Source organism: Nelumbo lutea, chromosome 2 (assembly GCF_056320005.1).
Source record: "Nelumbo lutea isolate HS-2025 chromosome 2, American lotus-T2T, whole genome shotgun sequence".
NCBI lineage: Eukaryota > Viridiplantae > Streptophyta > Magnoliopsida > Proteales > Nelumbonaceae > Nelumbo > Nelumbo lutea.
The window spans coordinates 113,547,916-113,613,194 of record NC_142685.1 but is presented as its reverse complement, the minus strand read 5'-3'; the positions used below and the strand labels follow the sequence as shown (position 1 = coordinate 113,613,194).

Below are 65,279 nucleotides of genomic sequence, written 5' to 3'. Positions count from 1 at the left end.
CATTTTGAAGTTCAAAGACCAAAGTGGCATTAGGCCCAAAGTACAGGATATTAACCGAGAATTTTCCCTTATTATATTTTTAAAAACAACTATCGTTCAAAACACTTTTTTTGGCTCATTTATTTTCCACAGCCCAAAGGTCACAAGAAGGCTACGAATAGATCAAATGGAAGATCCAAATTTGATTTACATTCAAATTTGAATCAGATCTTATCCATCCGGTTTATATCGGATTTGAATATATCCAATTCAGATTGAAATCAGATATTGAATAGAATAAGTATATTACACTAAAAATGGTCAAAATATTATAGAAGGAACTAAAAGTGAGTTTGATATTGTTTTTAATGAACAATATAAATTGAGAAATACTTATATTAGACTTGTATCTATGGCACTTTAGTAAACGTGCAACTATGTATCTTTACTAAAATATACAACATAGATTTTAAGTATGGGAAAATCTATCATACAGAAAAAGATATGATATAGAAAGAGTTTTGATCAATCAAAACCCACCCATAAATTTCGACTAATAATACCTTATTTACTCCCACGTTTGTGATTTCAGTTTATTAGTCAGTTATTTTTCCTATATCATAGTCGAACCCTTTAAGTATATATGTTAACATAAATCAAATCGACTTAAATTTTATTGGACGGATAGGGGTATGGATCCGTTTTCTATCCAATTATAAGCAGATCAAATTTGAATCAACCTTGATGTGATTGAATTCAAATTTGAATTTGGACAATCAGATAATATCATTTATAGCCCTACTCCAACTGAAGCCTTAGTTTTTCCGATGCCCATTATTGGAAGACAAAATTAAGCTAGAAATAGATATTTTTCCAAAATGCCCACAATGATAAAATAATAGTTTTTATTTAAAATATATTTTGAAATCAATTGAAGTATATATGCTCATTTTTTGGCATAGAAAGTATCCTCATTTAGAAACACCAAATAGAGCTTTACTATCTTAAATTATTATTTTTTTATTTTTTTGATGGACCTGGTTTTTCAACTTTTCATTTCCACCTTAGAAAAAAAATTGTCCCTTCAAGAAATATAAATGAAGGTATTTTTATGTATAAGATGTATAAGGTGTAAAAGGGATGAAATTGGACTTAAAATGTTGTGGATGTCACTCGAATACTCTATATTGCTAAAATCGATAACTTGTTAGCAAGGGGTGGAACAAGTGACTTAATATACGTGGCATTTGATAATTTTTTTTTGAAAAGTAAAATATAAAATTTTATTAATAAAAAAAAAAGCAGATACAAGCTGTTCAGGTGTTAAGATGATACCTAACTCAAAGCAAAACATACATCAAGAGCCTCAGTTCAGACTGAATTGATTCATATTACAACTTGGGGCTCCAAACCACCTTATCACCACTAACTTCATAGCATTGAGCCAGACATCATATAACTTCCCAGCCCCACTCCATTTATCCTCCTAAAACCTCACTCTAGCTCCATTGATAAAAGTGAAGCCTAATATTTTAAAAGCCAAAAAAAAAACCCTCTTTTTTTATATATCTATTATCTGAAAACTATGGTTTTGACCAGATTAAACCGGATGGTCGGACCAGTTGAAATAGGTAGGTCATGAGTCCAGGGCCAGTTTTGGACCCAAAAACCATCTGACCCAGGGTTGGATTAGATGGTCAAACTCTTTGACCTGAAAACTGATGGCTAAAACGGTTTCACTTCTGGTTCAATTTTGAAAACCATGTTGAAAATAATAAATTTTATTTTATGCTTTTTAAAGCCTTTATTATGTTGAAAAAGGGAGTATTTTAGTTAATATGAACCATCTGACAACATTTCATGCATAGACCACCCTTTACCAAATTAGACATATTTTCACTTTTGTGATATATGGTTTAGACGTAAAAGCACAAATAAGATGCAACCTTTGTAAAATAATCTTCATATTTGACTGAAATTGTAAAGGGGGTATAACTAATATGGCATAGAATAGATAGGAATGGTGGAACAGGATTTATGTAGACCACCCATATAGTTAGTTGGGAACAAGGATAAGATGATGATAACAACCACATGGTTGATTTAACAATGTCTGATTCTTAATCTAGAGGTTGATTTTATCAATATAGATAAGTAAAACCAAGGTTTTTAAAATTGGACTGGACAGGAAACTGTTTTAGGTCTGGTTCTCAGATCAAATGGCCCAACCATCTTGTCCAAACGGATGATCACTCTAAACTAAAAAAATTAAAAAACAAAAAAATGACCAAAAAATTATTATTTGGGTCGATAGTTCGATCACCCGGGTCAGCGATTCACTGACCAAATCAACGGTTTTTAACAAAAAAGTGGTTTTGAGATGAAACAAAGTGACCAATTCCCAATTTTTCTGATCCAACCATCCGGTTCAGTCCGATTTTAAAAACACTAGCTGGATAAAGCTTACATTATGAGTTAAGTTTCAAGGAGATAAAAGCTCCCTTCTTTTGGGCCTAGGAGTTTTAAAGGTGTATGTCCAGGATTGCAAGTTGGTATGAAACAACCTATCAGCTTATTCTCTCTCCTCCTCATATTGCTTCCCAACCCTTTTAGTATTTATAGTATTTTCTCTTAATTAAAAAAAAAAAAAAAACATGCGTGGGACTATTTAAACTCAACCACAACTAATTCTGTTTCATTTCTATCAGAAAACTGAATGCATTCCTTCCCCCCATTAACATGGGCATCTTTAATACCAACCCATGAATCACAGGTCTCTTCTTATTACAACTTCGCAATGCCCGTGATACTGGAAAGAAAACTTTAACTCTGCCAAACCTATATGAATTTGAATAAATTCCAGTTGATTGGTTACCAATTGAATGATACCGATTGATGAATTGGACTTCGATACCGGAAAAATATGATACCAGAAAAAAGTGATAACCAATTAGGTGGTTGTTTATCAAATTCAAAGGGGTTTGATTGATGATCAAAACCCTTCCGGTGTCATATCTTTCTGGCAGCATTAGATTTTTCCTTGGTTGATTGGTTATCAGTTTTTTAGGCATGATTGGTATCATAGTCAGATTCATCTTAAAATGACCATATCCGTTGTTACCTTTTGGCCCCGTTCGTTTTTCGGTAAGTTATTTAACCGGGTAAATGTAGTTACCTGGGTAAGTTATTCCTGGGAAACATTTATCCGGATAAGTGTATTTATACATGTTCTTTTATTTCTCATGTAAATAAAGCAATGATCATTTTAGCCATAAAAATCCATTATTAAAAAGGGCATTTGTGTCTCATTCAAGTGTTGGCAATTTTCCCCTATGTGGGAAAGTTATTTACCCACTTAGGAGTATCTAGGAAAATAAACTTTCCCTAGTCACCACATAAATCTAAAAAAAGAACATGGGATTCTTGGTCAATAGGAACCAAATTCCCATTGACTAACTTCCCCCCTCTCAAAATCCGAAAAAAGAATGCCCCATTTATGATAAATAACACCTGATTGGCTACCATGTTTATGATTCTAATTGATTGGTCAGAAGTTTTTCAGATATCATATATTTTCTATATCATAGTCGAACCCGTTAATTAAAAGAAAAATTTTATTTTTATTATAAAGTTATCATCCATCCAACTTACATCTTTTTTTTTTTTCATGAAGTATGTCTTAGCGTTTGATTACCTTGAAAAAAAAAACAAAAAACAAAAAAATCTTACTTTTGGTTTCATAGAAAACAAAAGAGAAACAAAAAGTCAAAAATCAAAACCAGAGAAAAAGAATATAAGCAAATAAATACAAGAGGATGATGAAGTTGGGACAAGCTCCCAAGAAATATAGAGAGAAGAGAGGGCCGGGTATGTACATCCTAGTTATGATTCCAATCCATGAATCTCTTTCTCTTTACTCGAAAGCTTCGAAAATCTCTTTCTGTGCCACTGGCAGTAACTAAGGCATAATTTTAGACATTTCACCTCGTGACTCGCATGAGCACATGAAGGCAAGCACACCTCTTGCTTGCAATTTACGTCCTTAGCCTCGACCTTCGTACACATGATGAACATAACCATCATAGAGATCAGGAGTAACACAGCCGCTCTCTTGTAGACCATCTTTCTCTCTCTTTCTCTCTATCTCAATAAACTCTGATCAATTATGTCTGTAAAACCTTTTTCTTGAAACTTAGAAAGAACAAGAAAAAGGTTTGCCGACATAGTTGGGAAACCAGGTTTTATAAGCTGGTATAGAGAAGAAGTGGTGAAGGGAAACGGTCAAATGACCCTCAAATAACGAAGGTCCATCGTTATTTGAGGGAGGGTGATCTGTTAGTTGACCGTTTCCCTGCTTTCTCCACTTCTTCTCTACACCAGCTTATAAAACCTGGTTTCCTCAAATTAGGTCGACAAGCCTTTTTCTTGTTCTTTCTAAAGTTTCAAGAAAAAGGTTTCGTAGACATAATTGAGAGTTTGAGATAGAAAGAAGAGAGAAAAAGAAAAAAAAAAAGAGAAGATGGTCAACAACAACAGAGTCGCTGTAGTTCTCCTGATCTCTATGCTGATTATGTTCATGTGTACAGAAGTCGAGGGCAAGAACATCGCCCTGTATTGCTTAAAAGAAGTGTGTCTGCCTTCATGCATTCATGCAACACTCAAGGTGAAATGTGTACACCTATGCCTTGTTTCCTGTAAATGGCATCATAATAGAGAAATGGCCTTTTCAAGGCATGGCTTTCACAACATGCATTGACATCTCATAACCAAGATATACATATACATGTACATGTACATGTACATAGGCCCCGTCTCTTCTCTCTATTTTTTGTTAGCAGCTTGTCGTGCTCCCACCTTTAATTTGTTTGCAGCAAATTTCACTCATGGTGCTTTTGGATTTGGCTCTTTTTCTCTCTTTGTATAGTATTTGGTTTATTCTCTTTTTCTCTCTCTCTCTCCTTCTCCCTTTTTCCTCCAAGAAATTTTCATGTTAAACCAGTTCCATATGTAATTTGATTTCCTTCATTAACAACCATTATAATAAATAGAGGGTTGCTTGCTTAAATATTTCCTAGGGTTTTACTCTCAACTACTGAAGTGTATACCCTGTAGGGTGCCCACTTAACACGAATAGGCCCTTCGTTCTAGCTAGTCACCATGATTACTTTTTTAGCCAAACGATAAAAACGGGTCGAGCATTTCTCTGCTTTTCATATCTTTTTCATCTTACTATGATATATTTCTCTTTATTGTTAGCCCATTTTTCTCTTAAAGTTGTGTTTGGTTGCAGTGCAATCTCATTTGTACTAGTATAAATGTATGGGAGTGCAAATGAGAAAAATGCAAATTCTGGTTTAATTTTGTTTTGGGTTTTACTTCATTCTGTTTTAAGTCTTATTTTACTTTATTTATACTACAACCAAAGAAAGTAAGGTAAATTTTGAAACAAAAATAAATCAGAATGTGCACATAAATCATTTGCACTACCATAATGTTGCACCAATGCAAATTTATTTGTATTGCAACCAAACACAGTCTAGGATTCAGTTTTGGAAGGAGTACAAATACAAATATGCACAGTACAATTACAAACAAAATACAAGGTACACTTCACACTGAGCCTATACAGGTTTAGAAATACAAACTAGAAGGCTTTGCAATGTACATATTTGCATTTATACTCTTTCCAAACTGAGCTAAAAATACATTAAAGGGGCAAAATGTGATGTATCGGACAATAATAGAAAATTAGAATTTATAATCTGGTTTGTGGTTTTCATGGTATTTGAAGTGAGTCTATTTACTGATTCTCTATGCAAAGAAATGAAATAAGGTAAAGCATATATTGGATTCCGTTGTAGATATGGACCTACAAAGAATGAGGTCATTTTAGTATTTCAAGAAATTGAACCCAGTGGAATATTAATATAGGATTTACAATGTTGGATTCCCTAAACAAACAATCTAAAAAACAAAAGAAGAAGAAACTGCTATTTTTCCCCAAAGGATTTTAAGTAAAATGGATTGGCCAAACAAGATTTATATAGCCGACCCTATGTAGTTGGGATAAGATATGAATGATGATGATGATGATGATGACCTTCAATGGAGAATACTTTAAACGTCTATGTACAATGCCTTCATTCATGCATGATGGTCCGAAGATACACTGTTCTAAAGACGTTTGGGCTCTTGGGTGCCTCCTTTATCAAATCAAAGCTCCAAATTCTAAATGGAAATTACCCCAGCCCAGAGACAGCAAAATATATAGCTTGTCATTACGGGCCTAATATCAGCTCCGTTATTTTAATCCACTCGTTCGTGGTACCCCAAATCATCATCCATGATTCATCAACATCATATTTAGCTCCCTCCTTATTTCCCATGGAAATTATATTTAATATTTCAAACAAGGTTCTTGAACCCATCGTCTCAAAGGCCTTTACTAGTTGAGTCAGTTGGGATCAGTATTCAGTAGAATCAATACAAAGCTGAAAATTGTTATAGGTATATAAAACCACAAGTTTACAGTTTTCATTTTATCGTTTCCCAATTTCAATACTTTCTTTCTTTTGTGCTGGTTGGTGTGATCAAACCAAATGGTTGACAGGGGCTACAAACCTACAACTTGGGTTGGGTTGCATTTCAGATTATGATTGGGGTCCAAAAATATGAAAAAGACCCATTTAACTTTGGATTGGTTTAGGATTGAGGCCTTGAAACCTGACTCCATCCAAATCCAATATATCTTCATATTTGTAAGTAAAAAGGCCATTACCCAGTGTTGGTCCCAACGGTAGTCCTAGACCCTTGCTCTTTTTCTACAAGGTGACTATTTTCAAAATTAAACCTGCAATCTCTTGCTTGTCAAGTAATGAACCCTTGACAGTTCATGCAAGATGCCAACCAATTGGTTGGTAAGTTCTGCTGATTGTAGTGTAGACTTGGGATCGAATCCCACCTGAGGTTTTGGGTTTAGGGGATGGACTACCCTCCCATTAAAAAATAACCCAAACCCGGAACTGTCTAGCCAATGGTTTCTGGATCAACAGTTCAACCATCCAATTCGAATGGACAGCCCGTTCTGACAAAAAAATTAAAAAGTAGAAAAAAATAATTAAAATTAAAATAACCAAAAATCGTTGAATAGGTCAACGGTTTAACCACCCAAGTCAACAGGTCATTGACTGATTCAATGGTTTTTTACTAGGAACCGGGTTTGGGGTAAAATGGACCAATTGCCTAAACAGTTCCCCGGTCAAACGATCCAACCGTCCAGGTCAAAGGTGATTCAAAAACTATGATATCTATTATGCATGCATGCATGCATGCGTGCAATCATGTATCTGTGAATACATGTTCTTGTACATATGACAATGTCACAATGCTGAAGTTAAGTTGACCTCAACAACTAGTCTTAGGCGTAGGAAATTTTAACAAGCACAAGTGAAAAATTTAGGCCAACCCGACCTGAAATCATCAGGTTGTGTTAGGGTTAGGATTGGGGTTTCAACTACTTGGGCTCGGTTGGGGTACAGAATTTGGATCATTGAATTTAATTTTCTCAATTGACTTCATAAGAGCCGAGTTTTGAAAACATTTCCTGTTTAATTTTCTCAATTGAGACATTGGCAAATGCAGATGCATTGGGACACAGCAAAAGGCTTTAATAAACAATAAATTAGTTAAAAATACTTACAATTATACATGATAACCATCTTGATATACATGGGCATCAAGGGCTTACTTTTCTTTGCTATAACAAATGACATTATCCTCGAAATGTTCCAAGAAAATAAAAAGAACAGAAGTAAGAATTGGTCTTATAGAAATCAACACCGACCTATGCCAAAGATAAAAGGGGCTTCTCTGCATTTCAAGAAAAGAAAATTCTTCCGACTTCGCAAAATAAAAAGAAAAACCTCTACTGCTGAATCTTGAGAACAGGAAATGCAATAACGTCCCGAATGCTAGCAGAGTTGGTAAGAAGCATTACTAGCCTGTCAATCCCAAGTCCCTGAAAAATATTTATTTTCATTATAGTCAGCTGAGAAAATTTCTTCAATTGTAAATCAAGTTTTCTACGAAAGAAAGAATCTACCGCAATCAACAAATTTGCAACTTTATTGCCATCAATGGAAGATGCAGTAAATTCTATGGATTAACAAAAAAAAATATGATCTTTAATCACCATTTACCAAAAAAATCAATTGAAAATGCACAGAATGTTAGTGGACAACAAGTTACCAATAAAAGCCATGCTTGTGCTCTAATGCAACTTAGGATATGATCTAGGATAATATTTTGATGTTTCAGAGCACTTGGGATCTGCTACCCACAAGTTGTGCCCACATCCCTACCCACAGAGAACCACCACCGTGTATTGGGAACATGAGATCACATCAGCACCCACATGCACATCTCAGCGTGCATTGGGAACATCTCCCATACTTGTCACTGAGAGATGTTTCCAATACACAGTTGGGATGTGCTGTGGGACGCTGATGTGAACTCTGGGAACATCTCCCCATGAATGACAAGGGAGATATTCCCAATGCACAGCTGTAATGTCTCGTGGGTAGAGATGTGGAAACAGCTCATGGGTAGCAGATCCGAGCTCGTTTCAGAGGACCATCCCGGTGCAACATCCACTAAGCAATATATTCCACCATCTGGTACGAGATGAAGTACAGATCAGGAGAATAACTTGTTACTTTCTTAGTAGTAAAATAGCTAATCATATCAACTTCTGTATAACATAATTAAGTTCAAAAAATACAGGAAAAAGCATATACTATTTTTTTCTTTTCTGGATATAGTTGTTTTTATGGACCTGCCACAGCAACCATCCCGGGTTGTAGGCACCAATTATAGTTTCCATTTCAAGAAACAGAATGATTATTGCTATTCATGATAACTTCCATGAACCTCACATACAACTATACAAGCAGAAATTGAATAGATTAACCATACCATTCCTGATGCTGGAGGCATTCCATATTCCAGGGCCGTCAGGAAATCTTCATCTAGAGTTACTTCATAGGAGTCATCGTCACTTTTCTTTCCTTTCTCTTCGGCAGAATCTATCTGTGAGATCAGCTGTCTCTTAGAATTATGCTGCCTAATTTGCTCTTCCAAGCGTTCTCTCTGCCATTAGAACAGTTGAAACAAAAATGAACAATTTTTGCCATTCAAGGTCCTGAAACAGTGTCTATAGGTGAAAGCCTAGAGTTAAAAACTATATGTGGGTGATGACCTGGAGCTAAACACCAATCAAATAGGAATAAGACAATCTATAACAAGTTAATATCATAAGAAGGCTAACACAAGGACGTAAAATATACTAGGGAGTGAAGAATAACAGGAGAGAGAGAGAGAGAGAGAGGTTGTAGGTTGTACACCAGCTCCAAATTCCTCAGTGCCAACCTACTAGAAGAGCATTTGCGCCTTATCCTCTGCTAGTTGTGGGATAGCCACTGTTTGTTTTCAAATGAGAAGCACAAGAAAAGCACAGGAACCTTCTACTGCCAAAGTGCAACGCATGCAGCCAGACAAAGCAAGGCACAAATTTTTTAAAATTTCCGAAGACAAAAAGTTAATGAATTAAAATAAGTAAATGTTGAGTTTCAAAGAAATTAAATGTTCTAAAAAGCTTACAAGTTCAAACCAAGATGCATAAGCATGACATGTGAAACAAATTCAAAGCATGACATGAAACAATTCAAAGTAGCAAAAGCAAGCAGATGTAGATCGTACCAAAGCACTTCAAGTAGGGTTGATCATTTCTACCCAGGCCTGCAATGCCTGGCCTGGCAGGCCCAGCCCATCCCAGGCCAATATCAAGCCCACACCTAATGCAAGCCAGGCTCATGCCAACCAAACCCCCGTGTATGTGCATTTGTATGTATATTACCATATACACAAATATAATATTTATAATGCATATGTTTATATAAAGAAGACTATATGTGTGACAATTTAGAAAAATCAAGGCAGCCTAACATGTTGAGAAATTAGTTTAAATCAAAGGCCAAACCACCCAATGAGTGCATGACGGGATGATTTGGTTTTGATGAGTTCCCATGGTCATAACTCTCTTGCAACCTGTTAGGAACTGCCTAACCAGGGTTTTTCGAGGAACCACCCTCCAGAACAGAACAGAGAGAAGAGAGTAGAAAGAAAAGAGAAGATTCAAATCTGATTTTCCATGCCTCTCCCATAACAAGCACTCCCCTTATATAATTACTGTAATTGAATCGTTTCTGTTATGCTTTTGGATCTGCGCCAACTAACTTCTGTGGACGTGGCCTCCTGCTAAAAACCGGCTGTCCGGTAGTTTTCTCACATGAGGTCTCGGCTGCGATATCATCTGGGCCTGGCATGAGGGGCTGGATTGGGCTGGGTCTAACAGTCCCCTCCCGGTTGAGACAGACCTTGGCCTCAAGGTCTAGCTGTGTAAATTCCTCTTGCAGTTTCAGGTAAGGTTCCCAAGTGGCATCTTCAACAGGGAGATTATCCCATATCACCAATGCTTCTAGTGTCACTCTGCCATTCTTTCTAACCCATCGGAAATCTGTTATGAGCTTGGGTTCAGTCACCAGAGACCCATCTTCAGTGAAGTCAGGAAGAGAGGCTTCCTATAAAGCTCCTTCTTTAAGACTTCGTTTGAGCTACGAAATATGAAACACAGAGTGGATTTTAGACAAGGACAGAAGCTCCAATCTGTAGGCTGCAGCTCCTATCTTTTCCACAACCCGAAAGGGCCCAAAATATCGAGGGGCTAGCTTGCTCCGAGTCCGATGAGCCAAAGATACCTGCCAGTAGGGATGTAATTTAGGTAAGACTCAATCCCCCTCCTGAAACTGCACATCCCTGTGTTCGTTATCATAGGCCTTCTTCATTAGTTGCTGAGCCCTCAACAGATTTGCCTTAAGTTATTTGAGGATGGAATCCCTCTTCAGTAAGTGATCTTCCAGTGGCCACTGATGAACCTCGTTCATATGGAATTAATAGGAAGTGGATCTCGCCCATACAAGGCCTTAAAAGGGGTCATACCTGCTGCTGCATTATAGGTGGTGTTGTACCACCACTCAGCCCATGGCAACCACTTCATCAATGATTCCGGAAGGTCTCCGACGAAGCACCTCAAATAAGTCTCTAGGCACCTGTTCACCACTTTAGTTTGCCCATCAGTTTGCGGGTGGTAGCTAGTGGACTTCTTCAGCTTAGTGCCTTGCAATCTGAAAAACTCCCAGAATCTGCTCATAAACATCCTATCTGATACAATTGGCTATGGAGTACCATGGAGCCAAGCAACCTCCCTGGTAAAAATTTCAGCAACCATGGCAGCACCGTAGGGGTGAGGCAACCCCACAAAGTGGCCATATTTGGTAAATCTGTCTACAAGAACCAGTATCACTTTCCCTCCCTGGGATTTTAGAAGTCCAGATATGAAATCTATTGAAATATCACTCCATACCCGGTCCGGAATAGGCAGCAGCTGTAACAGTTCAGGTGGAAGCCAAGTGTCATACTTCTGCTGCTGACAAATTGAGCAGTTAGCTACAAACTCCTGCACCTTGGCTCTCAACCCCTTCCAGAAGAATAGAAAGGCCAGTCTTTTATATGTACGAAGAACCCCAGAGTGTCCCCCTTCTGCCATGCTGTGAAATTGTCCAGTGGCTTGGGAATGTGAGCTGAATCACCAGGTATAACTAGTCGGCCCTTATAGAACAGAGTGGCACCTTGGACTGTATATCCTAGAGTGGACTCAGGCTGTGCTGCCCTTTTTTTTTTCGTATTGCTTGCAACTTTGGGCTCTGATCTGCCTCCTCCTGTAACTCAGCTGTGAGTGAAAATGGGTTGAGATACTAGCATGGGTCCGAGCTCTTCCTTCCGGGAGAGTGCGTCTGCTGCTCTATTTTGGGCCCCAGTTTGGTATTCTGTTTTATAATCAAACCCGAGCAGTTTGGACACCCATTTATGCTGCTCAGGGGATAAGACCCGTTGCTCCATGAGGTATTTCAGGCTTTGATGGTCCATGTGGATAGTGAATTGCCAACCCATCAAATAGGCCCTCCATTTCAGGACTGGTAACACCACTGCCATGAGCTCTAGTTCATAGGCTGACTTAGCTGAAATCTGGCCAGATAATGCCTTGCTAAAAAAGGCTATGGGCCTGCCTTCCTGCATCAGGACAGCCTCTATTCCACCCTGAGAGGCATCACTGTCAATTACAAATTTCTTACTGAAGTCGGGCAACATGAGTGCAGGGAGGGATGATACCACTTCTTTCAAGCGTTCAAAAGCTTCCTGGGACGTGGGGTTCCAAGCAAAGGAATCCTTTCTGAGTAGCTGAGTTATTGTGCCAGCTATCTTGCCATAGTTTTGGATAAAACGTTAGTAGTACCCAGTCAGTCCGAGAAACCCCCGCAATTCCCTAATGGTTTTGGGCCTAGGCCAATTTGTCATGCATGATACCTCCTCTGGGTCCGCCATTACCTTACCCTCCTACACTGTGTGGCCCAAATAATGGACCCTGGTTTGTCCAAAACTGCATTTGCTTTCTTTAGCAAAAAGCTGATTTTGTTTAAGAACCCCAAGAGTAATTTGCAAATGGGCCAGATGGGTCTCCCAGTCCACACTGTACACCAAAATATCATCAAAAAAACTAAGATAAACTTCCAAAGGTATAGTCTGGATAGATCATTCATTAGAGCCTGGAATGTAGACAGCATTGGTCAGCCCAAAAGGCATGACCCTGAATTTGTAATGACCATCATTGGTCCTAAATGCAGTCTTGTGGATGTCACTGTCATGGACCCTAATCTGATGATACCCAGCCTGCAAATCGAGCTTGGAAAACACCCTAGCTTGTTGGAGCTCGCCCATCAACTCACCAATCACTGGAATGGGGTAACAGTCCTTCAAGGTTATATTGTTTAGGGCCTGATAATCTACACAAAACCTCCACCCTCCGTCCTTTTTCTTAACTAACAAGACTGGTGAAGAGAAAGGGTTGTGGCTGAATTGGATGAAGCCCTTATCCAAGAGATCCTGTACCAACTTGTCTATCTCTTGCTTCTGGTAAAACATACACACGCACACATATATACTTAATACATATATGCATTGACGTGGCATGGTCTGAACCATTCGACCCAGATGGTCGAACCGGTGACCCTGCAACCTGGAGGCAAAAACGGTTCAGCCTCTGGGTCAGTTTTTAAACATTGCTTTTTACACCTTCCAGGACAGCCAAGATCTCAGCACTAAGAGAATCTCCACCAATCGACTCAGAATGAGGCAATAACCATTCCTTCCTCATTCCTGAATACTCCTCCAATACCTGAAGGACTGGGAGGTTGCCCTCACTACTCCCATCAAAGTTTAGTTTTGTGAACCCATCAGCTGGTGGAGACCATATTGGATTGATGACAGCTTTACTTGGTGCTAATTTAGCCACTTCCATTTTAGTTTCCTGTAAACAAAGGATGTCTGCCTTCCACTTTCTTGTATGTGCACCTGCCACCACACTTCTGCAGCCTTTATTCCAAGAAAATACCTTCATTTTTAAAAAGAAAATGTCTAAGTGTGCTGTCCATTCCCTCCCCCTACCCTCCCTTCAATTCTTACCCCTTTTTCCCTCCTTTTCACTCCTATTTATCTGACCCTCCATTGTCAGTGAAGCTCCAAGATAGTCTAAAAAACACCCTTTCTGTTCTACCTTTCCTTCCTTTCTCTTCAAGCACCCTTCCCCTCCTCTACGAGAAATGCCTTTGTTAGTTCCTCCATACCCTTTAGAGAAACCCCCAAGAAAGCACCAAACTCCACGAACTTGGAAAGAATCCACGTAGAAGGCTCCATGTTTTGGTCCCCACCATTTGCCACAAAGTCCACCTTGCCATTTAACTGCATCTCCCTTTCCAAAGTGACTGACATCCCCCTTATTGTAGGCCAATCACCCGCTGGAAGCATTGCCATAGAGCTAGAGCCAGACGCCTCTTCCAGGTTTTCTGAACCCCATCACCTTCTACTTAACTCATTGAGATTCCAATCCACCAAAAATAACAGCTAATATATAAACAAAAACAGATTAAAGGTCATTTGGAACCATCAAATATTTGTAGAATGGTCTTCCCATATAACCCTACAGAAAGCAAAAGGGAGAATAAACCAAACAGTGGTACCCCTGCTCCACATTGATACTGAAAACCAAGAGAGACTGTTACCCTTATCGAATTGAGGCAAGACAAACAAATCAGGAATGATGAGCAGAAATTTTTCAAAAGGATGTGGTGTGGCAAGAAATGAAAAAAAAAAAGTGATTCACTGGCTCCCTCTACAATTTAAACATGGAACAGCAATTATGGATCTATATCACTCTATTACTGAGATCAGCAACAGTGAGCACATTCATTGTCAAGAAAAAACAAGTGCATGAAAGCCCCAACCCGCGGGGGGACAGACTTTCACCAAATAAACCAGAATCAGCTGTCTTTGCCATACCTATGGCAAGGACCAAAATGCTCGTCTGCAAATATCTCCAAGGATGTTTTGATATTTGCTGAACTAATGGAAACCATTGGATTGGCTAACATTAACATAATAATAATGACTACTTGTCTAGCATAACAATAGCCATCAAAATCCATTGCTTTCCTTGGCTGAATAAAAGTAAATCACAGACCTCTGCTATATTGGTAACTATTGTAATAATTGCAAAAAAAATTTAGATATTAATTGTTATTCAACTAGATATATACAAAAACTAGCTCATTCATTAAAAGAACATATGACCATAGAAAGGAATGAACAGGATTTTTCATATTCACCCTACTTAGGTCCTAAAGGCAGATGATGATGAAAATGATAATGATGATGATGATGATGATGATGAAGACAACGATATCAAAAACAGTAACTTGCTGCATACCTGATCCAAAGGGTCAGTCAGTTCTGAGAATGCATTGGCAAGTTCACGGCCACAAATAAATAGTTCAAACCTCTCAGTCGAGCCTGAATACCTAAATCAAAGGATTTAAAATAACATAATTAAAACCAGTTTGTTCCCAAAGGAGCCTAATGTGCCAAATAGACCAAAAAAGTTTAGCATTTGAATTAGATTCTAGAAATGTAATAGAATCTCTTCCCAAAAAGAATGAGATGATGCTAGCATGGAATCCAAGGAAAAAGGACCATTGCTCCAATGCTGATTGTGGACCTAACCCTTGGCTTTTTTTTTTTTTTTTTTTGGGGGGGGGGCAAAAAGTGGCTACTCTCAAACTCAAACTCAAACCCATGTTTTCATACATGTCAGCCCAAAATAATTTTACCATTGTACTAAGCAATGGCCCCTAGCATAAAAATAAAACTATATAGCTGATTTATTCATCAAATCAATACAGGCAAATATCAAAACATATTATCAATTCTAAAACATAACATTTTATTGTTGGTAGTGGTGGTGGCGGCAGTGGTGGTGGAGGTGGCAGTGTTGTTATGGCTATTGGTGGTGGTGGTGTTGCAAATTTGCAATACACCATAATACTTGCCTCCACTAGTACTACTCTGGAATATTGTCTTGTTGCCACCGGAATAGGACAGCATCAATTAATAGGTTTGAATAAAAATTGTAAAAGTTTGGATATTGGGAAAAAACAATGGGTTACTTGTAAGCAGGCACCATTATAATATTTTGATTCTTTTTAGAGTTTCCCAGGGCATCTTGGACATCTTAGAAGAAACAATAAATTCAGCAGAAATATTTCATTAGTCATTAAAGAGTGAGCATATTCCTCATAAAGGGAAAATTATAACTTAACAGAAAATATTCCCATTTCAAAACACAGGTGAAAATCATATTTTTTAGGATAGTAGGCAACATATTGACAAGCAAAACATTTCAGAGAGAGAATATAACCTTCGGTGTGGTTTAGCAAGGGGAGATATCTCGATAGGATAGTCTAAAACAAATGTAGGTTGCAGAAGTTTTGGTTCTACAACAGTCTCAAAAACCTGGATCAATATCAAGAAATTTAAGAACATAAGAGAAAAGCATTTGCAAGCAAATAGTCAAAAGGCAAAACTAAATCTACCATCCAGACAGGTATCCTTAAAAACACTGATTTTGTAGTAGCATTGAGTGACCAGAGACCCCACATTGACTAAATTATCTAAAACTTGCAGCAGATCACAAATTATTTAACATGTTTTTATGTTGATAAGAAATTTTATTGATCAAATGAGATGATGCACACCATCATAAGACAATGAAAACATGTATCCATGTTGTAATTGTCTTCTCCATATGGCAGTTTTCTATGCTCATTTTCTCATGGTTGTTCATTTCATGCTAACCTGTTTGAAATGCTTTTGCCCCCTTGAAAGTTACTTTTTCCATACGAGTTGGATTGCATTAATGCTGGATTATTTGCTTGTGTGGGCATCATAATTGTCCTAGAATCAGCATAGGTGTACTCTGGGTTGTTTTCTATTTCTGATTTTTGAGTTGTTATAGAAGTATTTTGGTAATTTACTTGATATAAATGGGTTCCAATCTGATAGTTACATTATTTCGGTCTTATTTGTGTTTAAACTTTCACTTATATGATAAGTATAATATGACTATGTTTTCTTAGGGCTGAAGTTTGTTGATGCGACTTTCATAATCTGGGTACCTAGATCTATGTTTTTTTATCGTACTAGAAGAGACCTGTGTGATGCACGGGCTGGTGTAAGAAAGATGCCCATGTTACATTCAGTTTCTTAATTGAATTGGTTGTGCGTGAGCTTATATAGCCCCATATTTAATTTCTTTTTTTTTAATTTAAAAAAAAAACAATAAAATTTTAAAGGGGTTTGGAAGCAGTATGAGGAGTCTAGTGTGGACAACTGCTTTTTAGAATATAGTATAGATGTGTTTTGTAAGCCATGACCTGGCCAGAGAATGAAATGAAAATATTCCTTTGAATAATGTGATTCTTTATTGTGTGTTTCTAATTGATGTATACCTCTATTTACTTTTTTTTCTTTTTTTTCTCTCTCCTCTCTCGACTTTCCTAGTTCTCAATTGCTGAAGAGCTATTTCAGCGTTCAGTCAAGTTTCAGGTTGCTCTTTAGGAGCCTTCTAAGCAATCCAAGTTAAGTCTCCTCCCTTCTCTCTTTCACTTCCTTATTTCCAGTCTTTGTTAGTCCATTCTCATTGGAAATTTTTCATCTTTGTGTACAAGATCAATTCAGATCCCCCACAAATTCAGTCATCATTTATTATTCTCTATTGCAATTTGTCCTACCACCTGTCAACCCAAAATTCTAACTAAAACCTAATTTCTAGAATTTTGGATTTTCTCTAACAAAGGAGGATTTTCTTCCTTTTGTACCTGTGCTTAAAACCCCTTCAAATTAAGCAATCCCATTTACGCCTTGTATGCTCCTTCCCATCCTTATTAATAATTTTTTTATGAATATCCTTATTAATAAATTTCATACCTTGCCTTTCTGCAAAACAAAAACAATTCATTATGGGGTCACAGATTTTATTTTTTATATACGGAACCACCCCTTCTTTTATTGAACAATGCTTCTCATTTACACTCGCATAAACAACTTCAACATGCAACAAGGATAAAAAGGTCCTATAGTCTCACATCTAAATAGAAACAAGACAAGAATCAAAACAAGCCAACTTCAGGATACAAAGAAACTTCAAGAGTAATGCAAATTAAACCTCATTAAGGACATGTCCCACGGATGGACATGCTTCAATGGAAGATTTGTCATTACTGTCATGGTCAGATCCAAGTGCTCTAATGGTAACTTCTTTAGCAATGGTAACATCATTTCCTATCTCATTGAAGTCAATACCAGTGAATTCTTTGACAAGATTATGCATGGTTTCCCTCCTCCAAGGCCGTTCAAGACATATTTCCAGTCCCTGCAGTAAAACTATAGTTCCAATGGGTAATAGAATTCTTTACACAACCTTTTTCTTTTTTGAGAGAAGCAAAAAAAAAAAGTAATGTGCATTATATCCCACAACTATCATAGTAAGAAAATTCCAGATTTAAGTGGTTATTCAAATCAATTAAATCATAAAATTGAACAAGTTCATTTAAAATTTCACCTATAGAAATAAGTGAAAATCCCACTTCACTTATCCATCCATCATTTTTATGCACAAATTAATTGGATATCAGTCAGAAACTCAAATCAAAAGAAAACCGGTCAAAATATTAAATGATGCATGGTGTGAAGCCAAAGACTTCAGTCATTATCAAATTAGCCAAAATATTGAATGAACATGGAGAAGTAATAGCACATTCACCTGGTAATTAACAGTGAGCTTTCCATGAACAGCAAGAGCACATCGAACAACAATTTCCTCTGCCATGTTCATCATGCTATGATAGTCTGAATATGCTTCATACATCTAAATATCAAACTAAGATTAATAGTTAATATTTCCCTTCGTTGCAAATAAAAAATGCCAATGCTTTCAACAATTTGTCGTTCCAAATGGTACCAGGTAACAGAAGGCATAAGTTCTTAACTAAAAAATCACAAAAATACAAGATAGATGCTACCTCAATAGTGGTAAACTCAGGATTATGCCGAGTTGAAATGCCTTCGTTTCTGAATATGCGGCCTATCTCATAAACTTTTTCAAAGCCCCCAACCTGTCAATAGAAAATAGAGATGCTAAATTATATTAAAACACTTACTGATTGAGAATTTGAGATCCAATAGGAAAGAAAATACAAGGAACAACTCAACTAGTTTTTTTTTTTTTTGAAGAGTAAAAATGAAGATTTTATTAAAAAGAAAAAGGATCTGAAATACAAGCAATATCCAGGGTGATAAGATAGCACCCACACAAATCCCAACAATAGAGCTTCATAAAACACAAAATACAGAGGAAAAAAATTTTCCTCAGCCATAAGCAGCTTAATCATCTCTGTCATACACATCATCTTTCCCGTCCCCTGCCTCGTCCTATTCCTTTCCATCCCTCCCTGTTAAGCTCTTTTTCAAGCTCTCTTCCTTCTTACTCCTTTCAAATGATTTGAAATCCCTTCTGGCAAACCCCTCTCCTCCCCCCCAAAAAAAAACAAACCTAAGCCCTTGCCAACCCTAACATCTCTTTCAGCCAACTAGTTTAATGTTCTTATACAACCAAGCATTCAGTAAGAACTGAAAGATATACTAATACCTATGCAAGGAGTAAAAAAACATTAAATACAGACCAACATTGTCATCCCTTGTAAGTAACCCATAAATTATCACAACACAAATTTAAAAAAAAAAAAACAAAAGCCAAGCTTTACAAATTATATTAATGGTGATGCTTACTCCAATGATAAGGGAGTGGATCTAAGAAATTTAAAGCTAGTTCATACAAAATTAAACCTTTTTACTATATGCCCGGACTTACACTCTAAGTTTAAACATATAGAAAACTTAAACTTCATAGAGATAAAAGATCCATAGCATGGAAGGCACATCATACAAAGCTCCCAGTCCAATGATCAGAAAAAAAATGTTTGCGGCAATAAATAAAAAAAGAAAATTTATAGATAAATAAAAATGAGTACATCTATGGACTGATGAGATATCACCAAGCATTACATCAAAAAACAACAAACCAGCCCATTGACTCCAACTAAAGATGACCAGACTCTAGGGTGGCTGCAAGATCCGGACTCTGTCATACGGTGCTATAAGGGTGAAATCAAGAAATTCAAGTGGTATACAAGAATACAGTGAGTTAGGCGATCAGCAAATACTATGGCTAATTTATTAGCCAAACAAGGGACAAATAGGGATATGTTTTACTGGGCTTAGTTGTAATCTGCTTCCTTATTTAGTTTGTTCTTACCTTTGTTATGGGTGAGGTTCCAACTCACACCTCTCCAAGGGTTGCTTGTACTAGTTTTAATCTTTTGATAATATTAATGAACTGATCATTTATCAAAAAAAAAAAAAACAACAAAACAAAACAAAAGGCTTTGTCATGGTAAGGAAATTAAGCACAAGATTCTTCCTGTTCTTGTTCAAGAGAAAAGAAGACGCGGAGGAAATTCTGAAGGATGAAGTTAGTAGCAGAAATCTTGTGCCAGAGCGGAGATATCAAGAACAGATTTTCATAGTAACCGAGAAGTCCTGTAGCATTTTTTAAGAGGTATGATATCAGGAACAGGATCTGAGAAGACTTACAGTGCGCAGAATACTTGTTGAGAACAGATAATGTGCAAATGTTGCCTTCACACCTTGGTCTTTATTCCACTGGTGAAGCATTTAAGTTAATAAAGACAAGGAAGTCGAGCACAAGAAAGCGATGGAAATGTTAATCGATGAAGAAAAGGGCGACAAAACTGCAGCGGTAGAAGATGGTAGTGTTTGAGAGGTGACAGTCAAGAATAGGGTTCAACTGTTCAAGATCGGGATGTGCAGAGAGAACTAATCAAAGTTATGTTAGGAGCTCACAATTGGTCAGCATGGAAGACAATTCTACAGAGGTACATATAATCTTTTTTGAGAAAGAGGTAAAGTATTGTATTAATTTTGCCAAGAAGGACAAAAGTGCAAGCATTTGTCAAGCATGCTCTACGTACAGCAGCAACTATACAGAGAACTGAGAAAAGCCACCCAAAAAACTAGGCTCTCAAACTAAATACAAACAACACTCAGACTGTGAAATTAATTAAAAAGGGTGCTATAATAAAAAAATTGATGATATGGGATGTTTTTGAAAGATTCCTTGGCAGATAACCAAGAGTTTAAAGTAGCCACAGCCCAAGCCACCACATCATCTAAGGGCGTGAACTTTCCTTCAAAAATTCACCCATTCCTTTCTTTCCACAGAACCCAACACACAACATGAGAAATGACATTCCATAGCACCAAACCCCTACTATCTAAGCCCACCAACTTCCAGGCAAAAAGCAACTGAGCAAAGAACTCGGCAAGCACCACTTAACATTCAAGAGGGACCAGAAATGGCTGGAAAGTTTATATGCACCAGTTAACACTCAACTGAGGTACATATGATCTTTGACAGAAGAGAAATAAGAAATGCTCAGTTGGGGTTTGTGATTGGTGTTGGCTATGTTGGAAAAGAAGGAAGATGAAGGAAAGAAAAGGAAGTGGGGAGGAAAGAGAAAGAGAGGAAGGAAGGGAGGAGATCAAAAAGGTAGAGGGAGGGGAAGAAAAGGGATCTTTTCAAGAAATGGATTGGGGGGGTGTTGTCTTGTGATTCCACTAATAAGGAGAGAGCTAGGAACCTGCTGATCCAAACCCAGACCGTGGAAGAGAATTTAGTTATTGTTGATCTTGAAGAGAGTTGCAGTGGTGGTTGGAGAAGAAAAAGGGTCTGAAAAAGAAGAGAGTACGGGTGAGGGTGATGCAGACAGAAAGAGATGAAGAAGAGTTACCAAACTTTAATAAAGGGGCTGAAGATGGTGTGGCATCTCAAGAGTGTGACAGAGAAGCGCTGAAGAGAGTAGACTAGGTACAAATTTAACTTGTTCTAGAATGTACAAAAGGAAGAGGAATTGTACAAGACTATTGCAGAATGGTGGTGAAAAAGTAACTATTGAACTAATCAAAAAAAAAAAAGTAATTATTAAAGGGGAGGAAGGAAAGGAAGATAATTCAGGTGGAGATGAGGTTACAAGAGATGAAACTCATGAAATTGAAGGGACCTGGAAATGGTGGTGGAAACAAAATGGAAGTAAAGCCTCGGGGTTACATATTCTTTAGTACTTTAATATTTCCTAAAACCCCATTGTAGACGATCAATACCTTCATAGGCTCTCCTTTGACCATAGTCACCCCACATCAATTTGAAATCATAGCGATTCTACATACAGTCAGCTAAGCATCACTCCTAATATGTTGTTCTGCTTAAATAATGCCAGTACTTCAATTTCATTTCTACATATAACCAACACAGTACTTTGCCACCAAAAGATCAAAATCTATTAGCAATTTAAGGAGATAAAATGGAAGCAAATATGAACTTTATAAGATGGAAAAAGCGTAGAATTCAGTATAGACAACTAGAGATAATAGATCTTCACGCTCACCAGCATTCTCTTTAAGTGTAGCTCAGTCGCAATTCTCAAATAAAGATCCCTTCCAAGTGAATTATGGTATGTAACAAAAGGCCTAGCTTCTGCTCCACCAGCTGCTCCCTAGTTTATGAAAACAATTAAAAACAAAGTGCCTCTGTTGTCTTTGAAACCATACATTTTATATCAACTTAAGAGCAAAAAGAAGAAGAAAACAAAGGCAGCGAACAAGAATGAAAATCCCTTTAGCATCCAATTTTTTTTATATAAAAAACCCTATTGAATTACAGAATAGGCAACAATAAGAACAACAACCATGTCGTTGTTATAATAATAATAATAATAATAATAATAATAATAATAATAAATGAAAGAAAGACAGAAAGAATCAGAATACGAAGAAATCATGTCTGAACGGCAACCCATTCAAATCAATTCAATTTGTAAAAATCTCCATACTCAATCAAGTTGTTAAACTTTGATGAAGTCTGCTCCTATACTTACTACTTCTATAATAATAATAATAATAGTAATAATAATAATAATAATAATAATAATAAATGAAAGAAAGAAAGAAAGAATCAGAATACGAAGAAATCATGTCTGAACGGCAACCCATTCAAATCAATTCAATTTGTAAAAATCTCCATACTCAATCAAGTTGTTAAACTTTTGATGAAGTCCGCTCCTATACTTACTACTTCTATTACCCACAAGTATTATTCATCCCATGATGAGGATGAAAACAATAATAACAGCTACTGAACAAATAGTGTATGATGATCTACAAAGTATGCATATCACAAAAAATCAACGAAGTATGCACCTATGGGATCGAGAGTGACATTCCATAAGTCACAATCCCATTATTTTATTATTAGTTTCATTTTCCATATTGAAAATTGAACATGCCAAACTGCCTTGGTTTTGGTACCATGGAAAAGCTTATTCAATTATCTATGCAAATAGTTGAAGATCGCATGACCTCAGCCAAAATATATAAGATGTTGATCAGCAACGGAACTATCTTTTAGCAGTATTTTGGTGCTTATTCGAGCTTTAATTGTGCCAGGTTAGGTTCTTATAAATAGATGTTATCAGAACAGTTCAAAAGAGCTTTTCTTATCACTAAAAGAAATTGAATCTTTCACTTTTAGCTCTCTTCAGAGTTCTTCAAATAGCTTGGATTTATAGCTCCTTTTTTTATTGGAAACTGTGACTTTCATAAGGATATCAAATTACATCTTGCACTGTCAACCACTCAAACAAAGAGTGTTGACCCCAACATGACATCAAGAATTACAGTACAGCCCAAAAAAAGTTTTCCCTGAATTATAGCTCCTTGTACAAATTTGTTTTCCCTTCAAAAAACCAGGCTTTGATTGTGATGGAATGGTTTTAAATCATCTTCAGTATATATAGTATATGTTGAAGATCTTCCTGCTGCATCATCCAATTTCTATATATAAAAACCTTGTGAAATGTAAGCCTTCTTTATATTGTATAAACAAACAAAGTTACTCTCCCTGTTGATCCTGCATCCCAGCCATTCAAATCGCACTCTACTTGCTTTAGATCACTGAATGCCATTAGCTTGCTTAACATAGTTGGCATAAGGATTTGCTAATAATTAATATATTTTCTGAAATCCAGTTTCTCTGTGATTTGATTATTTGCATAGTTCCCTGACCTTCCCAACTAACAGAACTTACAAGTTGAAGCCATTCAAGTTCAATAAGCTAAACTAAGGCATTATTGCTGCATTTGGTTGCAAACAAAATGAAAGAAAGGAAAAGAAAATATAATAAAAAGTGACTTTCCTTAATTTGGTTCACAAGGGAAATCAAAAGAGAAAAGAAAGTTAAGACAAAATAGGATGATGAATTTTCTCTTTGGCCTCTTTTATTTTCTCTAGCAAAGGCAAAGGGTTTAAGGAAAATAGTGGAGAGCAACAGGAAGCAAAACTCTCCTAAACAAAATCCTCCTTTCATTCTCTTTCCTTTTATCTCACTTTTACACAACCAGATGCAATGTACATCTTCAAAGACAGTGAAATTAACAAATATATAAATCCTGTTTTACTTCACAGATGAAGTTAAAGTTCCACCTCAAACAAACCCATGGAAGAGGTTTCCCAAACAAGTCATCCTGTGGAGTTAGGAGTTAGGACTAAAAAAAGCAGCTACTTACCAGAAAGGGTTTCGTATACTTGCTACACCCACTTATGAACTGAACAGTTCTCATCTAAATGACCCCCTTCCATGTCGATATTCATTGTCCTACATTTTCCTTTTACTTGAAAGAAAATAAAATATTCAGAAGCTTTCATCCCCACTGAAAAATGTTCGATAGAGAAAAAGGATATAGGCCTAGCATGGACATGCCAGATGCCATCACTTATCACTGTTTGAATAATAGTTCACACCATCCCAGTGTTTTAAAAGCGCAAAGCACAAAGGAAAGGCATGCACCTTTTTGAAGCAAGGCACAATATTTTTAAAAATAAATTCAAGAAGTTGCAAAAAATGTAAACGAATTCAAAATAAATTAAGAAAATACTTAAAACAATAATTAAAAAATAAAACTTTGATTTTAAACTAAATGTTTTAAAAAGCCTATTAGTTCAAATTAAAATAAATAAACATAAATATTAAAACATATTCAAAGTGAAAATGCAAAAAAAAAGTCAAAAATAGAATACAAAACATATTCAAGCATGTCAACTTGAATTTCTTTATTTCTTTCCTGATTGCATTATTCCAAATAGCTAATGTGATTTTAAACATCTTTTATTCCTAATTCTACAAGTTGCCTTTGTACCAAGCCCCTTGAGGCAAGCCCAAACAAATCCATGTTAAGGTCTTAAATTCTAAATCCCTACAAAAATATGAATAAACTACATTAGCAAATAGGGGCTTGTTTGGGTTTGCCTCAAGGAGCTTGGATGGGGATTAGGGGGCTCAGGGCCTAACTGCTAGGCTCAGAAAAGAGCAAAATGTGCAAATTTCAAAAAGTCACATGCCTGGGCTGAAGCACAAGGTGCACCAGGTGTGCACCTTTTGAAAGTACTGCACTTGGGGCCTAGGTGAGGGGCATACCTTAAAATGTGCCTCTCCTGTGCACCTGAGGCACACCTTTTAAACCACTGCATCATACTTTACATGATAAAGAAAAGGGGGAGCTTCCTAAGAAGGTTTCTGACAACCTATTTGGATCTTTTCATTATAGAAACTTCAGAAAAAAATATATATATTTGAAAGTAGATGAAGCAATCAATTAGATTGAACTGGAGTTAAAGAAAGGAGTCATTATGGAACTCAAACATAATATTGAAAATGTTGGCAAACCTGTAAAACTGGAGTTTCAACTTCAATAAAGCCCAAAGATTCCATTGTCTTGCGTATCTCTGAAACAATCTAAAAAAATGCCCTAATGTTAGCATGAGATCTTTTTCATCTGATAGTTCTAATATATATATATATATATATATATATATATATATAAAATAAATGAATGGCAGTTTTATTAAGAAGAGAAGAAAGTATACAATAACCCTAAGAGGAGGCAACCTCCCCTTAGAAATGAGAATATAATCACGCTCTTAACAGAACTACAATTATAAGGTAGCCCAAAACAATTCACCCCTTGTTTAGCCAAAGAATCAGCCACAGCATTTGCCGATCTGCTAACCCACTGAAATCTGACTGACATGTTCGTTGTAAGCCAATTAACTTTCTTGAGAAGATCCCCATAGCCCCAAAAATTGTTTCCAGATCCGACAACCAACCCACTACCACCTTAAAGTCTCACTCAACTATTAAATTCTCTACTCCAAGTTGGTTGGTAACCTGTATTCCTTGTACCACAGCCAGTATCTCAGCCCTTCTAGAGTCACCAACTCCCACCAGTCCTCAAAATAAGGATAGGATGTTGCTATCTTTATCTCTCAAAATCTCTCCTATACCCAAAGGCCCTAGATTACCATGACAGCTCCTGTCAAAGTCCAGCTTTACCACTCCCTCCGGATGGGGGCTCCATTATGCCTGTAATCTATTCTTTTCAGAGGTTGTGGAAGACACTTCTGCCCAACTTCTCCAAAAATCATCAAAAGAATAATTCACAAAAAGGTCTGAAGTTTTCAGCCAAAAAATTGTCCTTATTAATATGCACTCTTTAGTTTCAGCAAGGCTTCTTTCCTTTTTTTGGAATATTCCAACATTCCTCTCCTCCCAAATGGTCCACAATATAACTACTTTGATACACTTTCACATTAGTTTCCCTCTCTTTGTTGGCCACCCAAAAGTAGACGGATCAAAAAGCAGATTTACTTCAGAGGGCGAGTTTCACTTACACCCAAACAGCATAAAAACGAAAAAAAAAACATTTACAAATATTAGCAACAAAGGAACAAGATATCAATAAGTGGTGACAATCCTCACTCTTCACTTTACACAAAATACACCAGTTTGTGGACAAACACAAATAAGGTTTCTTCTTTTGTAGGCTATCTAGAGCATTGGCCTTACCATAATAGGCTTACCAACAGAAAATAGCTATTTTAGGAGGGATAGGCCTTGACCAAATGTCTTGAATAGGGGAACACCCAAGATGAAGAAGTAGAACAAAGGGACTTGAAGAAAGATGCACAAGTGAAGGATCCACTCAAAGTCAAACTCCAAATTCTTTTATCAGGTTTAGGGGGGTCCACACAAACAGAGTCCAAAAGAAGTAAAAGCTCAAAGACACAAGCAAATTCGTCATCCCTTAAACCTCGACGAAAACCAAAGTCCCAATGTAAAGTCAATGAGAAACCGGGGGAAGGAACCTTGAAACATGCTTCTTTTTAAAGAGGGAGATAGAATAGAGAGAGGGGAAGTGATCTTTTAGGGGTTGAGTACCCACCAAAACATCTTCCCAAAAAAGAACAGAATTTCCAAAGTAGATATCATACCTCACAAACTTGAGGAATTTAGGGAGAGTGCCCAATTTTTTTTTTTTTTTTGATCAGTAACAAGAAACTTTATTAATGATATGAAACTATGTGAAACTTAAGGTACAAAAGAGGAGGTCAAATGTCCTAACTCCCCACCAAAAGAATACAATGGAAGAAAGTCAAAAGTTAGCCCAAAAAATCAATTCCCTATTCACCCCTTGCTTGGCTAACCCATCAGCAAATGAATTAGCAGTCCTCACCCAGCTGTAATGTACCACAATATCCCTACTCAGCCATTTGATTTTTTTTTCTCATTGTTATAACTCCACAAACCGATGTCTTCTTCCTTTAGCCACCTAATCACCACCTCCAAGTCACATTCAAGGACCAAACATCTGATGTTCAACTCCTTTGCTCTTTGGATACCTTCTAGGGCTGCAAGAATCTCAGCCCTAAGAGAGCCTCCTTCCCCAATTGGGCCTGAGGACATAGCAATGATAGCCCCATCCTCATTCCTGAACACTCCCCCAATCCCGAAAGGCCCTGGGTTCCTTAAGCAGCTACCATCAAAATTCAGTTTTATGAACCCAAAGGGAGGGGGGGACCAAGAAGGACTACATGTCCTCTTACATAGGGCAGAGGAAGCTATCTCTTTCCAGTTTCTTACCAAATCAGCCACAGAGTAATCTGAGAACAGTTCCATAGTTTTTAGCCAATGTGCCACCCTTAACAGAATTAGATCTAATAAGTTTTCAATGGTTCTTTCTTTATCTGAAAATATTCGTGAGTTTCTTTCTTCCCATAGAGTCCAACACACTGCAGCCCTAATGCTTCTCCACATAACCTTTCCCTCTCTTCTTCAGCCATCTAAAAAAAGAAGAAGAGAACAAGCTTTGGACTCGCCCAGGGGAAATCCAAACACACCCAAAAAGGGAAAAAGCCCACTCCCAAACTGATTTAGCAACCAAACAAGTAACCAGAAGGTAGTAACCAGTTTCCCCATCAGCTTTACATAGAGTACACCTATTTGGAAGTAAACAAGAATTGGGTCTCTTTTTCTGAAGTAGGTCATTTGTGTTAATTCTTTCTAGGAAAGTTTTCCAACAAAAACTACCAACCCGAGGAGGAATGGGCCTACTCCAAATTTCTTTAACTGGGAAAGACAACCCAATATGATCAGAATGCTGAGTTAATGACTCAAAAAACGAAGCACAAGAGAAAACACCTGAAGAGAAAGGAACCCAAAATCCGGTGTCCTCCTTATTAGGATCCAAGAAAACATTTTCAATGATGGATAACAAAGACATGATGTGGCCCAAATCTGTATCCCTAACTGCCCTTCTCAGACCTAGGTTCCACCCAAAACCTGAAGGAGAGTCTGAGGGGCTTAAGAAGGATGATATGGGTTCATTTTTCAAAGAGGGAAATTGGTCCATCAGAGGTGAGTCCCCAACCCAATGTTGTTCCCAAAATTTTATTCTATTACCGGAGTTGAGACCATACCTGATCCAATGGGAGAAGACTGGAAGCAACTTGTATATGGTTGTCCAAGGAGAGGAAGCGGTAGCCCTTGCCAAGATTCCAGGTTCCCAACCATTGTCTTCCAACCCATGTATGCTAGCCACAATCTTTGTCCACAATTTGTCTCTTTCCAAAGGAAACCTCCATAACCATTTCCCCAACAACGCCATGTTTCTTTTCCTAATATTCCCAATCCAAGACCTCCTAGCTTTTTACATCTAGTTACCACCTCCCATCTCACCCTATGGTCCCGCTTTTCCACTCCAAGCTCCCACAAGAAATCCCTCATAAGCTTTTCCAAAGTGTTAGAAACCTTTGTGGGGATCTTAAACACTAATAGGAAGTAAACAGGTAGATTAGCTAGGGTTGACCTAATCAAATTGATTCTCCCCCCCCCCAAGGAAAGATAATTTTTCCTCTAAGAAATAAGCCTTTTTTCAAATCTCTCCACCACTGGGTTTCAAAAGCTTATCTTCTTAGGGTTATCCCCCAAGGGGAGGCCTAAGTAAGTCATAGGCCAAGCCGAGGTTGCACAACCTAACACACCTACATATTCACTTAGCTCCCTCTCCTTCAAATTCACACCTTCCATACTACTCTTAACCAAGTTCACCTTGAGATTAGACATCTGCTCAAAGAGTTGTATTGCCAATTTTAAGTTCCGGATCCAATTGATGTCCCCACCTTCACAAAACAAGATTGTGTCATCTGCAAACTGCAGATGTGTAAGTGGCACCTCCTCCCTTCCTACTCTCCATCCTTTTATTAAATTCCTCGAATCCGAAGGGGATAGTGGATCTCCTTGTCTTATTCCTCCCAAGGCGGGGAAGAAACCCACCACAGTTCCATTCACCAAGATAGAGTAGTGGCAACTCCTAACACAGCCCCAAATCCATTTACACCAGTTGTCTCCAAATCCAAAATTTTTCAGCACCTCCAACAGAAAAGACCAATCGACCATGTCATAAGCCTTCTCCAAGTCCAGTTTACAAACCACTCCCTTCTTGGATTTCCTAAAGCTCTCCAGACTCTCATTTGCAATCAAGATTTGATCGGTAATCTATCTTCCCTTCACAAAAGCACCTTGGTTAGGAGCAATTATGGTAGGAAGAACCTTCTTTATCCTTAGGGATAACACTTTTGCAATTAATTTGTACAAACTGTTCACCAGACTAATAGGTCTAAAGTCCCTTGGTTGTGATGCCTCTTTCTTCTTTGGAACCAGAGTAATGAATGTGGAGTTCAAACCCGGGTTACTATTCCCCTTCTGTGGAACTCCTCAAACACTGACCCAAGATCCTTCTCCACAATATCCCAACAATCCTGCTAAAAAGCCATTGTGAAACCATCTGGATCTGGAGCTTTTGTTCTATCCATTGAAAAAATTGTTTCCTTCATCTCTTCCAACTCTTATCTCTTTTCTAACCACTCTCTGTTTTCTGTACTTAGAGTCGGCCAATCCAATCCTTTCATTTAACTGAAAATATATTTGAAATGACTTACAAAGGCTTCTGCTACTTCTACCAGGTGGGATATGATTGCTCCTTCAACTTCCGACTTTGAGATAAAGTTCTTCTTTCTCCTACCATTTGCCACTGAGTGGAAAAAACCGGTGTTTCTATCCCCCTCCTTTAACCATTTACACCTAGATTTCTGCCTCCGGCTTATTTCCTCCTTAAGCAATAAATCCTCCATTTGCTTCCTTAAGCTCCATCTCCTTTTTCTGTCTTATTCTCCAAATAGACCCCTTTCTTCCTTCATATCTAGTTCTTCTATCTGCTCTACCAGCATCCGTTTCCTTTCTTCCACTCTCCCAAACTCCAACCCGTTCCACTCCTTTATGTGGGATTTTAAGAACTAAAGCTTTTTGTGGAACCTCAAACCTGAACGGGGCAAGACCATCACCTCTCATTTCCTCCTTACACATCACTATAGGCTAGTGGTCCGAGGTAAGTCTAGGAAGCACCCTAGATGTTAAGTTACCCTAATGTTCCTCCCAATCTGTAGAAAAAAGAAACATGTCCAGCTTAGAGCATATTGAACTTGATTGGAGGTTGGACTAGGTGAAGGTATTATTTAGGAGTGGAAATTCTTTAAGCTCAAAAGTATCCACAAATTGATTGAAGTTCCTCATACTTGTTGTCACTCTCTGTCTAGGGTTGTTGGTTTCCTCTGTAAATCTCACTACATTAAAATCCCCTCCCACACACCATGGTCCTTCCCAAAGGCCACTAATATCACTCAACTCTTCCCATAATTTCTTTCTCTACCTATAGTCATTGGGGGGCCATAAACATTTGTTAGTACCCATTCAAAACCATCTTCCACCTGCTTGAACTTTAAAGAAACAGAATGTTCACCTATTAACTCCTCCACTCCTATTAGCACATCTTTCCACAATGTCACAATCCCACCTGAGGACCCCCACGACAGAGCAGCTGCCCACTTAATCCTCCTAGCTCTCCTAACACTTCTTGCCCATCTACAATCAAAATCCATTCTTTTGGATTCTTGAAGTAATACCACATCTAGATTAAACTTCTTAATCACCTCTTTAATTGTTACTCTCTTCCTAGCACTACCCAGCCCCCTCACATTCCAACTTAGGATTCTCATTTCAATTTTGTAAGAGGCAGCCCTATCACCACTGAAATCTATTTAAACCATTTCCTTCTGTCCTCTCTGGCCCCAAACTTCTTATCCCCCTCAATATCTCTTTTTAATCTCTCAACTTCGCTCAATTTTCTTTTCTTAATCTTTCTATCCTCCTTTTTTTGTAGAAATTCTTTTAAATCATTTGGGTTCTTCAGTTTACACCCCAGCTTCCCCACAAATTCTGCCACTGAATCTTCCCTACAAGTTCCCCCTTTATCTAGTTTTCCAAGCTCTCCACTTCTAACCCTCTCCTCATTCCTTATCTCATTCTCTCCACCAGGAACTCTTGCTGCCCCATTTGTACCCTCCCTTTGCAATTCATTCCTCTCCACTTCACCCATTATTCTCTCAACGATACCTTAGATCCTTTTATCCCTGCAATTTATTCCCATCACCGTCTCCCCCTCCTCCCCTTGTATTCTCATTGTGGCTTCCTACCCATGGGCCTCTAACTCTTGGTTGGAAAGGGAATCTGGAACAAGGGACACAGAACACTCATCAGTAGCAAAAACTGAATTGACAGAGTTGACAGAGTTACCTGGTTTTGACTGAGGGTTGTGGGAAAGGGGCAAAAGAGGGTGGTCGGTTTTCAAACCCTATAAAGAGCAATTGGAGCTTTCTGTCTCCTTGGATTGGAGGGAACTATTCCCCGCCAATTGGTCTACACAAATACCTTTTTCCTTTACCGAATTGTCCACCTCTTTGTGATGTACCCTTGTTCAAATCTGGGTTAGCTTGAGCTAACACCTTTTTAGCTACTTGCATGGCGCTAAAACTTGGTAAAGGCTTGTCCGTTTTTGAATTTTGGCCCACCCTATTCGTGCTCACTGGAGCCTCCAAGTCTATCTTTTGTACTCCCGCCGTATCTCCAAGAAAGAGATGCTCCAAGTTTAATGTCCCTCTGATTTGTCCTTCATAGAATCCTTCCTCTACCGAACCATCAATACTTGCAATTTCTTCTAAACTCCCCTCTGCATCACTCTCAAAACTGCAACTTATCCACCCTTGGTCTTCCTCCTCTCTTTCTTCTATTTTGTCTCTAATGTAGCGCGGGTTTGGGCGATCAACTACACTGAAATCCTGCTTGTCACAGTCCAGACGATGGGTCCAACTCAGGGGACGCTTTTCTCCTTCTGTTAGCATTTTCTATGACTCGTTCAGTTCGGCCGACCCTTTTTTGGAAGAAAATAGATGAAAGTTTTCGTCTACAATCTCTTTAAGTCTCTCCCACCCCACGTGATGCCTTAAGTCGTCACGTGGACCACTAATGTGGCATGTGGTCCACATTTTGGTTCGCCGCTCTTACCCCCTGCGACTGTTCATTCTCCTCTTTTGCCCTTTCGCGCGTAGTAAGTTTCTTCACCATTCCCTGGGTGCCACGTGTGCTCCAACCTGCGACCCCACCATCGTCACCTACCTCTAGTCGTCTTCCCCATAGAGACGCGTCAACTTCCGATGCTAGCCAAACCCTGTACCAGGCTCCATCTGAGAGTATGTCAAATGCACGAGGCAGGTTCTCAGGCTTAATCCCTGCAACTTTTATCTCCACAGCACGCAAACTTCTCAGGTTTAGCTCCAGTAGAACACCCCCTAGGGCTCTGACGATTTTTCCTAAGGTCTATTCGTTCCAGAGATTAAAGAGGAGCCCTAAGAGTTTGATCCGGAGGTTGCCGTCCTTTGGAACTACTTCATTGCATATTGGAGCCCAGTTTTGTATTTGTATCAGTCCTCCATCTTCTTGGACTGTATTGAAGCTCAGTTTCTCATCGCCTGTATCAAGGATGGCTTTCTTCTCAGCAAAACAGCAATAAGACGGCATCACCTTCTAAGCCCAATCTTTCTGCAACTGCATCTAAGACTTTCGTCCAATCCCTTACAGTCCTATCTGCCGTTAATACCATTCTGTGTTCCCATTTGCCTCTCCCTTCTTCAAGTGTTATTTTTCGATTTCCAGTTGAACTTGCTACCATAATCTCTTGACGATATGGACTTTGCTTCTTGCTCTACTCCGAAGTACCACAACTCGTTGGAACACATTCACACGGTTTGTTATCCATTCTTTCTTCAACCTTCCTCTCGATTTCCAAGAGAAACGCCTGAATGTTATTGGCAAAGGAAATCCAGCCTTGTCCACTCTGTCCTTCCGGTATGCATATTACTTGTTTTTGTTAGTGCCAAAGTTTTCTGTTACCATGATAAACCATCCTCTCCCATTCCTTCTCAGTCACGTTACATAGTTCTTCCCTGACAGTGTTTACTGTTCTATCAACAAAGCCTTTCAACCAGTAACATGCTTCCTTTGGTATGAGTATTGTAGCCCTACTACCTTCCCTGATTTTCAAATATGCCTTACCTCTTGTCCATCCCTGCTCGAATAAGAAATGTTTAGCTTCAATATCCAACTCCAACCTCCACTTCCCCGCCGGCCTGAAGTTTCTCTCCTCTCGTTCCATCTTTCCCTCCAAAACATTCACTTGGTTACATCAGTTTATGAAGGTATATGATTTACCAAGGTGTTGTGAGCAAAGCCTGTCGAGATACCTTAACATCCCAACCGATTTCAAAGCAGTCATGGATACTAGCCACAACCTCATGCCATAATCTCTCTTTCCAAAGGCCACCTCCAAAGCCATTTGCCTAGAAGAGTTTCATTCTTGGGGAATAGTTATGGAGGTATCATTTAGTGAAGTGGGAACAACTTTGTAAACCCAAAGAGCAAGGCGGGCTTGGAATAGGGAACCTGATCTATATGAATACACATTTTTAGGGAAATGGTTTTGAAGGTTTCCTTTGGAAAGTGACAATATTTGACAGAATAGTTGCAAGCATTCACAGGACATTGATTAATGGATGGGATGCAAAAGTAGCCTCTACATTGACTTCACTGATTCACTCTCTCCTTGGAAAACAATACAGGCGGTATACCCATCTATTATTAACTTCATTAGATATGATGTGGGATGTGGGACTCAAGTTTTGTTCTAGGAAGACCATTGGCTGGATGAAACCCCTCTTCAGTTTGCCTTTCCTAGCCTATACTCTTTGTCTAACTATAAACAACAACCAGTCTCAAGATTTGTTATCTTTTCTCCTTCGGGGATAAACTGAGATTTCAGATTTAGAAGGGATTTGAGGGACAATGAGTGTGAGGCTATTATCCAACTACTGGACAAACTTCAATCAACATTTTTGGATCAGTTAGTAGAAGAAACTAGAGTGTGGTCTTGTACTCCTAATGGGGTATTTACTTGTGCTTCCTTTCTTAATTCTCTTGCAGTCCAATACATTGGAGAGAACTTCCCTGTAAAAGAAATTTGGAGCAAGCCTATCCCACCTAAAATTCAAGCGTTGTGTTGGGAATTATTCCGATATGCTTCAGGTATGAAGGACAAATAAAAGCATACCACCTCACATGTGCTTCCTTTGCCTTGCAAGTGGTGAATCCTTATCTCATTTGCTGCTTTCTTGCTCTTTTGTAATTGGAATTTGGGAATTCTGTTGTTCTCTTTTTGGTTGCAAGTGGACTTCCCCACAAGACGTAGTAAGTCTTTTCAGCCCAAGTTTCCTAAGATAACCAAGAAAGAGAATCAGAATTATGTGGAAAGCAATTTGGGATGCATTAGTGTGGACTGTATAGGAGGAAAGGAATGGAAGGATATTTAATGAGAAAGTAGATTGAAAGAGAAAATTTGTGAAGTTATAAAAATCAGAGCGGCACATTGGATAAAGACACTTGATATATTCAAAGATTTTTCAGTGAATGAAATCAAAAGGACATGGACTGAAGTGGCTTTCTCTTCTAAAGAAAAGGATAAGATAGTCATGGAGAGGATACCCCCAACAACTAATAAAGTAAAACTAAATTTTGATGGGAATTCCATAGGAAGCACTTGCTATGTATTCAAGACCTTTGGGGCTGGGAGACTCACTAAAGGATGAACTGTTGGTGCTACTGCAAGGTTTAAGACTCACTAAACAATCAAGCTTTCAGCACTGGAAGTAGAGGTAGATTCAAAGATGACCATTTCTTGAGCCAGAAATAAATAGTTAGTGCCATGGGTCTATAGGCAAGAATTTAGGGAAATACGGAGCACAACACATGAGCTGAAATTACGTTCAATTGGGTAAGGACTGCGAATGGGATGGCTGATGCTTTAGCAAAACAAGGGGTATATAGGCAACAGTTGTTTTGAGCGTCATTGTAACTTTTGCAAATGTGCGGGGGTTGTAATCGCTTTTTATGTACTAAACAGTTTAAGCATCACTTAATAAAATCCTTAAATTTCTTGCTGATCAAAAAAGAAGAGCTTCATTCTTACTAACTAAATTCCCTAAACCTAAATCCCCTTCTTTTTTACTTTGGCTCATCACTTCCCATCTGATCAAGTGATCCTTTTTCTCTTCCCTGGCTCCCACAAGAAATCCCTCGTCAAATTTTCCATCCTCTTCGCTTCCCTGTTAGGTATCCTAAAGAGTGACAAAAAGTAAAGTGGCAGGTTGGCAAGTGTTGCTCTAATTAAAGTTACGCTGGCCCCCAGAGAAATGTAGTTCTTCTTCCAGGTCACCAGTCTTTTTTCAAACTTTTCAACCACAAGGTTCCAAAATCGACTTTCCTTTGGGTTAGCACCTAGGGAAAGTCCTAAATAGGTACAATCTAAACAGGCAGCAATAGACTCCATCCCCCCCTCCAAGTTTAACCCCACCATACAATTCTTCTCAAAATTGATTTTCAGGTTGGAGGCATTCTCAAAGAGGATTATTAAATTCTTTGGGTTTCTCGCCTTTGTCAAATCATAACCCTCACAAAAAATTGTAGTGTCATCTACAAACTGAAAGTGAGTTACCGGAACTCTATCTCTGCCTATTCTCCACCCTCTTATTGGCCCAGTGCTGTCCACTTCTAATAAGAATCTACTAAATGCATCGGCAACTAATGTGGATAAGAAAAGGGACAATGGATCACCTTGTCTTAGGCCCATACAAGCTGGGAAAAAATCATTGACTACCCCATTGACAAGAATAGAGTAATGGCAAGAAGTAAGGCAACAACTAATACATTTACACCATCTCCAAAACCACACTTCCTTAGCACCACTAACAAGAAGCTCCAATCCACTAAATCATAAGCCTTTTCAAGATCCAATTTACAAACAAAGGTTGTACTAGAGAAAGAGAGAGGGTTTGGCACAAGGTTGTAAGAAGTATTCATGGACACGCAGAGAATGGTTGGGATGCTGGAGTATCATGACAGGATACTCTAAACTCTCCATGGAAGGCTATTATTGCCTTGGCATCCTTCCCCATTTTTTTAGCCTTATCAGGTATGATGATTGTATTAGAGATAGGATTCTTTCTAGGGAAGACACCTGGATTGGTAACTCCATCCTTAAGGATCTTCATCCCTCTTTGTAATCCCTCTCCCTCTTTAAAAATGAACCCATTCAAAGGTTTGTACCCTTATCCTAGTCTCCTGGCTTGAATTGGAATCTAGGTTTTAGAAGGGATCTGAGAAACTTTGAGCTAGACCAAGCCGCTCTGCTAATTAAAACCCTTGACTCGATTTGTTTAGACCACTCCAAACCTAATACTAGAATAACACTTTGGGTATTTTTTTTCTTGTGCATCTTTTTTCTCTCAATTGTGTTCCACCCCTAACCCTCAACCTTTCTTTTGTAAAGAAATTTGGTTTAAACCCATCCCCCCAAGGTGGGATCCCTATGCTAGGAAGTATATCTTAGCAAATTAAACAATTTGAACATCTTGCAAAAGAAAATATCCAACCTTAGTATTTCCCCAAATTGGTGTATCCTTTGCAAAGCTAATGGAGAAAGTTGCCACCACCTACTAATCTCTTTCCCTTTTGGTGTAGAGCTTTGGGAGAAGATTTTTGGTCTTAAAAGTTGTAGGTGGACATTGCCTTTGCAATCGGGGGACTCTTTGACCCTACAGGCTTCAGGTGGCCTAAGAGAAGAGGGAGAGTTTTATGGAGATATGTTAGGGTTGCTCTAGAATGCATAGTGTGGGAGGAAAGAAGTAACAGAATCTTCAATGATAAAGAGAGGGATAAGACTTCTTTTTGGGATTGCTTGCTGAACAAAGCTATTGATTGGGCTTAAATATCGCATCTTTTTTCACAATTCTCTTTAGTTGACATGTGGAGAAACTGAGAAGTGGTTGCAAATTCTTCTTCAGTTAAGAACAAGCCAATAGTTGCCTAGAAACCCCCTGAAGAAGGCTTTATCAAGCTAAACTTTGATGGTAGCAGCCTCGATAATCCCAAGCCTTTGGGTATTGAAGGATTGTTTAGGAATGCAAAGGGTCAAATTGTTGCCTCGATAATCCCAAGCCTTCTGGTCCAATTGGAGTGGGGGTGCAGTTAGTGCAGAGGTCCAAGCAGTCTTATAGGGAGAACAGTTGGCAAAAAAAATGAACTTCGCAAGATAGATCAGTAAAGGAGACTGTAAATTGGTAATTGGGTGGCTGAAAGAGCTGGAGACTATAGTGTGGTCATATAGGGGGTGATGAGAAGATTGAAGTGGCTAACCTCCAATTTAACGGTTAGAGTTCAGTGTGAGAAGAGATCAGCTAATGGGCTAGCACTAGCAGACCTCTTAACTAAGCAAGGGGTGCATAGGGATCGATTATTTTGGGCTCAATTGTAATTTTGCTATCTTGAAGCAACATCTCACACCTCGTTGTGGGAACTCTATCATGTACCTTTTGTTGGTTCATCTTGATTAATCTTAATAAATTACTTTATTACTTATCAGAAAATCAAAGCCTTGATTACCCGATCTTCTTATCTCCTCCACACATTTCATTTGCTATTAAAATCTAATCAATTATTTGTCTCCCTTGAACAAAGGCACCTTGAGCTTAACAAATGAGGGAAGGGAGCACCTTTTTTATCCTCAAAGACAACCATAGCCAGAATCTTATAAATGCCCGTCACCAGACTAATATGTCTAAAACCTTTTGAATATTTGGCCTCTTTCTTCTTTAGAATCAGGGCTAGGAAAATAACATTAACTCCACAACTTATAACAAACCTATCTTTAAATTCTCTGAAAACCTCAAACAAGTCTTCTTTAATTATATTCCAGCAGTCTTGCAAGAAAGCCACAGTAAACCCATCCAGCCTTGGAGCCTTGGATCTATCCATTGAGAAGATTGCTTACCAAATTTCCTCCTCAAAACTCCTTTCCACCCAACCTTTGTTTTCTTCAAAAAGCCTCAGCCAAGTCACACCTTCCAACTCCACTCTATTACCTAAAGGCCTCCTCAGAATAGATTTGAAAATGATCAACATAACAATTGGTTATCTCCTCTCAGGATTCATGAACCAATCCATCCACTCCAAGTTTAGTCACCAGATTTTTCTCCTTGATCCATTTACATCTAGATTTCTGCCTACAAAAGAGACTCTTCTAAATCCCTCTTCAACTTCCATCTCAATTCTCTTTCCTATATACTCATGATTCTTTGGGACTCCTTCGCATCCAATTTCTCTATTCGGACCAACAAAGAAGATTTCAATTCCTTTATTCTCCCGAATTGATGTGTTCCATTCTTTTAATTTGACCTCAAACTTTTCAATTTTGTGTGGAATCTCACCCTACTTATTTCTACCCTCCACCAATCCTCAATCTTCTTCACAAAGTCCAGGTGTGTCAGTCACATGTTTCTAAAAGGGTTCCTATCCTAGCTCAATGGGACAATGGTCAAAAGCAACTCTGGGTAGAGTTGTGGCTATCAAATCCCTCCAATGAATTTCCCAACTTTAGTTAAAGAGGAATATGTCTAACTTCAAGCAAGCTGGGGTTTCCTGAAAATTGGACCAAGTATAGTGAGCTTGCAATAAGGGAGTTCCTTCAACTCAAACTATTATTGAATTCATTGAACTTCCTTATGTTGGTTGTAATAGTCCGTTAAGGATTGCTTGATTCATTAGCAAATTGAATTACATTGAAATCCCCCCAAACACCAAGGACCCACAACTCTCGAATTCCAAATAGTTCTTCCCAGAATTCATTCCTCTCTTTGTAATTGCTTGGTCCATACACATTAGTTAGTACCCAAGTGAAGCCATCCTCCACCACTCTAAACTTTAATGACACTGAGAAATTTCCTATTAACTCCTCCACAACATCCTCGGTCCAGAAAGTGACAATACCCCCTGAAGTCCCCCAAGAAGATATAGAAACACAACTTATTTCTCTAGATTTCCAAATACTTCTTGCCCACCTTCTGTCGAGTTCAACTAATTTGGCCTCTTGTAACATCACCATATCCAGCCTTTCCCTTCTATGGAGATCCTTAATTAGCCTTCTCTTCCATGCACTACCTAAACCCCTCACATTCCAACTAATGATTTTTATGGGAACAAGGATTTTGGAACCCACCTGAAGTTACATGCCCCTACTTAGAGGCATTCCTTCTCTCCCCTCTTCCACTAAATCCAAATCTCCTTCGATGTCGAAAATCAATCTCTCCACCTCTGTTCTTTTCTTCTTCCTTCGGTTGTTTGTTATTCCAAATTTGTATAGGTTTCCCTAACTTTTCTTCCAAACCAAACACAGATTAAGATCATAAAAATCATAAAGCTGATAAGAAAAAAGATCATAAAAATCATAAAACAGAAAATTAATAAAAAAAAAAGTACTCCCCACCTTAGCTCTTGCTCGGAATACATCAGCTACCTCAGGATTTGCAATCATATCTACATACCTAGACACAAAATATGGCCAATAGATATTAAAATCAATTACATGAAAAAAGAGAATAAGTGCACTATTTTATCTCCAGGAAATGAAAAACTGAAATAGAGCATCTGTGAAAATGTCAACAAAATAAAGAAGGGAACACAAAATTGAGTCTGCTTGGTGATTTTATAAGTAAACACCACAAATTTCCTCTTCCTTGAAATTGAGTATATTGTATACATCACTTTAACAATCAAAGCGACACTAACACATAACAATGACAATCAAAACGACACTAACACATAACAATGGTTTATTGCAACCTTGCAGTGGATTGGTAGTAAGTCTGTTCAAAATTCCTGAAGAGAATCTGTTTAGTGTACATATCACAATAGTCTTATGAGACTTTTTTTTGAAGATTAAGAAATTTTATTCAAAAGAAAAAAGGTTACAAAGAGGTGACAAGCAGGTACCTCGACAATATAAAGCAACTAAAAATCATCAAAAACAAACTGGAGACTGATACAAATCTGAAATTCAATTACATTCCACAAGATCTCCCCCAAATCCGATCTGCTAATCTGTTCAAACTCAGGGATCACCGGACCCAATCCGAGACAAAATGCCCAACTAAAGCCACCAACACCTTAATACTTTTGAAAACACCCCCTGACAAGTCAGCTCTTTTGGTTAAAAGGCTACTTATCAGGTTCTCAATGGAGTTCTCCTGTTTCTCTTCCCCAATCCTCTCTAATCCAGCTTAACAACCTCATCCTCCTCACCCCCTTCTTTGTCCCACTCTCTCTCCTCTCCTTCCCTCCCCCTCTTTTTACTCCCTCCTCTCTCTCTCTCAAGTTGCTCAAATGCCTTTCTCACAAAGTCTTCCCCTCCCCAGAAGAACAGACCCAAGGATTTGCCCACTGTCACCTCCCTCTCTACTAACTTGCTAATTTCTACTTCTCCATCCTCGATTGTTACCAGCCCTCCCTGTTCCTCACTCCTTTTCTCCTCCTCTTTCACCCTTCCCCTTCTTCCCTCCAGATTTTCCTCCTGAATTAATGTTTCAGCCTCCTTTCTTTCCTCAAGAGCCGATTCAGTACCCAACACTCTCCTCTTCCTATAATATACTTTCTCCAGCTTGTATCCCCAATCGCTATCATCAGAGGCCTTCCTCTTTCTTCCATTGCCCCTCTCATCTTCTTCCCCAATCCTTTTATCCCCCTCCGACTGAACCACCTGCAACTTCTTCGATGTTTGCTCAATAGCAGTGTTAATCGTACATACCTCACTAGTGGGAGAATAACATAATGAATATGTCATTCAGCTTGAAATTAAAAGTTTGAAATGATTTAAGTACCCATAATTTAACAACGGATATAGCACCGAACATCTATAAAAAAAAAGATGGATACAGCAGCAGAAAAACAGAATGGCAAAAGAGGACTCATGCTATTCATAATTTCTTGTGATATCTACAAGAATTATGGCATTAAGTTTCATGATATTCATCTGTTGTCACCCGGCACTGTATTATCATTCTAGAAATAGAAAAGTTATTTTATAGTTTACCTTTGGCGATATCGCTTATCTACATCAGTAAGACCATGATATTTATCTGGCAATGGAAGTAGAGATTTTGTAAGAATTGCAAATGAATTGACACGTACAGAAAGCTCCCCTGGGAAAAAAACACATAATAAATAAGTAAGATCATTTGCAGCATTCACAAGGACAATACTAAGATAGAGAAACATGAACAAGATAGTTGCCAAAAAAAATAAGAAGCAAGGAATGATGGATGGGGTGGGGGAAGCCGCTAAAGTTGGGAACGAACCCAGATGACAATAACCAGTTCAAAGACTAAGTCGAGTGTTATAAAAGCAGTGGCAGTGTTTTAAAAGCGAAAGGGTCAATTTGCGCCTGAGGTGCAAGGTGCAAGGCGAGGCGCGTGCCTTTTTGAAGCAAGGCGCAAAAATACGTAAAAATTGCTAAAAATTCAAAAAAAAATGCCAAAAAAATCAAAAAAATATTAAACATAATATTAACAAAAAATATAAACTTAAATTTTAAAATAATGTTTTAAAAAACCTATTATCTAAAATTAAAATACATAAACATAAGATGTAAAGCATATTCAAATGAGAATTTAAAAATAAAATCAAACATATAAAACATTTTCAAGCATGTAAAACCTCTATTCTCTTTTTTCATTCAATTGCATTACTTCAAGTAGCTAATATAATGTAAAACATATTACATTCCTAATTCTACGAGCCGCCTTTGTGCCACACCCCTCAAGGCAAGCCTAAACAAGTCCACATTAGGTCTTAAATTCTTAGTTTTGACACAAAAAATAATGATTTTATAATTGTAATTGCTTTTTAAGAATACATTTTATTAGGATGAATGAATGAACAACATTACCAAATTGGGGGTTGGGGGCGGAGCCCCCGGCCCAGCCGCTACGTTCAAAAAAAGCAAAAAAGCATCAAATTTTCAAAAGGTGCACGGTTGGGCTGAGGCGCAAGGCACATCAGGCGCACGCCTAGGCGCACCAAGCGTGCGCCTTTTAAATCATACCGAGTGCAACTAAAGTGCAAAGGGTTCCTAGAGCCGAAGGCACAAGGTGAGGTATGCAATTGAAGCCTTGAACAAAATGAGGTGTCACTTAAATTTGAAAGGAAAAAATTGAAAGAAAAAACTTAACATACAACCTTGGCCCACCCAAACAAAAGTATCCTCTTTTCAGTGAATCAAGCTAGTACTTACCCCTTCCAAATCTTCCCATCCCTCTCATACTACTGGACAAAGTCCTAATCAGCTTCATCGGTCCCATTGCAATTGGGGTTAGGATAGTGTTTTCTTCCTACCTTATCCCCTGGCAACCCTTGGTTCCACAACAACGTATACATCCTATTCTCATTAGCCAAGGAAAAAAAAAAAGTGTACATCCTATTATCTTTTATGACTAGACAATGATTCTAAAATGGCCCTCTCACGACAAACCATCTAAATACTCCCTCCTTTTGACACTTTTCTTCTTATTCGTCTTTCCACATTCCTTTCTTCCATTCTCCAAAATAGGCGTTGACCTCATTCAGGCCCCCCAAAGGAAAAGGCCTAAAGCTTTTGCCACCTAAATCTCACAACGCACTACTTTTTAGGTTGGGATGCTTCATCAAACAGATAGAGAATAGTTTAGAAGTCACTAATCCTCTAAACCAGTTGGCCCACTACTTATATTAGTGTAAATAAAAGGTGTTTACAAAAATACCCCTGTTTATGATAAATTCGAGACAGGAGTGCCCTTAATAAAAGAAAGGAAATAATAAGTAATCCTACTGCCCCAAATACAAGAAATCTATTCCCCTCAACACTAGTATTTCCAGTATACTATTTTTCCCAGAAGCTGGTAGAGAATCATTTGGCTCTAAATCTTCATCATCATCATTTGAGAAGAACTTTGAGATTGTTTATTGACACCAATAACCACCTTAGCTTGCCTATCCTCTGGCTTCTGAATTCAAATTTAAAATGAGAAATAAGCAAACCATCATGTATTAAAATTCCTGCTTTAAATGTTTCGAAATTCCAACTCCAATAACCACTTTGAAGCCCCTTGCTGTTTACAATTTTTTTAGCAGATCTTATAGTAAGTAACCTCTGTGGCTTTAAGATGTGGTATCCTCACACCAACCCACAAAAAAAAGTCCCTAAACTATCCTAAAATAACTGTTGTATTAGAGTTATAGATAACTTTCAAAATTCATATGACTTAATTTGCAGATGAGGAACATACATAAAGGCATCATAAGAGAACTTGACAAAATGGAAATATGACCAACATTGGATCTTCATTTCTCACAGCAAAGGATAAAAACAGAAGCAAATAGCTCAACACAGTTAAGGATGTATTTTGCCATTAGGATTTCTACAGATCAAGAGGGTTCAAAGAAATCCAATTAATGACTGAAGATAGAGCAAAGGTAGTTTTCAAGGATCACCTTTCTCAGTCCTCTTTATTGAGCCACTCGTGCCTATTATATCACCAATATCAACAAGTGTCTTCAACTTCTCAAATTGATCATTTAAAAGCCTTTCCTTCTCGCAGTAAAGCTAAACACCAGAACTTCATAAGTTTAGAACAACACTTTTAAATGTTTAAAAAACATAAGCGTGGGGTGCTCAAATTGTTATTTGTTAAGCAAGAGGAGCTTGTAGATATACAACCAAATTCTTTATTTTTTAAGTTTCTGACTTCTGTACATACATGTCAGTATATCACATTGAAAAAAAATGGCATATCAAAGGATGAATTGTGTGAGATTAAACCAAGGACTGCCAATTCTTAAACATGCCATGATTTTCCATTCTGAGACCAACTGGTATACAAAAACCCACTCGGACAGACATAAAATTTAGTTGGTTCAATCAGATTCAGACTGAGCCCATCCTTTTAGTATATTATGTATATAAAATCAAAGACAAAAGGTCAAAAGCAATGTACGGATATAGGTTACACTGCACCAACTATCAGAACCCATTTTAGGCAAGATTTTTGTGTTACTAGACCCTTATTTTCCTGCTGTAAAAAATCTCTTTTCCAGATTACTATATTTCAACATGTTAAGGCAGATCAAGAAAACCAACCCTAACCACCACAAAAGAATTTCAATGTTGAAATCCATCCAAAGAAATATGAATCAAGAATGCTAAATAAGAACTTCAACATACTTGAATTGTCCCTGAATCATCTCTTAAAGTCAAAAAAGCAAGTTTTCCAAATGCTCTACGAGCTACAATTCTTCCAGCTATTGACACTAAATCATCCTCATTGCATGATTCTTCACCATTTCCCAGATTCTTATATTTATCTTGCAACTGTCTTGTAGTATGAGTCCTATCCCACCTATATGCATAAGGTTCACAACCCTTGGTCCTTAATTCCTCCACCTGAAAGAGAATGAATGTTCACCAAGTTCAAATTGAAATGTTAAAGAAATGAAGGCTTCTTCAATTAATGAGTGCAAACCATGCCTCATATAGTTAAAAACACATTCAGTTGGAGAAGAAATAGCAAACTGAATTAACAGAAATGGCACCTGGTACTAAATTATATTAACCAATTACAATGCTATATAATATAACATTAATTTTATAGTAAACATTGTATACATACGCAAAAAAATTTTTTGTTGCCACATAAAAATTCATCATTAATTTCTCAACTTCTTTTGCAATAGCTTGTGGTATCTAAGACAAACAAGTAATACACAAGGAAATTTGCTAAAGTGGACTTGATAAGCATAACCCTACCACCCGTTGAAATATGATTCCTTTTCCAACCAGCCAACCGCTTCATTACCCTTTCCACGATAGGGTGCCAGAAGGTGTTGTTTCTGGTATTAGCACCTAAAGGAAATCCTACGTACTTAATTGGTGACGAAGTCCTGACACATCCCAAGATTTCCACAAAGGAATCCACTTCCCTATCCTCCAAATTAATTCCTGCAATAGAACTCTTCTCCAAATACACTTTTAAATTTGAAACCCTCTCAAATAACTAGGCAACAGAATCCCTATTTATCATCACCCGATACAATTGTGCCCTATTCACCCCTTGTTTGGTTAGAACATCAGCAAAGATGTTTGCCCCCTTTGTGACCATTGTGACCATCAGAGTTCAGCTATCAAATCCTGTGCCGGCCTTATTACTTCTCTCACGACATGTCTATATTGCCATGGCCCTATGCTGTTATTTGCTAGGCAACTTAAAATGACCTAGGAGTCTTTTTCCAAATGATTTCTCTAAAGTACAGTGATTCCCCAACTTTAAGCCTCCATGTACAACAAGCAATACAGCCCTGAAAAATGTTTCTCTGACTTGTGCCTCAAGACATATGCCTCATTGTTACAGTGTTAGGTTTGTAGCAGAAGAAACCCGTGAGGCGTCCAAGCCATGTGCAGCCAGGACAAGCCTTTGTGTGTGTAAGGGCCATGTGTCGGCCCAATGATGTCTCCACCAAGGTTAGTGGCGCTGGTTCATGACCTCGCGGCACATGGCCAAGGCACTATGTTGTCTCTTGCCGGTCCATGGGAGGCGCCTTTACGTGCCAAAGGGGGAATGCGGATGATGTGAGGCAACCATTGTGCCGATGATATGCTAGCAACCGCTGGGCTGTGAACACACCTGTGCGTTGTGGGCAATGGAGTAGCTCGATTAGCTTAGACACGAGGTTGGCAAGGTGTAGGGTCATGCTTAGGCCAGTTCCACGTGCAAAACCTCCCCTTGATGTGCATTGCGCAGTGCCGATCCATGCACTGTCCCCATGAGGAACCCTGATAGCTAGCCATTAACCAAGGCCACCCTGCAAGGGATGTTGGTCTATGGAGTGCCAAGGTCAGGCACCCAAGGAGGTCGACCACCCCTCCTCAAAGAGTATGTTAAGCTTTTGGTGGTTTGCCAAAAAGGATACATCACTTTTTCTGAAAAATCATACTAGAAATATTTACGATAATACCACTTAACATAAGCCCACCAACCATAGGTAAGGCTAAGCTTGTGTCAGACTGTGACATCGTTGCATGTCTTTGCCTTGGTGGCGCTATGTCTGTAAAACTTTTAGGCATCAAAACTTGTATGGTTTTGATATAGGTAGCATAGTTGTCTTTCCAACAGGACCAAGATCTTATAAATCCAACATTTTTTGAGCATGCTATGTGATAGGGATCATACTGCGAACTCCAAGATTTACAAATGGATAAATCCGGGGTGGGCAGGGACTTTTTGTACAGCAATATAGAGCTTCCTCTTTAATGGGTTGGGAAGGCTTTTTGTTTCTTTTTTTTTCTTTTTTTTTTGGCTTCTGATTGATCAATCTCTTATACATCCTGTATATCCTTCCCCTCTCTTTTAATGAAAGTTTTCCTTTCTCAAGAAAAAAGATTTATAAATGGATAAGAAATGTCCCAACAATTCTAAGGCTTTGATTCTTATTTGGCACAATGATGGTTCAGATTCTAGCTGGGAGCTAGAATAAATTCCAGGTGCTTTGAGTTAGTAATTAAGTTTAAGAAATAGAAGTAGTTAAGAGAGTGTTTTACAGCAGGAGTGTTTGACAGTAAGGTTATTTTGGTTATATAGTTGTCAGAAGTCATTGGTTTCGATTTCATTTAGTACTCCTAAGGCAAGTAAGAGTAGAATTCCTAGTTAGAGACAATCAGCTGCTATATTTGGTTATAATTTATAAATATGGGTATATTGGTTGTTTCCCATGAAAAAGAGAATAGAATACATAAGTTTGTTTCATTATGTGGATGTGATGCTTCCAAGGTTTGGCTTTGGCCTTTGAGACCTGAACGTTTTAGGAGCATTCCTACATCAACCCAACCATGCAAAAGCTCAGGTTGGGTTGGGCTTGCACAAGTTGCAGCCTTACAAATGATGGGTATCAACATGGTAAAAAAAGGCGGATATCCATCTGCCACTATCATACTCTACCGCAACGATTCAGTGAGTTGTTTCTTCATCTAGCTTCTGTAACCTGTGGGCAGGCCACAGTGCTTCTCACTCGACATAGCAGCTACAATTTACATCCATCCAAATTCTGATTCATAAGCCATCTGAAGCATCGCACTTCATATTCATTGCAAAGTAAATAGTTATTTCTTATTGGTCCTTGATGACTCCCTTCCTTCCTGATCCTTCCTGAATCAACACCTAGAATGTAATGTTTCCTGAAATCCCCCTGATATTTATACCAGTTCAATCCACTTCATAGTTGCAAATAACCAATTTTCTCTACTCTTATAGTCGCCGTCTATGGTTCTTTTGAAAATGCAAATGACTCCTTGAGCCCTTCAAGTTCAATTTGCCATCTACGCCTTCACAACTCATGTTAATGCACTATTTAATTTCCTACTAGCAATTAAATGTCGAAATGGTTTTGAACGTCGTCGTCAGATAATCAAAGTTGAGAATTGGATGCATAGAAAAAAGTTTAGTATCCAATTGAATGCTTTGACTGGATTTTATCCAGACAATGAGATTTGTATAGAGAAATTTGTCACGCGAGTAGGGAGCAGTGCTAGCATTTACCTTTTTGAGGCGAATGGCACGAATGGCGTCTCTGTCAGAGGTGGAGGATGAAGGAGAGGAGGAGGGTCGGCGTCTGTTGCGGTCGGTGGAGGAAGCACAACACCGGACCACCACCAAGGGCCTGACTCTCTTGGTGGTGGCAGAGGCGAGGTGAAAGAAATGCTTGAAAGAGTGCGACGATGCGCTCCAGGCCTTCAACGCCTCCATCTTTGTCAGCTCTTGCTTCTCCTATCCGATAAGCTGAGCTCTGGTGAGCTGTCTATCTTTCAGTTGCGAATACAGCTACGGGGTTCAGGGTTTAGAACGCATGCGTGTTTGGTAACAAATGCGGTTTTATTCCGGACGGACCTGATTCGGAGCATCATCATCCATTTATCCCACGTACCAATGAAAACTGAAAAGCAGATATTAGCCGGTTCGTTCCAGCAGAGATGGAAATTTGAAAGAAAGAGTAGGGAAAAGAAGGGAAATGCAGAAAAAAAAAAAAAAACTATATAAGATTTGTAAAGGTCTATTTTTTTCCATTCCTTTTCCTATTCTTTCCTTCAAACCAAACATAGCCTAAGGTAGCTTATAGGACTGTACATGGGTTAGTTTGGTTTTATTTTTTTGTATCCATCTAAACAATACTATTGGGTTGGTAATTAAGCCAACCAAAAACGGATTAACAATAGTACACAAATTATTTTAAATTCCTTTTTGTATTTTGGTCAGTTTTATAGGTTAACCAAGTAAAAGACCAAAATTCGAGTTCAGATCTCTTGCCCATATTAATCACAGCCACACATAGAGAATATCTCTTCTTCTATATAGTATTATGTAAGGGGGAGATGTTCTCAATTCACTGAGGGATAATGTATTATGGATAGACATGGGCAGAATTCTCAAAATTCCTTGTTGCCAATTAGTCGTTATGGGGAAGCCGTTAAAGCAAAGAGAGAGAGAGGGGGGGAGGATATTAGGACTGACATGAACTTTTGTCACTTGTCAACACACATTAAAGGAAGTAGGGAGAGAGAGCGTGAAGATGGGAAAGGATGTCAAGACTTAGGATAGGACTAACCGATTGAGAGAGGCTAGAGATTATAGGATTGACAGCTTAGAGAAAAAAAAATAAAAGGCAAATGGCTTCTATTGGCACGTTACCATGTATTTACTTCAGGTCGATCTTAATTCGGTTTACAAGGATATATAACCCACTACCAAACCGATTCATCGTTTTTAATATTAACCAAACCGAAATTGACCGACCACTTTGGGTTAACTTTGTGGATTCTTATGTGAAGCTTTTGTATACGTGTCTCCAGGTATTCCTCTATCATTTCGTTCAACATGAATAATTATTATAATTCTATAAATTTTTCTTTAGCGATCTTTTTTTCTTGAATATCATTCAAAAAAGTTTTGATTGCCTAGGAGTGGAGTGAATGCTTTCTTTTTTGGCATTCTAATATGTGAATTGTTAATGAACCTACCTCATTCGTCAACTCTATCCAATTTGATATTTCTATGAAGCAGGAGTTTTCTAACAAGGTATTGAACCTATGGATCTATTCTCTTTTTTTTTTTGTAATTGTAATTAATTGGTTAGTCTTAGTTTTTAGATATAGGAAGAATATAGAAATAGAATCCAATTTGGTCGGTTTGTTCATTTTATGAACAACCCTAGTAGCTTTTTAGACTTCTAAAAATTTTAAAGTCATCTTAAAAGAAGTCACATAAGAAACTAAATGGTAGGCATCACTTATTGCTGCTCCCTAAATGTCAATGTTACCCTTGTGATTTTATTTAGCATAAAACACTAAAAATGGCACACTAATGTCATAAAACAATTAATTCTATCATGTTTTCCATTTGTCAATGTATTTTTCATGATTTGATTGTTGGTCCTAAACATAATAAATATGACCAAAATACCTTTTTATTAACAAAATTATCAAAATACCCATAATTTGTATAAGTGGCCATTAAAAATATACTACCCAAAACGCCTTATAGAGTATGAAGCATCAAATATCAATGTGTTTGCAATGTGCTTACCAGCTGGTTGGTAAGGCCTCCTATTGGTTGTAGCAGAGATTTGGGATCAAATACCATTGCATGTCAATGTGTTCAGCATAATTAATTATGGACTTGATAAATAATTAACTTGATCAAAAAACCCCTATATTGCAAATTGACCAAAATACATATAACAATTTAAAATAAATAAATAAAAATGCTGTATAGGAAATATCAGAAATTTCATAAAGTATTAAAATTCCATGAAAAAATCAAGAAAACAACAATGGTTATAAAAAAAAAAAAAATTGTAGTGACTATATAACAAATGGAATTTTCACCTATGAACATATTTTCTGAATCATCATTTTACATGTATTCCTATACCATTCTACTAGAGGCAGAACTCATAAATTACAGAAGGGCTATGTTCAATGAACCTGATGACTTCATCTGAAATAATAATGATAATGTGCATTATATGGTTGTTTACAATAATCCACAGTATGCATTAGCAATAGTTGAATCAGAACGTTGAGGTTTATTCCTTGTCTCTTTGGATTTTGCATTTAGGCACACCTTGTATTGTAAGCATTCATTTGTTGGTCATACCATTTGTTCATTCCTTGTCCCTTCAGTTCTCTTCAATACATGGCTGAAAAAAAAAATAAACATTTCAAATTAAATATGATGTTAAAAGTTCAAAGACAAATCAAATTTAAGCTTTAAGTGCAAGATCTGTCCTATGTGAGTTTGGTTGAAATAAATAAGCATGAGAGAAGAGGGGAGTCATTAAAAAGGCTCTTTAATACATGACATGTTCCAAATTAGATTAAATATTCAAACCATTCACTTACTATATATACATTGAGACAAACCAAACTCTCCCATACCCAAAGCATCAAGACAGTGGAATTGGGATTGCATCAGTAAGCAAACCAAACCCTTAACCAAATTCAAACTCCTAGTCAAATTAGGTTTAGATCAATGCATAGGGATTGAAATTGTTATGTATTATTATGATTTGTAATGCATTAATATTGTCTTTGGTCATGTGCAATAAGCAAATGAGTTTCTATGATATTTAGGATGTAACCACTTATTTGAACTAATGCAGCATGTAAAACCCATCTCCTCCAAATTGGAAAAGTGTGTATACTAAAATTCATCTTCGTGTTTATTCATAAAGTATTTTGGAAATTCACTCATATGGCCAAGGTGTGTGCCCTCTTTCTTTTATGTAAGAACTAAAAGTAGGGTTAAGAATGAAAATTAGTTGTAGGGTTGTTGAGGCCTTATTTGCATATACTCTAAAAGTTCACTTCTTGTGGTTTCAATGAGGAAAATATGTAATTTTTCATATTGATATGGATGAACATTGTGTGAGGACTGCATACAATAAATCAGTATTACTAAGCCAACTATGAATAGGCATGAAGAACTGTTTCCACATGGTTGGCTAATAGGCATGAAGAAAGGTTATCAAATCGTTACCATATGATTGTAAGCTATTAATTTCATATATAGGTAGAGATAGATCAATAAATAACAAGGGCATATGCAAGATAGCAAGAGCTGCACATAAAGTAGCAGCCATAGCATATCTAGAACTAGCAACACACTAATATGTCTTAAGGGGTGCCACAGAAAGAGCTGAAGGTGTCTTCTCCAGGCCATCATTGAGCCTCTCAACTAGGTAGACTGGGTTTTGTTTAAGTTGTAATTACTTAAGCTACACAAATTTTCTGGTATATGATAGATAAGCCATTCTCCACTCCTATAACTTAATTTTTATTGCATTCCAAAAAGAAGAGTACCAAAGCTTCAATGGAAAATTAAAAATAATGCAAAAGGAGAGGGGGGACTATTGAGGCTTTAAAAATGAAATAGGCCTCACAAAAAAAAAGGCTGTGAAATAATCCATTTGACAATAGTTACCTTGTATTGAAGTGAATAAATATTTCAACATACTCCCATAAGGTTGTATAGCACATCTTAAAACACCATAAATGACATTCAACAGACCAATGAAAGGAAGTTATTTAAGAGATGAAGGGGGTTCCACATCACAAGATAGATTCAATTTAGACTATTGAGGAGGTTGTAGATTATTCTTGGGTACCAAGAAATTTCTTAAAGTATAAACATATTACTAAAATCACATTAAACATTTGGTGTGGGCGGAAAACTAAACTCCAGTTGAGGATGCTTAAGATTCAAATCTAATTGTGATTTTCATTCTAACACGTTAACCACACAAACAACTCGATTTGTTATTTTCTCAAACAACTTGTATTTTGTCTTTTATTCGTTTACTATTACTATTAATAAACCCCCTCCTACATAGGCTTACCATACAAAGAAACATGTACATGAGAAAAAGAGACACTAACACCAATTCAATTCATCAACTCATCAATTATACAATAATTTACACCAAGAGGGAATGGACATATTACCAGTTTGTAGTTTTCCAGGATATAGAAGATTAACAAGGCCCACATGGTTGGGAAACTAGAGGAATGCCGATTCAATGCATGCAAGTACAAGAGTTGTTGTTCCTATATAACTCAAATTAGTAGCTCCAGATAGATCACTCACAAATGTTATATTTGTCCATAAAAGGACAACTTCAATCAAAACCAAAAAAATGAAACATGTAAACCAAAATTTAACAAATGGATAAGAAGAAGAAGAAGAAGAAACAATAGTTGCTTGTTCGGTGGAAGACTGGAAACTGGTGAGTTTTGCAAACTTGCAACGTCTCTAATGTCAAAGAAACCAGAGTTATTGTTTATAAGGCTGTAATTGAATGCGGTGTAACACCTAACATGAGGAATTTTGCACTCTTTGGTTAAAGAAATAGCGATTATTGATGCAAATATTTACATTGTTTTTATGAGAGTAAAATTTCCCTCGGTTGTTGGCGTAAAACTCAATAATGAGGAATTTTACATTGATTTTTTTATGGTTACTTACATCGATGAACCGATGATGTTTTACACTAAACATTAAAAAAAAAAGTGAATGTTAACTTTGAAGCGCATGGAGTTTACATCGATTTTATCAATGTAGTATTTACATGAATAATCAATGTAAAATTTTACTTTTGATGAGGTCTTGTTTTACATCAATTTGTGACATAAAACTCCACTCCATTCAAATGCCGACAAATCTAAATTGCAGTGGAGTTTTATGTCGATCTTGATTTATACTCCTTCCAAACGTCAACAAAACCGAATTGGTGTAAATAATTATATCACTTCTAAACACAGCCTTATATTTCATCCAAATGGCAACAAAACCAGACCAAAGTGTAAAACTCCTCCAGTCCAATATTTAGACCGCAAACAATGCAACTTAATGAAAAACTTTTGGTAAAAATGATAGGGGCATTTTTGTCTTTTAAAATATTAATATAATTAAAGTAGTATTTTTTTAAATGGCCTTAATAAATTAAGGCTGCATTTGGAAATGGTGCAAATAGGTTATAAACACCGGTTTAATGCAAATATGCACTTTGGTTTAGTTTCACTAGAGTTTGACAATAAGTATTTGTGTATTGACAATGACAAAAACCACAATTTTCAATGCATGTTTACACCTAAAATGAGAGGTAGTTTTACATCGAAAAACACAAGTAAATTTGCATTCAAAGTTGTGTTAGCAAACGTATTTCTATATCGATATATGTGTTTGCATTTATTACAACTAAAAGTTGCTTGGTAAGAAAGTAAATTTGTCAATGCAAAAGTAACCCAACTTTGCATTTGCTTGGACCATAATGCATTATGCATATTTGCATTTACACTTTATTTGCATTGTTTTCAGTTTAGAAAAATGAGCTTTGAACCCCTTATTTGAATTAGTTATTTTTATTTTTTTTGGGGGGGCTTGATAAGTTGGTTTAGTATGATTTTACCAAACGTCCTAAACTAGATTTATCGCCTGTTTAAACCACAATACGGAGGTAAGGCCTTATTAATCACACTGCCAAATGAAGCTCAAGTGTGGTGATGGGACCCAAAGGGGATTTGAGCATATCACCAAATAGCACCAAAAAAAAAAAGTGAAAAGCAAACTAGAGTCGAGTTTTTATGTCTGTTTCAACCACAATTTTGACCAAAATCAAACTAGAAACCTTAGATGATTGGGAGATCAAATGAAATCAGGAAAGAAAGGGGCATTTGCCACTGTGGATGATTAATAGAACCCCAATGTGTATATGATAACTATGGGTGCTAGTTCAGAATAGCGGTGTTCAGGGGTTGGTTGGGTCGGTTTGAGTCATTTTCTTCAATCAACCTAACATTGTTAGTTTACTTATTAACTAAACTGAAACCAACCGACCTTGAAGGAAAACCGACCCAAACATGAAGGGTCGGTTTATCGGTTTATATATATTTATTAAACTAAAATATCTATTTATATTTAAGTTTATTTCTTTTTAGTTTTATGCAAAATCAAAATATATATTTAACGACTAGTTTATATGCAAAATTGATTTTTTTGTCAATATATATTTAAATTTATACAAAACTGAATTAAATATTGTACCATTGTATTATATTTGTATTGGTTTTATGTTTTTAGTTTTTATCATAAATAACCATTTTTTTCAAAGTTCAAACAAAACATAAATATGTTAAATCAACATTTAACATATAGGGTAGGGACTAATTAATAATTACTTAAACATATAGGATCGGTCCAATTCGGTTTCAGTTTTCATACATGAAACTGAAACTGAACTGAGTTGTCGGCTTATTTTTTATCCAAACCGAATAACCCATAGTTTTGAAAAATTGACCAACTCGGATTGGGTCGGGCTGGTTTGGTCAGTTTGATCAGTTTGACATTTAATGTGAACACCCCTAATTTAGAATTCACATTGGATCCCCACATAGAGCATCCGGTACTTGTCCTACATCATATTTTAACCATGCATTAAGAATATCTTTTCATGACAAATATGGCCAAACCCAACACCCGAGCATGCCCAATTGTAAAGGTACCATTGTGGTTTCCAGCCATGATCAATCAATCCCAACACTTGAAGGTTCACATGTTCCATCGAAGTTAATCTTCCCCATGTGCCTTTAGAGTTGTAAATGTAATTCGGGTCATGCTAGAACGGTATGACCCGCCTGCAACCCATGTAAAGAGCGAATTGTACTAGGGGTGACAATTTTCCCCATCCCCAACAGGTACTTGGGCTCCCCGACCTGTCGGGGTTGGGTATGGGTGGTACTTTGGCGGGGTTGGGGTCAAGGATGGGGCGACCCCTGAATCCTGATCGTGTTCAAGGACAGGGATAGGGAATGCAATCCCCGCCCCACCTCGACCCTGATTAATATATATATATATATATATATATATATTAATTATAATAATCATTATTCATTTTTTTAAAGATTAAAACTTAAAAAACAGTAAAACACTTCAACTTTGAGTCTTTGTCTCTTTGACAGACAGAGAAGAGAGAACTCTAAACCCTAACTTCATCTTCCTTCATCTTCGTCGTCAATTCGCCAACCGTCGTCGCTATCGCCACTCGCCTGTCGGACATTGATACTCAAGTCTCCATAGAGGACAGAGAAGAGATACTCAAAGAATGAAGAATTGAAACTCAGTTATTCAATCTTCCTTCAACCTTCGTTTATCGTTGTCGACCGCCGTCGTTGTCGCCCGTCGGACTCTCTCTCTGTCGTTGCCAACCTCAACTCGCAATGGTCCTCTCTCTCTCTCTCATTCTCAGTCTCTCAATTCTTCAATCTTCTCTCTATCTCTCGCTCCTGTTTCTCTCTCTATTTCTTTGTCTCTCAGAGAAAACTCGCAACCTGTATTTCTATTTTCTTTTCTGTTTATGTTTTTCAGTAGTTTTGTTGTGTTAATGGTTAAGACCTTGGGGATTCAGGTCTCCGACGGGGAATTTATCCCTGTTGGGTCGGGGATGGAGGGAGGATTTCTTTCTCCACTTGGGATCGGAGACGGGGATGGGGGTGATTTGGTGGTCAAGTCAGGGATGGGGAATGTCATCTCCGCCCTAAATCCGCCCCATTGCCATTCCTAGGTTGTGCTTCCCTCACATGGCCCGAACCCATGCGAGCCCATGTCATGTCGTGCCGCGGGTCTAGGCCAGGTGGGTAGAAAACCGTGCTGTGGGCTTGGGCTAAACTAAGCCATAAATGCCCATACTATTTTTTTTGTTGTTGTTTTGGCATTTTGGTTTTATTTATTTATTTATTTTGCTAAGTAAAACTAAAATACATAATTTTCCTTCATAAACAAATTAAAAGAAACTAAAAAAATTCTAACAAATAAATGGAAAAATACTTACCAAAATACAAAATGGACAACAAATTGGAAAAAAAATAGGAATTTAATTTCATTTAGAATATAAAAAATTGCAAATTGAAAATAAAATATTACATTTGTTGAAAAAAATAACAACTAATTTAAATAAAATTGAAGAAACTACTCCATCTCCTTGACTTCAACCATATGCTTCATTAGGTCAGGTATAGTATTGCCATGCCCTTCTTTGTCTTGTAATTTATCATTAACATCCAACAGATCTTTAAAGCAAATGTCTTTTTCTTGTTTCTTATGGAAGAGCAAATGTCTACCCAAGTGGCTAATACCACCCTTGCTACTGAAGCTAAAGTCAATCATACATTTTTTGCAAATGACTTTTTTTCCCTTCCCCTCAACATCCTATGTTTTAAATACTTTTCCAAATCGAACTAGTGAACTTAATGTCAGGGAATTTGTTTCAAGGGGAGGAGTGGGCCTTTTTTTTTTAATTATAAAAAAATAAAAAATAATTTAATTGCACTTACCTGAATGACTAGATTATTGGTTCAAAATCTCAACTTGATTTCAACGATTATAGCTTCAAGGGCCAAAGCCTCCTAACTTACTAAGTGTATGACACTATGACAATATGAGATGAGAAATTAAAAGAGTATGAGAATTAAGAACATAATCGATGAATTGGTGTGATGAAAATGGTGGAGGATAGGGCTATTTATATGAATTGAAAATAATTCAATTACCTAAAATACCCTAAAAACTAGCCTTTTTTTAATTGTTGGGATGGGCATTTTAGTCATTATAAAGTCATTTATCACTTTATGCCCCCAAACTCCCAAACTATATGTTATATTATAGGATATAACTATTGGAGGGGCACTATTGTCTTTTTCTTCCTTAAAGCCAAAATACATAAATACCCCCCATATATAGCTATTTATAAACTTATAGTTGTTGATTGAGGGGGATATTTTTGTAAAAAAACCCTAAAAATCTGAAACTAGCTGTATGGGGGTCCCCTAAGGGCCCCAACGACTATTTTTCTTGAACGGGATGCACAAAAACCAATGCAAGTATCCATTTTATATAGTATAAATAAATATTGAATTGATGTAAACATAGAATTTGGGTTGGATCACCAATCTCATGGTTTTACCATGGTATTGGAAATACATGATACTATTAAAAAATTGTAACCAATTGACCATGTCATAAAAGTGGTAACCAATTAATTATTGGGGTGGGGTGGGTGAGTGGGGGTCTCTTAAAGCACCCTCGAATATCATGTCTTTCAAGAAATACAGTTTATTTGTTAACTATACCATGGGGTTAATGATAGTTACCTATAAAGTTTTATTTATGATAAAGATCCCTCTAGCATTTTACTTAGGTTGTGTTTGGTAGAGGTGTAAATTCAAATTTATACGGATGGAAAATTTGATCCCGGTTTAGTGATTGATTTAAAATTGAACTAGGTGTTTTGAAATTCTTCTCTCATGTTGTTTGGTTGTTTCGATGTAAAAGTGAAACTCTGTTATGAAACTCTGCTCTGAAACTCAGTACGAGCATGGTGGCACAAAAGAGCCTGGAACGGATGTTCACAGGCTTGGGGAAGGAGAAGGAGAAAATAGCTGGGGAGCTTGCTCAAAAGGCTCATGAACTGAAAGATATGGAGGAGTTCCTCAATGATAATAAAGCACAAAACAAGATGTTATTCCCCAAGGTCCAAGCTTGCGCTGCCAGAAAAAGATACTACAACTGTAGAAGAGGAGACGGCGAAGGGAACACTGCTGTGCTGCAAGAGCATAACAAGTTTATCTCAAAGAATCTCTTCAGATCCTTAGATGGGTATTGATTCTTGACGAAGAAGCTGAAAGTATCATAGGATACTCAAATGCAAGGAAGGATGGCAGAGATGGGCTGGCAGTTTTAGACAGCCTTAAGAGGATTCAGTATTTTCGATAGCGAGTTGCAGAATGCAGTGAGCGGCAAAGAGGGATTGAGGAGGAGCTGGTATAGTTGGAAAATATTTTCCAACGATTAGAGATGAAGGTTTGTAGGTGAGGCAGTTCAGTCTGTTAAATAAATAAACCTAAAGGCTAGAGCCAACCTTAGTGCAGGAAACACAAACCCACCTTAGGCTCAGTTTGGAAGGAGATCTGCTCTGAAACTCTATGGAGTCGACATCGAGCCTGCGGATCTCTTTCTCCATCGACGACAATGATTTCAACTCCATAAGCCCGCGCTCTAAGTATGTTGACGGCCGGTGATAGGATGTTAATGGCCGACAAGCTCTTCTTTGGATGGAGACCATTGGATGGAGGAGGTTTCTCATGATCAGAGGAGAGGAGGTCTTCTCACCCTTTCTTTGACTCTTCGTATAGAGTAGGGGTGGCAACAAGTTGAGCTTTTCACGAGCTGCTCAAGCTCGGCTCGGCTCTGTTTCAGCCGAGCTTGAGCCTAGTAGAGCTTGGCTCGTGAGGCTCGCGAGCCGACTCAAATATAATAATAAAAATTATAGAAAATAATGTATATATAATAAAAAATATTATAATTCTTAAATTTTTAAATATAAAATATAAAATTATATATATATTTTTTATTTTATAAAATATTTTTTCTAAATATTTTTATAATAAAATATTTATAAAATATAAAACGAGCCAAGCTGATTTCGAGCTTATGAACTCTTGACTCGAGCCTGGTACTATTCTGCTCTGCTCGGCTCAAATCCACCCCTAGTATAGAGGAGACCATTCGACGGAGAAGAAGGAAAAGTTTACAACAAATTTTCATTGATTTTCGATGTAAACGTTGGCGATAATGGACTTTTACATTGATTCATGAGGCAATATTAACACCTCTACCAGACACGTATAAAATCGAACCAAGGTGTAAAATTTACCTCAGTTCGATTTTCCACCTCAAACAAACATGGCCTTAGTGACAAATACCTCCCCTCCATTAGAGTTCTGTTTGTTAAAAAAAAAGACTCATTTAGTTGTTTTTTTAATCATCAAGCTACCATTTTCTTATTTGCTTAGACGATTTATGATTCTACTAGTTTTATAAATATAATCTTGAAGTCCTCGCGGTTGCTTTATAGATCATTGCATATTTCTAACTGAATTCAATATTCAAATGAAATGGTAGAGATTTCTTCTTGATAGGTATAAATTCAATGTTTCATTTGAGCTTACTTAGTTTATTGGGAAAAGAAGTGGATAATTTGGAGAGTGCCATTAATGTTAGTGAAGTGAAACAATAATCTAAATAAAATTGTTTTTGTGCCACTGAAATGAGTCTTGTTAGTTTAGCTACGTTTGGAGAAAATGGATGTATTTTTGGGCCAATTAGGGTTTAAGATAAATGGTGAAGAAAAGAAAACAAGGGAAGTTTAGGTGGGCATTTTGGTAATTTATTGCATTATGTCATATACTTAAATGGATAGGGTTTTTTTGTCCCAAAATGAAAGTTTTCGGGTATCTATCACTAATAAAAGCTTGGAGAAGTAATTGTCATTGATCCAATGACCCCACAATATAGGGGTCTTTGTAATTTACCCATGTTTTCACATTAACGTTTATTGACTAAATGTTTTGTACTTGATTTGTTTGGAAAACCGAGAAAAACAATAATGAACCCGTTTATGGACAATCACCATTAGGTGCCACATCAGCAAAACAATGAATAAACGCCTATCTGTTGAGGGAAGTGCTAAAATGAAGCTTCCTGCGATGGTAGGCGTGCACATAAATCGAAGCCTACTTTTGCAAGTCCCTATGTGTACGAATTCACCTATGTGGCAGTGTTTATTTAATAAACACCTATGATTCCAAACACCCTCATTCTTAACCCCAACATATAGGTAGTTTTGGTTCAACTTTTTTGTTTTTGTTTTTTTTTTTGGTTTTTATGGATTTCAACAATAATTACAATTTAAAAATAAATAATTATTTGAAATTGAAGGATGAGATTTTAGTCAAATTTGATATCTTTGAATGATGATGAAGATGAGTTTTAAAGCTAAGAAAAGGATAAGTGTTTTTGTTTTTCTCTCGTCAAATGGGTCAAATTGTCTTGATAGAGTCTAGGGTTTAAGGGTAAAATATTATGTGTATATATAGCTCAATTGTTAGTAAGTATATAGATTGCATATTCAATTTTTTTTCCTATTTTAACATTTAATGGTGTTGTGGCTATCCTTTTATGAAAAATAAAAACCATTAACATTACCCCCTAAGAAAAATGAAATTGGTCGGAGAAGAAGTAGTTTTTCAAAAAAAGAACCAATTTGACCGATCGGGTTGAGCGGTTCAGGCTATGCCATGTCATCATATATATATATGTATGTCTATGTGTATGTATGTATGCATGTATGTATGTATGTATGTATATATGTAAATATATATACATATGTGTATAAATATATATTTTGTCAATAAATAATGTATAAACATGTTTTAGATATGTTATATGTATTTTTATATTTAATTTATATTTTTAACTCAATTTTACTTTTACATAAAAAATATTAAAAATTAGAATTTGAGGCTAAAATTGTTTTTTTTTTCAAAAATAGTGAGGTGGTGCTTTGGGACGCATAGATCTCGAAAAGTTACAAAACATAAAAAAATCACTCAAATCGGACATTGGAGTGTAAAGTTATGACCTTCGAAAGTTTGCATACATTGAGTGTGCAACCTGTGACTTGGTGATTGGGTCCAATGGGTCAATGGTTGAATGAGATAGGTTGATCGATTCTTGACCAAGTCAATGGTTTTTAATAATCTGACGAATCTTAAATGAATCAGACATAGAATCTTGACCGGGTGACGGTTTGAACGATTTGATCGGCCATATCACCAGTGGGTTGAAAACATTGAAAAAAACAACTACGAAAAAAAAAATAAAATCACTTTTGTTTTAAAGAAACTAAAATCAATCATATTACCCAACACCCCCTAAACCTAAATTATCCACTTGAATTTTCAATAATATCATTATACATCACTAAATTTTAACCAAGAAAAAGCAAACAAATTTTCATGTTTTTAATTGATAGATGATGGGCCTTTTAATTCATTTTATTTATAGTAAAATAATTTTTTATACAATCTTATTAATTTTCTTTTCTTTCTTTCATTCTCAAATCCACGTATTCGAAACCGGATCAGGGCGCCTCACAACGACTTCAAAGACACACCCCACCGTGCATTGCAAGCATCAGCAGATCCCAATTCCAATATCCACGAGGCAACCACATCACACGCTTTTCTATTTCAATGAGAAAATGATCGATCCATTACCTTGTCAACAAGATCTGACACCGCACATCTCATACATAATAGATCCCACATTTTTATGATGGATCCCACGTTTCTGAGATGTACAGTGTCAGATCTTATTGATAAGTGTTGAAATTGGAACGTGTTTTGATGGCAAAGACAGGACATCCCACTCCGAATTTTATCCGCTAAAAATAAAAAAAAAAGGTCAACGAAAAAAAAAAAACTCAAATCCTCACGGAAAAAACCAAAATCCATTATTGGTTTCCGGGTTTCCCTTTCTTTTCCATGTTCTCCTTGGTTTCCTCTGTCGCAACTCGCAGCAAGAAGAATCGAATTATCGAAATGAAGATTTGAATCGAAACGAAAGAAGAAGCGGCAGCATCAAAAATACGAGAGGGCGAATTCAGAGGAGAGATGGTTTTCAACAGTCTTCTTGTGGTGGCTGTAGCAAACCTATCGGCGAATGTGTGTCAATACATAGCTTGCAATCCGGAGATATTAAGCAGCCAACAAGTATTGGAGCTCGTGTGCTGTTTACCGTTGCGGCAGTTGGGCCGTCTAGCTCTCTGCTTGTGGACTTTCTTCTGTTTCCCGCCACCCGATTCCTACTACAGTTACTCATCCGATGATTCCGATTCCTCCTCTGGTTATGATTACGAGATTGACGATTCGCATTCCGATTGATTACGCCTCTCTGTACAGTATCTCTTTCTTGATTTTTGTTTTGATTATGATATAAACCTAATGTTCTCATGATGTGTAATTTGGAAAATAGATATATAGCGGTTTTGGTTCTTGCTTAGAAGGGGGGGGGGGTTAATAGCTGATAAGCTTCACTCCTTGATTGATGTATAAGGTTATTATTGGTTTTTCTATGTTGATTTTGTTGTTTGACTTGCTTTTCCTCATGACATGATGAAGATACTGACATTGGATCGAATATCCATATGGTTTTCTATTTGGGTCTTCCGTTTGATGGCAATTATTCTCTAGATTTCGACGTGGTTCTAGTCACGACTAGATTTTGATTGGATGACAATGCATCAGAATGCATCAATGTGTGGTGATCAACTTCGATGAGTTTACCACTAGTTTTTCCCATAGGAGCTTTTATAATTATAAAGACTTGGTAGTTTTTGTTCATTTTGAAGTTGAATGCTTCTTAAGTATTAACATGATAATGACTAGGACCATCAAGTCGTTTATGTAATATGTATAATTGAAGACAACAGCGACAAAACATACATTATATTTATATTCTAGTTTCTATCATTTATGTTTCAGGTATCCAATTTCTGATATTTATGCAGGTTCCAGTTCATTCTCTTGAAACCCTAACCACTTGGATTCTTGTCATTGGGGCTATTGCAGCTTTGGCCAAATTAATTATTGTGTTTTTTCACGTCCTTGGTATGTTTGCTGTTTTTTATTTGTTTCTTTTTACCCCTTATACAAAGTATTACAGATAGAGTTTAGCGTTCTGTAGAAGTCAAGTGAACTACCATGTTACACATTTCATCATACCTCAGTTTTTTGAAGAATCTAACTTGCTTCCTGTTTATTACATGTTTAATCATTATAAAAAGCATTTTTTTTTCAAGAATTTCCATTATGTTTACTTAGAGCCCCCCTATAACAGTGTAGATTATGCCATTCTAAATGCCAATGGCACAGTGAACATGGAAATCTAGGCTTGGTCAACATTAAGGCGGTGTTTACTGATCATAATGGTGTTGCTGTTTGGGCTTTTAGCTGTCCAATTGGGAGCACAGATCAACCATTAGATTAGGTGGTTGCCCTCATACATTCTAGGGCAATGCTTTAAAATGCAGAGGTGTGATGCGAGGCATTCTACTACCCTAAGGCATGAATGGTTCATGCCAAATTTGGAGGTGTCGTATGAGGAGAAGAACTGAAGAAGAGGTACGCTTGTTGCTCGAAAAAGAAAAGATTCAGAGTGGATTTGGGTGATTACCAAATTTGTGAGTTCTTGCTAGTCGAAAGAGGGACTAAAGGCTGTGGATTCTGGTATGTTCTTCCATGTTCATTCTTCCAGTCCTCATCAGCCAGTGGTGATCTGCGCTTAACCTTCTGATGGTGATCATGAGGTGGTTGAATGTGGGGCTTCATCTAAGGAGTTAGTTGTAAAGTCGGGTGATCCTTTTGTTAAGCCAATTAAGAAGGGTAGGGATGGAGGTGTTGATTCAAGTGGGGGAGGTTTTCAAGGTGTGGAGGTGGGTAAACCCAGGGATGGGAGCTTCTTGAAAGTATGGACAAGTTTTTAGTTGCTGAAGTGTTAATTGGAAAGCTGAGTGTTGATCTGTGACGTGGGAGGAAGGAGCTGGAGATTTGCACGCCACTTGCTTCAATGTCAGCTTTTTTTGATCAGAAATGGTAACTTTCATCAAAATCATAGATGAATACAATAGTGTCAAACACTTGAGCCTGAGTGTTGATGCCAAACAAATCTCAAATCGTACAATACAGCCCAAAACAAGCTTTCCCTAAGAGTCCCTTGCTTTGCCAAATTGGTAGCCACAACTTGGCTGATCTCCTTACCCATTTGAAAATTACACTGACTTCCCTTGCTAGGCAAAGTATTTCTCTCATTTGTTGTCTAAGGGTCCACACACCCAAGCTTTTTTGTCTGCAGCCATCGTAGTAGAAGTTTAGAGTCTCCTTCTACCTCAAGGTTTTGATATCCACATTGCTTAGCCAATCTCATACCTTGAAGTAGAGACAGAACTTCAACTGTTAAGGAGTTTCCCACGCCTATTAGGCCAGAATAAAGTGCTAGCATCCTGCCCTCCCCATCTTTGGAAACTCCTCCAACTCTAGAGGGCCTTGGGTTTCCCAAAGAGCTTCCATTGAAATTCAATTTTACTCTTTGTTGTGTTGCAGGTGTCCAAAGGGGCTGAACCACACTTTGTGTAACTAAAGAGTTAGCTACTCTGATCATTCCCTTAGGATACCTTGAACTGGGAAATTTTTGAACAACTATGAAGTTAATAACTTGCTCCTTAGTTCTTTACACTCCTTGGAATATCTTGTTATTCCTCTTTTCTCATAAGGACCAAAGGATAGCAGCTCTTGTTGCCCTCCACATTATTTTGCCCCTTTTCTTTGGTAATGTGAAGAAACTTGGATAAAAAGAGTTGTCACATTCGGAGGAGGAGTCCACCTGTAACCAAACAGAGAAGAAAGCTAATTACACACAAAAGAAGCAAGAGGATAGGATAGTAAAAGATGTGTAATTGTCTCTCCACAGCCCAAGCAAAGGCAACAAACATGGGGGGAAATGTAACAATTTGGTCTTCTTCTCTGTAGCTTATCCAAAGTGTTGATTTTCTAAAGTACCACTTCCCAACAAAAGGTGCTTATTTTTGGGGTTACCGGGCTACACCAAACTTCCTTTGTGGGGAAGGATCCTAATAGATGAGAGGAATGGAGGAGAGCGGCGAAAAAGGAAGCACAACTGAAATAGCTTGAAGGGGAAACTAGCCAAATTCTATTATTTGAACAAGTGTGTCTAGAAAAATAGTACCGAGAAGGGAAATAAGCTCATCTACCAACCCTAATTGAGACTCTCTCAGTCCTCTCCTCAAACCCAAATCCCAAGAATTGTCATTACCATACATTGGGGATATTACTCTCCCTTTGTTAAGAGACAGGGAATAAATGGACGGGAATCTATCTTTTGGAGAAGTATCCCCA

At 37.5% G+C, this 65,279-nt stretch overlaps 1 protein-coding gene across 3 annotated transcripts; it reads right to left on the bottom strand.

Annotated features, from left to right (window-relative positions):
- Window positions 1-7,621: 7,621 nt before the first annotated feature.
- Window positions 7,622-48,433, bottom strand: OVA5 (Lysyl-tRNA synthetase, class II). 3 transcript variants are annotated; one of them, XM_088969007.1, is made up of 14 exons: window positions 47,959-48,433; window positions 44,595-44,813; window positions 43,865-43,976; window positions 41,430-41,538; window positions 39,828-39,885; window positions 25,397-25,465; window positions 22,065-22,172; window positions 18,564-18,656; window positions 18,305-18,409; window positions 17,845-17,925; window positions 15,902-15,996; window positions 14,915-15,005; window positions 8,953-9,126; window positions 7,622-7,996 (listed from the first exon to the last, which is right to left on the bottom strand). In XM_088969007.1, exons 1-14 carry the CDS (start codon window positions 48,163-48,165, stop codon window positions 7,904-7,906), a joined length of 1,614 nt encoding a protein of 537 aa, XP_088825133.1. In that variant the 5' UTR covers window positions 48,166-48,433; the 3' UTR covers window positions 7,622-7,903. The 3 variants fall into 3 exon arrangements, with proteins under 3 accessions (XP_088825133.1, XP_088825132.1, XP_088825134.1); XM_088969006.1 differs by having other exon boundaries at window positions 17,708-17,914; XM_088969008.1 differs by having other exon boundaries at window positions 17,845-17,914; window positions 18,305-18,363.
- Window positions 48,434-65,279: the final 16,846 nt, after the last annotated feature.

Bases quoted from the DNA above. Each gene is read 5' to 3' on its own strand.
- OVA5 (XM_088969006.1), bottom strand. From the start codon at position 48,165: ATGGAGGCGTTGAAGGCCTGGAGCGCATCGTCGCACTCTTTCAAGCAT. The intron at 18,410-18,563 runs GTAGCATCTATC...TTTGATATTTAG, and splicing joins CTGAGTTTACCACTATTGAG to ATGTATGAAGCATATTCAGA. The intron at 9,127-14,914 runs GTATGCAGCAAG...TTCTAATGGCAG, and splicing joins TGACTGACCCTTTGGATCAG to AGAGAACGCTTGGAAGAGCA.